The 72,089-nt window shown below is 46.8% G+C and overlaps 1 long non-coding RNA gene across 1 annotated transcript; it reads right to left on the minus strand.

Moving 5' to 3' along the window:
* Positions 1 to 10,809: 10,809 nt before the first annotated feature.
* On the minus strand, positions 10,810 to 49,487 carry LOC146026563 (uncharacterized). Its single transcript, XR_014454486.1, has 3 exons — positions 49,048 to 49,487; positions 22,415 to 22,500; positions 10,810 to 10,934 (listed from the first exon to the last, which is right to left on the minus strand). It is a non-coding gene; the product is annotated as an uncharacterized LOC146026563 (long non-coding RNA).
* Positions 49,488 to 72,089: the final 22,602 nt, after the last annotated feature.

The raw sequence follows: 72,089 nt of genomic DNA on the forward strand, positions 1-72,089 counted from the left end.
CTCAGCCATTATTTATGGGTGCCGGACGGGGTCCCGACAGTCAGGATCCCGACAGTCATTTACCCGACGACGGGATCCCGACTGTCAAAACACAGACAGCCGGGTGCCCGACGGCCACCGGCTATTCTCCCTCGTGGGGGTCCACGACCCCCATAGAAGAAGAATACAATAGGTGGCAAGCGTAGCGAGCCTCCGTGCCCACAGCGTGGAGAGCGCAGCGAGCCCGCAAGGGGCTTTATTGCGCTCACCATGCTGTCTGATTCCGGCCAGTCGGGATCCCGATGTTGGGCTAATGACTGTCTGGATCCCGACTGTCGGGCCCCTATACCACACTCATTATTTATACATCCTACAATGTAACATTAACCTGTTTTCTATCCAACAGGTTCTATGCAGCAGAGATAGTATGCGGGATTCAATTCCTCCATTCCAAGGGAATAGTCCATGGGTAATTATATAGTTACAGTATGATAATAGTATAATAAAGCGATATTACTATGGAGTGTATAATGCAGAATGTAATATACTGATCATGTCTGCTTCCTACATTCTACACGCTATACATGTTACCAATTGGCACATATTTCCCACTTACATGTTACATGGCCTCCTTTACATAGTAATGTACAATCGTTATCTACAGCTCTCAGTAGACACAGAGGCTCTCTCTGCACAATTGTTTTATGCTTTTATTGTCAATTATGGCTGAAGAGAGTATTGAGTAGGGAGTGAGAGGTGCAGGGAAAGGAGGTGGGAGGGAGGTGGAGGAAGGGAGGGATAGGTGCAGGGGAAGAAGGTGGAAGGATGGAGTAAGAAGTGCAGGGTAAGGAGGTAGAGGAAGGAAGTGGGAGGTGTAGAGGAGGAAAGAGGGAGTGGGAGATGCAGAACAAGGAGGAGGAAGTGAGAGGTGCAGGCAAAGGAGGTGGAAGGATGGAGTAAGAAGTGCAGGGGAAGGAGGGGGAGGTGCTGAGGAAGGAGGAGGAAGTAGGTAGTGAGAGGTGCAGGGGAAGCAGGTGGAGGGAGGGAGTGGGAGGCGCAGAGGAGCAAGGAGGGAGTAGACATGCAGGGAAAGGAGGTGGAGGGATGGAGTGGGAGGTGCGGGGTAATAAGTTGGAAGGAGTGGGAGGTAAATAAAAAAGAGGAGGACGGAGGTTATAAGAGGTGTAGTAAGGGAAGTAAGAGGAGCAGGAGTGACAGATGACAAATTAAGGAAAGCTAAAATAAATAATTGCGGAAGAGGTGGATGGACACATGTTGGATAACTTCACCTAATATGGTTCCTTTAATTCCATCTCCAATTGCTATTTATATGAATCTAAAGGTATCTGGCACTCACTACACAGGTAAATAGCTCACCCATTGGGCCTTATTCAGATCTGAGCTCAGTACAAATATGTTTGGAAAATGGGCAAAACCATGTGCACTGCAGGTGGGGCAAATGTAACATGTATCGAGAGTTAGATTTGTGTGAGTTATTTTGTGCAGGGTAAATACTGGCTGCATTATTTTTACACTGCAATTTAGATTTCAGTTTCAGCACACCCCACCCAAATGTAACTCTCTCTGCACAGGTTTCATCTGCCCCACCTGCAGTGCACATGGTTTTGCCCATTTTCCAAACAAATTAGTACTGAGCTCAGATCTGAATAAGGTCCATTACCCCTAAAAGCTTACAATCCCCAATGATAAATTGCAGCGGCTGCACTCAGGGAATAACAGCACAATAAGCACAATGTGCTGCCTGGCCCACGTGTCAGTGTATTGTTATTATTTATTTTCTGGTTACAAATAAGAATAAACTGACCCCATTTATAAGCTGCTCCCCTTCCCCAGCTGGGAACGACCAGCATCAGCCTCCATTTGCCGCTTCCTATGACATCAATATCACTAGTTATTTACAGTCTGCTGTAACCACACATATTAGTATCACAGGGGTTATTGGGCTGAGGAAGGTTCCACTATTAAATAACCTAGAATTCTGCAGAACACAAACAGATGTACATGACATGGTGGAATCACATGGACACTAACCTAAATATGATTACATTAGTCCTTGCTCACAAACATATAAAACTACTATTAGTTAGAATGTACACATGTAACGTGCAATATAATTTATGTACCAAATAATTCCTGTTTGTATGAAAACAAAGATTTTATTTTCTTCACAGCGACCTAAAACCAGAGAACATCTTGGTGACTCCAACAGGACATCTCAAGATCGCCGACTTCGGTCTGGCCCTTGAGATCACGCCTAGAGACGAGGGTGTTACTGGCTGTGCTAGAAGGTGTGGAGTCATTATTCCTGAGGTAAATGCAAAGGGTTTCCTACTGTTTCCTCATGTAACTATGTACATGGGGCCTGATTCCAACCCCGTATGTGACGGTTTATAGCCAAGTTGGGTAAAAAGGGCATTCACTGTAGTACGCACATGCATCGTTGCACATTTCTGGATAATTCTGATTCTGCCAAGTGTTGGCAATTTCTCTCCATGTGGAAGATGCACTAACATCCCCCCACAACCACCACATCACCAGCATTCCCCGGGTACACATTATTAATAATCCCACATGCACTAACATCCCCCCCCCACCACCACATCACCAGCATTCCCCGGGTACCGCATTATTATTTATCCCATATGCACTAACATATGCGATTATTAATGCAGAGGACAGCTCTTTCCATAAGAGCTGTCAATTGCGATGCAGCTCTGGCATTGGACTTCTGGGTCTGGTGCAGAATTAACAGTAAACAATACGACTCTTATGTTGGGTACACACCGGAATGATCATGATTGAAAAATTCAAATCAGACCAAAGTGCGCAGCTGAACCCAAAGTGCTGCAAACATATCATGCACAAAGTAATAATCCCAAGAGTGATAAAGATGGAAATAGTGCATACATACAATAAGCGCTCAAAGGGTAACCATCAGATCGGAATCGGATCTAAAACATGCCAAAACGTGCCCAATTTACATAAAATCGGACTAAATTACATTGACATTGATGGGACTGAGCAAAATCATTCTGGTGTGTAACCAGCATTACCTTAAGTGACTACCCTCCACCATAGCGTCCTCCATGGGATCGGGTACATGCGACTTCCGGTCCGACTCTTACCAGGGGAAGATGACGTGAGACTGCTGCCGTGTGTTGGCAGGACATCTGCTGTAAACAATATATAGTACGTGAACTGGCATATACAAGTGAAAGAGCAATAACTCGGGTCAAAATATGCCTAAAAACAGCGAAGTACTTATTATTTATAAACAATATAAAATAGTGCTGCTGTTACTATAACATGTAGGGGTTATCTTTACCGCTATTTTGTTCATTTAAAAAAAAATTAAAAAATTTAAAAATAAAGTGATTGCTAAAATGTTGGTAACCAATTGCTCTCTTCTGGTAGCTGTATTTCGGCAAGGAGTACATGATTGGCGAAGACTGGTTCTCATTTGGAGTCATCCTGAACGAAATGATAACCGGAGGTCATGCTGCTCACTCAAGATTCTGCGCAACAGAATCTGCCGCCATGGACCTCATTAACATGGTAAATATGATATTACATTTATAAATTATTAATATAAATGATGTCATTGGTTGTATATAACTTTATAAGATGTTGGATGTAAGTAACCATTAGTCACTGTGTTGTAGGATCAATCTGTTCAGTCCTCTGATCTCTATTGAAAACCAGAGTATTTGATCTACTCTACTGTCCAATTACTGCTACAAGTAAACTCTGCACTCTGACAGCCGGCCACTATTACTGACTACAGATGTGTCCTGCTACAGCTTTGCTGCGTATAGCAGCTTGCTGTAGTGGGATTGCAGTGTGAGCGCATCGCAGCAGGCTCCCATAAAGCAGCAGGGTGCATGCGCCCGCACCAGCCAGCTCCTATATAAGTGAATGCATAGCGGGAGTGTACGCATACCATATGCCCCGCTATGCCGCGCATTGTGCAGCAGTGAATAAAGATTGTGGCTTTATGGAAAATAGCTGAATCTTTCCTCTGGCGACGGCTGACGCAGCTGTTAGCTATGCTATAACTATTGGCAGATAAGTAAAAGATCTACATGGGTGTTTTTTTATTGAGAGGTGACTTTTCTGCATTTTATAAATAGGATTAATAAATATAAAGAGCATCACAATGGAGTACATACTCAACTAAAGCCCTGTACACACGGGGCGACTTGAGTCCTGTGCTGCTTAAGCACAGATGGCTCAGCACACATCGCTGCACACATGGGAATCACCTGCTATATGTGCTGAGCAATCTGTGCTGAGCAGTGTTTGCCTATGCGGATTGGTGATGTAAGCAGGATAGAACGTGCATGCACTGTCTATATCTGTGGGTGATAGTGATGTGCAGGGCTGCGAACCGCCATAGCTATAGGGTGTACAAAGGGAGCGATCCGTGCTTCATTTCCAAGTGTTCTAGACAGATCGCTTAGAAATAGGGCATAAATCGCCCGTGTGTTTGCCCCTTACCTGCATCATCCCACTGGTTTCTCTGCAGTCATTCCTGTTAGACAGACAATAATCAGATAAGTAACGTTAGACTATTGTATAGTGACAATAAGGGGATTTTGATTACCTACCGGTAAATCCTTTTCTCGTAGTCCGTAGGGTATACTGGGGTTCAGGTAGACAATGGGGGTATAGATGGGTCCAAAGGAGCCGGTGCACTTTAATAAAAATTAACATCCTGTGTGCTGGCTCCTCCCCTCTATGCCCCCTCCCACAGCCCAGTTTAGAAAACTGTGCCCGAAGGAGACGGCCATACTATGAGAGGAGGAATAACTTTAACTTTAACTACCAACAGCATAACACTGACGAAACCAGTCAGTCAGTCAAACACGCCAAACAGTAGAACGAAGCACAGAGGTGGGAGCCCAGTATACCCTACGGACTACGAGAAAAGGATTTACCGGTAGGTAATCAAAATCCCCTTTTCTCTAACGTCCTAGGGTATACTGGGGTTCAGGTAGACAATGGGGACGTCCCAAAGCTCCCACAACGGGCGGGAGAGTGCTGAGGTCCCTGTAACACCGAGTTTCCAAACTGTAGATCCTCTGAGGCCAGAGTATCAAAACTGTAAAACCTTACAAAGGTATTATTTCCCGACCAGGTGGCTACTCTACACAACTGTAGTAATGAAGTCCCCCGAGCAGCCGCCCACGAGGCACTCACCGACCTGGTAGAGTGAGCGGATATGGAGGCAGGAGCAGGAATCGAGGCCTGCGAATAGGCCATCTGAATTGTTAATCTAATCCATCTGGCGATGGACTGTTTTGTCGCTGGACATCCTATCTTTCTAGCATCATATAGAATGAAGAGAGCATCAGACTTCCTTGTACGAGCTGTTCGAGAAACGTAAGTCCTCAAAGCTCTAACCACATCTAAAGCCTTAGGTGTGGAAGAACCAGTAGTAACCGATGGCACCACAATGGGCTGGTTAATATGAAAAGCCGAGACCACCTTCGGGAGGAACTTCGGCCCTGTACGCAACTCAGCTCTGTCTGCATGAAAAATTAGGTATGGGCTTCTGCAAGATAGTGCGCTCAGCTCGGAGACTCTTCTGCCAGATGCTAACGCCAATAACAGCGCCGTTTTCCATGTAAGGAACTTTATTTCTGCTGACTTCAAAGGCTCGAACCAGGATGATTGAAGAAATTCCAAAACTAGGTTTAGATCCCAAGGCGCCACCGGACTTTTAAAAGGTGGTTGGATGTGTAGGACCCCCTTGATGAAGGTCTGCACCTCTGGGAGAGTCGCCAACTGTCTTTGAAAAAATATAGACAGCGCAGAAATTTGGACTTTGATGGATCCCAGCCTAAGGCCCAGATCAACACCAGCCTGTAAAAACCTAAGGAATCTTCCTAATTTGAATTCCGAAGGAGAAAATTTATGGCTTTCACACAAAGAGACATACCGCTTCCAGATTCTGTAGTAATGCTTTGAAGTGACTACTTTTCTAGCCTGGAGCATAGTCGGAATAACGGCACTTGGGATGCCTTTTCTTGCTAGGATTTCCCTTTCAATCTCCACGCCATTAAATTTAGCCGACGTAAGTCGTGATAAATGAACGGCCCTTGCTGTAGAAGGTCTGTGCGGTGTGGCAGAGGCCAAGGGTCTTCCAGAGACAGGGACAGAAGGTCCGCAAACCAGGTCCTGCGCGGCCAATATGGGGCAATGAAGATCACCAGAACCCTTTCCCGTTTTATCCTCTTGAGAATTCTCGGGATCAATGGGATGGGAGGAAACAGGTAAATGAAGCTGAAGGGCCATGGCGCCGTCAGTGCGTCCACCGACACTGCTAGAGGGTCCCGCGTTCGGGAGCAATATCTCGGCAGTTTCTTGTTCATTTGTGAGGCCATCATATCTGCCTGAGGGCATCCCCACCTGTCCACCAGCATTTGAAATATCTGAGGGTGTAGACTCCACTCCCCTGGGTGCAGAGTGTGTCTGCTGAGATAATCCGCTAGTGAGTTTTGTACTCCCGGAATGAAGATGGCCGATATGGCCTCTGCGTGGCTTTCCGCCCACCTTAGAATTTTTGCCGCTTCTCTCATGGCAGACCTGCTTTTTGTGCCCCCTTGGCGGTTTATATATGCCACTGCCGTGACATTGTCCGATTGGACTTGAACTGGCCTTCCTCTCAACAGATCGGAGGCCTGTAGTAAGGCCTGGTGTATTGCTCTTAGTTCTAAAATGTTTATGGGAAGGGAGGCCTCCTGCTCTGACCATAGACCCTGGAAGTGAACTCCCTGGGTTACTGCTCCCCAACCCTTCAAGCTGGCATCTGTTGTTAGGAGTACCCATGGGTAAACTCCGAACCTCCTTCCCTCTAGCAGGTTGGATGACTTCAGCCACCACAGAAGAGAGACTCTTGTTTCCGATGACAGAGTGACTAGGGAGTGCATGTGGAGATGGGAACCCGTCCACTTGTTTAAGAGGTCCAGTTGTAAAGTCCTCGCATGGAAGCGTCCGTAGGGAATCGCTTCGTATGCTGCTACCATCCTCCCGAGTAGTTGTATGCAGGAGTGGACAGATATCCTGCGCGGTTTCAGAACCAACCGCACCATCCTTTGGATGGCCAAAACCTTCTCCGTTGGCAGGAAGACCTTCTGCGCCACCGTATCTAGTATCATCCCTAGGAAGAGAAGTCTTTGAGATGGTACTAGCTGCGACTTCTTTAGATTCAGTATCCATCCGTGGGTTGACAGGATCCTGGAGGTGGTGCTGACACTCTCCTCCAGTAACTCTCTGGTAGGGGCCTTTATTAAAAGGTCGTCCAGGTATGGCACAATATTCACTCCGGCCCGGCGGAGTAGAAGCATCATCTCTGCCATGACCTTCGTGAATATCCGAGGGGCTGTAGACAGGCCAAACGGTAAAGCCCTGAACTGGTAGTGGTCGTTTAGAATCGTGAAGCGAAGATAGGCCTGATGTGGCGGCCATATCGGGATGTGAAGGTAGGCATCCTTTATGTCTAACGACACCAAGAACTCCCTTTCCTCCAATCCCGAAATGACCGCCCTCAAGGACTCCATCTTGAACTTGAAGGTCTTGAGATGCATGTTCAGAAACCGAAGATTCAGTATAGGGCATACCGAACCGTCTGGTTTGGGTACGACGAATACGTTGGAGTAGTATCCCTTCCCCCTGAGATGGGTAGGTACCGGAATTACCACAGCCTGATCTATTAGTTTCCGAACCGCCTCCAGGAGATTCCTTTGAGATTCTTGTGAAGCTGGTAAGGCTGATTTGAAGAATTTTTGAGGCGGGGTAGAGGCAAACTCTATTCTGTATCCCTGAGACACTATTTCTAGCACCCAGGGGTCCAGGGCAGAGGCCCGCCAAACCGGACTGAAATGAAGTAAACGTGCTCCCACTGGAATGTCCCCCCCTTGAGGAAGGGAACCGTCATGCTGAGGGTTTTTCCTGAGTGGAGGTGTGAGCCTGCTCGGGCAGGACTGCTGACTGGGTTCTGCGGGACTTGCCTCTTGTGCCTCTGACTGCATTTGAGGCTCCACGGCCTCTGGACCTGAACCTCGCGGTCCGAAAGGACTGCAAGGAGGGCCCTGAATAATTTCTCCGCTGGGGTGGAGGGGCAGACGGCAAGTAAGTGGACTTTCCAGCAGTTGCCTGTGAAATCCACTTATTTAGTTCTTCACCGAATAGAGCCTCCCCGGTGAAAGGTAAAGCCTCTACACCCCTCTTAGACTCTGGGTCGGCCGCCCATTGTCGTAACCATAAGACTCTGCGGGCGGAAACAGACATAGTGTTTGTCTGAGCTGCCACAACTCCAATCTCTTTTAATGCTTCACATAAAAAATCTGCAGATTCCTGGATATGTCTCAAAAGAGTCAGCATATCCACCTGAGGGTTATCCTCTTGTAAATCAGCCTGAATTGCCTCAGCCCATTTGCTAATGGCTTTGGTTATCCAACAACCTGCAATAACTGGTCTCTGAGTTGCCCCAGATGCCACATAGATAGCCTTTAATGTGGTTTCCAGCTTCCTATCTGCTGGGTCTTTTAAAGAGACTGCCCCAGGGACTGGGAGCACTATCTTTTTAGAGAGCCTGGATACAGATGTATCCACTGCCGGTGGGGTCTCCCACAACTTTCTATCTTCAGAAGGGAAAGGAAATATAGATAAGAACCTTTTAGGCACCTGAAATCTCTTTTCTGGGTGAGCCCAAGACTGTTGAAATTTCCTGTTAAGCTCTGTAGAGACAGGAAAGGTGGCAGAGGATTTTTCTTTTGTAGAGAAAAACATAAGTTCTGTCTGTTCCTCTTCCTTGTCAGGAAGATTTAGGACCTCTCTTATAGCAAAGATGAGAGCATCCACCCCTTGAGAGTGAGATTCCTCAACTACCTCAGGAATATCTACCTCGTCCTCTTCTAACTCCTCATCATCATCAGTGTCTGTGCCCAGCAGAGCAGGCAAAGAACGCTTTTGAGGAAGAAGCTTAGGTGGTCTTTGAGCAGCAGGTGCAGCCCTAAGATCAGCCACAGACCTCTGTAAGTCCTGTCTCTCCTGTCTAGCCACAGCTAATTCAGAAGAAATGGAAGACATCATTCCCTTAATAGAATCTAACCAAGCAGGCTCCTGGTTGCTAGTACCCTGCTCAGGTGGAATACAGCTTTCACACACAAGAGACCCCTCCACTAAGGGGGTGAATTTTGCGTGGCATGACTGACACACAGACTTCTTCCCTGCCATGCCGTCGGTAAGTATATAATGCTTATATAAATATAACTATACCGCACTCGCAGAGCAACTGTAACTTGCCCAAGCAGTGAGAAGGGACAGAGAGGGAGAGCCAGCACACAAGCCCTTAGCTGGGCGCTAGGTAGGCACCCGGGCTAACAATAACGCAGTTTGGTCCTACAGAGGACACAAGTGTGGCACTGACAAGCACCCACGGACCCCCACAACCCCACTGTGTTACCAGTCTGTTGTACGGTCTCTGCTGCGTCCTCGCGGTGCTCTCAGCAAGCGGTAATGGCGCCGGCTGCTGCTGCTCTTTCGCGCTCTCCGGGAGGCTCCGCCCCCAACATGGCGCGTCTGTGTAAAATACACGCCGCCGCGGCTAGAAGAATCCCGTTAGCGGGAGACTTATTACCGCTGTTCCGTCACTCTGATGGGGCGGCGGCTGATGGTGTGCTCGTCAGTCCTTAATGACTGCGGTAACATCACCCTCCGGGACCAAACCCCGGCAGCAGGACACGGACCATTAACCCTATAAGAGGTTGGTGCCGTGTCCCTCCATCAGGACAGCAGTAAGCACAGCTTGCTGCAAAAAATAAAAATAAAAATAGAAAAATATACAAAAAACTCTGGAGCTCCAGAGTGTGCTACCGGCCCGTAGGGCACTTTTTTCTAAACTGGGCTGTGGGAGGGGGCATAGAGGGGAGGAGCCAGCACACAGGATGTTAATTTTTATTAAAGTGCACCGGCTCCTTTGGACCCATCTATACCCCCATTGTCTACCTGAACCCCAGTATACCCTAGGACGTTAGAGAAATAACAATGTACAGATATGTTTCTATCAAACACCAATACATATATTTCTAGTGATAACAGATATAGAAAGTTCTGGCCGAGTCCACTTAGTGCCCCATGCCTATGTTATATGTTGTGTATATCTATAAGATGTACGTAAGTAATGCATGTAGTCTTATTTACAAATGTCTATACAATTGCCAAGCAAGACCTGAGCAGCCATTGTTACACAGACACATCAGTATTAAGGCCCATAGACACTGGGCGACTTTAAGCTGAAAGTCGCTCAAAACAGCAGGTTTGAGCGGCTTTCAGCTCAAAGCCGCCCAGTGTGTGCCCCGGCCATGAGCGCTGCTGCACGCTCCCGCATCATCGCCAGGAAAGCCGTTCATCTGCTGCTATTACAAGCAGATGAGTGGCTTTGAGGACGGCATTGCATAGCTCTGCACTATGCAAAGCCGTCCTCCCCCGCCGGGCAGGGGGAAAGCCGCCCAGTGAGTATGCACTGAGAAGCTTTCCCCCTCAGCGATGGTAGCGATCATCGCTGTGCACACACACACTGGGCATAATCGCCCAGTGTGTATGGACCTTTAGGACACATATGACAGGAAATGGGGAATGGGGAATGTAATGTGAGACACACAACAGATCCCAGATAGAATGTCAGTAGTAACATACTGTGGCCATGGAGAAATCCCTTTATATTCTTCTGTGCCGGCAGCAGAAATGTTTGTACAATGATTGTATTGAGGAACTGTGCTGTATAATTACATCCAAATACCTTTTTCAGCTTGTCAATAACCATCTGGGCCAAGAACCAGGAGTTAATGACAGCATCCGCCACCACCCCTTCTTCCAGCACATTGATTGGGTCGCCATGGAATCCCTTGGGATGGAGCCCCCATACTTCCCTGTAAGTATAAAACAGAACTTCCATGAGCTACTCATTGCTGGTCAGCAGATAATGTATAAGTGTCAAACACATACATGGGGTGTGGATTAAGGGATCGGCTCTGTCTATATAGACAGCCATTATGTCAGCATGCAATAGGCTGACAGGGTCACTAATTAGACAGTGTCTAGGATAGACAGGGTGAAACGTTTAACTGACAAATTGTCAAGTTTTAGTCATTTTAGCCCTACTCCACCCCCTAATGCCTAACCCTAACTATCCACCCCAGTGTCTAAGCCTAACTCTCCCCTTCTGCAGCCTGACCCTGACCTGAATCCTAACTGCCCCCTAGTGCCTAACCCTAACTGTCCTCTTCTGCAGACTAACCCTGACCTTAATCCTAACCCTACATGAGAGAGCTCAATAAGATTTGGCACATGATGGGCCTTTTCTTACACATGAATTACATGCGATTTATCACACATAATCTCGGAGAGCTGCAGGCAGGGGGTGTATGAATTGAAAAATCCTATTCAAAAGATCAGGTGGCTGCTGATTGGCTGAAAGAGATCTCTCAGCCAAACAGTGGCCACCCAGTCTTTTGAATAGGATTTTTCAATTCTCCTCGCCACCTGCCGCACCCTGCTCATCACACCCAGGATGTCCTGCTGACTGCTGCACATAAGATGTATTTTATGTGCAGCCCGTCCGAGCTCTGATCCGATGCGTACGGGACTGCGCATCGGATCCGATCGGATGTCACAGACAATCTGCTGGATCCTCTGGCCCAAATCGCGTAGCGTACGGGGGCCTTAACAGTGTAAAGTTCCCTAACACAGTTATTCTTGTGCTCAGGATTACATAAAAATCACTGACAAAGACACATTTTTAGTTTTCTTTCTAGCAGGGAACACACAAGTAGAAAGGACATAATTACTATGTTACCAATACTTTCTTATTGCCCCAGATGTGAGCTCCGTTACATCTTCTGACATTTTTCTAATATAATTGATAATCCTGCGCCTCATAATAAGCTGACAAGGAGACAAAGTGGACTATAGAGCACAGGTTACACTTTCCATAGTGAGCTTCTGGAATGTCATTTTCCTCTCTGCACTTCTAGAGTATATAGATGTCTCTTGATAGCACAGAGTAGACGAACACCTGTAATTGCACCATAGCGAACTCACATCTACTGTAATGCTGTGCATATATATATATATATATATATATATAGAGGTCGAGAGGACCGGCACTTAGTATATCCAATAGGTCAACAGGTGAGGTGCCTTCCACATCAGAAGTATATAATAACGATTTTCAAAAAAATGAAAACAGGAGGCGGCACTCAAAGAAAACGTGGGTAAATTGTATTAAAGCATAAAAGTGCAAAACTGGTCAGTATACATGGTCAACAGTTTCGGAGCTGACGCCCCTTCCTCAAGACCACTGACACATCAACTGAATCAAACAAAACATAATGGTGAAGTGCAGAAAACGAAAAGCAGAATGCTGTAACAAATTGCATTTAAATAGTGTAGCACTTACGTGATACCAGGGCATTGCAGGACGCCAGAAGCAGCTTCCTGCTGTGTGTGTAATCACCTGACCTCTGACATCAGTCAGTTGTCCTGGCAACAGGATGAGCGTCCGTGCCTGTGTCTGGACGGAGAGAGCAATAAATCAAAGTTGTGTTAAGAGCGCTCTGTCCCTGTGTAGGGAGACGCATGTAAACATAAGTGGTGAAGCATGTTAGGTGCCTGTGCCGTGTTGAAGATATAAAGATTTAAAATGGATTAAAAAACGTGGAGCTCGAATAGAGACAAGCAGAGGATGTATTCTAATATATTTAAACCGCTGGTGTCACGCATGTGTGTCTAATAAGATTAGCACATATACATATTAGGAAGTGTATAAGACAATTCAATGTATCATATATTAACTCATTACATTACATCAAATATTTAAAGAAGACATATATAGTATGTGATACGCGGGCATCCTGCATTCTTGTCAGGTTCTGCTAGATTTGAAACTTGCAACACAATGTTGTATTGTTGTGGGAAATACTGTCCCACTGCATAATCTAGTTTTACTTTACCACAGAAAGGGAACCAATGAATGATAATTTAATACCCCGTTACTATACTGCTACCTGGAGGGCTGTTAGGGAAAACATTTTTACAGGAAGATATTTAAAGATGTTTTTTCATTGAGTCCGCGGGGGGCCATTGAGTCCAAAAGATGGATCCAATGGGTCTCCCGCTGGAGGAGCTTTCTCAGTCGATCGCCCCCCCGGATTGGCATGGGTACATGTTCTATAATGAGATGTCTAAGCTGGGACAGAGAATGATTGTGTGCCCGGAAGTGTCTGGCGACTGGCTGGTCTATATCTTTGCCCGCTAGGCAATTTTTGATGTCCTGTCTAAGGGCTTATCCTTCGTTCCTACGAACAGACACAAGGATATCGATTGGAAGATTGATCTCCATCGCTTTAACCGCAACCTGCGTGTGAAAGAATTTTTTCAGCATCAAACCCCACAGATCAATACAGACCAGCACCAGGATTTCCTAAAACAACACAGCTCATCAACCTTTGACCCACCTTCACAAAACTCTTCGCTCCGCACCTTCTCCCGGTTATTGGATAATTCCATCACCCAATTAAACAGAGTACAACCGCATCGACATCAAAACCTCTCTAAGGGAGAACATCAAGCCCTCATGTCACTGTCTCAAAGACAGGATATAATAGTGAGGCCAGCGGACAAAGGTGGGGGCATCGTTGTTCAGGACCGTGCTCAGTACATTCAAAACCTCGATGCCCATTTGTCTGATACAGAGACATACAAATTGTTGCCCGGTGACCCTACAGCCATTTTCAAAAAAGAACTGGACATCATATTAAAACAAGCTCTACAGGATGGACATATTAGCAATAAAGTTTGGAAATCCCTCTCCACTGATCATCCAATTATCCCAGTAATGTATTCCATTCCCAAAATTCACAAAGACAGCAATAACCCTCCGGTCCGCCCCATCATCTCAGCTCGCAACTCCCTCTGCCAACCCATTTCCCAGTTCCTGGACACTCTAATCCAGCCCCTAGTCATGTCACAACCATACTTTCTGAAGGATACCACACAGCTACTCATCAAACTCCAACAGTTACAAGACATCCCGGACACTGCCATATTGAGTACCATGGACGTTTCTAGTCTGTACACTGTCATCCCACACTCCGGGGGACTGTCTACTATGCGAGAGTTTCTTTTTTCTAATAATTTTGACCGTCTGGATATTCCTTTGTTTTTGAATCTTTTGGAGTTCATTTTGACCAAAAATTATTTCTTACATAATGGCAATTTTTATTTACAGCGTACTGGGTGTGCGATGGGGTCCAATGTGGCCCCATCGCTAGCCAATGTATACATGTTTTTCCAGGAATTCAATTTTTTCTTTTCAGATGTCAATATCTCCAAACACATTATTTTTTACTCTCGCTACATAGACGATCTCCTAATGGTGTGGGGTGGCAGTGCGGATGAGTTAAATAATCTTATAAGCAAAATCAATGCACTGGACAACCCCATTAAGCTAACTATGCAATGCAGCTCTGTCTTTATCAACTATTTGGATGTGACCATCCATCTCGACAAAGGTACGATAAGTACCACGGTTTTTACAAAACCAACCGACCGGAACACCCTTCTTCACCATGGCAGTCACCATGCCCCCAGCTTGAAGAAGGGCCTCCCTAGGTCACAGATGCTACGCATTGCCCGCATCACCAGCAATCATGAAGCTCTGGATCAGGCTTTAGATGTTGTAGTGCATAGGTTTTTAGAACGGGGCTATGATTATAGACTCCTCAAGAAGCAGAAAACTGAAGTTCTTGCAATACCTCGCACAAAACTCTTAGCCAGCAAAAGTAAGGTAGATACTAAAAAGATCCCTTTTGTAACTACATTTTCATCCACCAGTGCAGCCCTACCGAGGGTTCTCAATGCCACCTGGCCACTGGTCACTAGTGATCGAGACCTTCCATGTTTCTCCCGGACATCTCTTATGTCTAGCTTTAAAAGGGGTCGCAACATCAGAGATTATGTTGTTAAAACGAATCTGATTCCCATGGTACCCATTGGCACACAAATTAAAGCCCCCGGCTGCTACCAATGCCCCACCTGTACAACTTGTCGACACATGGACACTGGTACGTATTTCCAACATCCCACATCTGGCCATAAGTACAAGATCAACCAGGTGGTGACCTGCACCACACCATTTGTCGTTTACATTATCCAGTGTCCATGTCGTCTTTTGTATGTAGGCCAAACCAGTCGGCCTTTCCGCGAAAGGGCTGCGACACACCGCTCGGCCATCAAAAATTGCCTAGCGGGCAAAGATATAGACCAGCCAGTCGCCAGACACTTCCGGGCACACAATCATTCTCTGTCCCAGCTTAGACATCTCATTATAGAACATGTACCCATGCCAATCCGGGGGGGCGATCGACTGAGAAAGCTCCTCCAGCGGGAGACCCATTGGATCCATCTTTTGGACTCAATGGCCCCCCGCGGACTCAATGAAAAAACATCTTTAAATATCTTCCTGTAAAAATGTTTTCCCTAACAGCCCTCCAGGTAGCAGTATAGTAACGGGGTATTAAATTATCATTCATTGGTTCCCTTTCTGTGGTAAAGTAAAACTAGATTATGCAGTGGGACAGTATTTCCCACAACAATACAACATTGTGTTGCAAGTTTCAAATCTAGCAGAACCTGACAAGAATGCAGGATGCCCGCGTATCACATACTATATATGTCTTCTTTAAATATTTGATGTAATGTAATGAGTTAATATATGATACATTGAATTGTCTTATACACTTCCTAATATGTATATGTGCTAATCTTATTAGACACACATGCGTGACACCAGCGGTTTAAATATATTAGAATACATCCTCTGCTTGTCTCTATTCGAGCTCCACGTTTTTTAATCCATTTTAAATCTTTATATCTTCAACACGGCACAGGCACCTAACATGCTTCACCACTTATGTTTACATGCGTCTCCCTACACAGGGACAGAGCGCTCTTAACACAACTTTGATTTATTGCTCTCTCCGTCCAGACACAGGCACGGACGCTCATCCTGTTGCCAGGACAACTGACTGATGTCAGAGGTCAGGTGATTACACACACAGCAGGAAGCTGCTTCTGGCGTCCTGCAATGCCCTGGTATCACGTAAGTGCTACACTATTTAAATGCAATTTGTTACAGCATTCTGCTTTTCGTTTTCTGCACTTCACCATTATGTTTTGTTTGATTCAGTTGATGTGTCAGTGGTCTTGAGGAAGGGGCGTCAGCTCCGAAACTGTTGACCATGTATACTGACCAGTTTTGCACTTTTATGCTTTAATACAATTTACCCACGTTTTCTTTGAGTGCCGCCTCCTGTTTTCATTTTTTTGAAAATCGTTATTATATATATATATATATATATATATATATGGTCTGAGCGACACCTTTATACATTTATGCAACACTTATGCCACTGCCTTTAGCTTTATATATAGGCATTTTCTTAGGGTCTATAATATAAACTACTATAAATAACCTTTACATAAATGGATACAGAAAGAAAATAATGACAGCGCCTAAACTGCTGCTGCCCAACAAAACACCTAGAGATTCCTGAATCTCCAACCATACACAATATACAAAAAATGGTGTCTGTATGTGGCGCTGCAGTCACTTCTTAGCAAGATGATAAGTTTCTATCACCCAGAGAAGGAATCAATCCTCAACTCTTCCGTCCAGTCGTATAATTGAAATATAGGACTGACCTGGGGAAAATTCCCTATGTGCACGTAGCAGTTTCTTTAAATTTCACACGACTTCTGCATACACAATTTTTCAGCCAGAATCCCACCAAACAGGAAACCCTTTGAATAACGCACTCACCAGGATTAAGTGCCCTATGTGCACTGAAAGGTTTCTTTGTAAACGACCCTCTTCCTTGCAGGACACACAGGGGGACAGCTGACTTCCAGAATAGTAGTTAAAAATCCAAATTTATTCCAAAAAACAATATAGATAAAAAGCAGGTTAAAAGTGGGAAGGAAATCCCTGGGTAAGTGGTGGTCTGGGTACCTTCCAATCCGGATAGAAGGCCACCCAGTTGCTGAAGATCACACACAGCACCTACCAACAAACCCTTGGGATATTTACCTTTCTCCTCCAACCACCAACGCGTTTCGGGCTCTTTTGAATAAGCCCTTTTTCAAGGTGTGGAGGACATAACCACCCAGCCGGTATTTATACCGGTTACAGATAACACATGTACAAGGACATTGCCAAAACATGGAAAAACACTAAAATCCATTACATATAAAAGCGTTTTAACAATCCAATAAATACATATTGAGTGCATATACATCAATACATTTTATGCATCCAGCAGAGACACAAACAAAAAAAACAGGCTTAACGGCTCCAAAAGGTTAATATGAGGCATACCAATTTCATAAGTCCATTTGCGGTTTTACCGCTAGCCAGAACAAGCGAAGCTGGCACTCGTTAGTATCCCCGTTGTTTACCCGCGCTTCCGGGTGTGTGGAACGCAAGACGCGTCATGTTGCGTCACTTCAGGTGACGTATGGACCGCATCACGCTACTAGATGGTGTTTCCTGGTTGTTGACACGCATCTCACGCTGGGGGCGGGTTGTTTAACCCTGTGGAACGCACAGGGCTTTCAGAAACGGAGATTGGAGCCTCTTTTGCCGTTACTTAGTTCACTGCATACTGAGTTCTCGTCATGAAATAAGCATGATGTAGGACGTACAGACAAACAAATAAAAAGAAAGTTTTAGTTACAGTGTCCACTGCATCTGAGTTTCTACAAAGATGTTTTTGATTTGCACAAAAATACTTTTAGATAAAAATAATTGCAATTACTAAAAAGTTTGGTATAAAAAACACCATAAAAAGTGAATATATAAAAAATGCTGAATATATATAGAGAAAACACATCTAATCGGAGGCATTGGGAATAATAAATAAATGTGGTGAAAAAACTAACAATGATCACAAAAAACACTTCAATTCAAATCCCACATTTAAACCCTCTGGTTCTATGGTTTTTAAATCGTATATGGTACGCATTTCCTCCTGTGACAGTTTTTTGTCCCTGTCATTTACCCTCCAATGGTCTGACACAAGTTTAATGCCACAGAAGTTAACCAGATGTTTTATATCTCCTCCATGTACCCGCTTGAAGTGTAGGGACACATTGTGGGACTCCACACCCTTGGCAATATTCCGAACATGTTCGGCCCATCTTATTTTTAGTTGCCGGGTGGTTTTCCCTATATATGCCTTATTGCAAGAGCACTCCAAAAGGTAAACGCAGTACTTGGTGTTACATGTAATGAAGTCAACAATATCGTGCATTTTGTTGGTATGTGGTGCTCGATATTGTTGCACTGCCTTAATGGTACCTTTACATGCACGACACATGCTGCATGTACCACAGCGAAAAAAACCTTTGGTCTTAATATAATTAAGTGGAGTCGGAGTATTAATCGCGCTCCTTACCAATTTATTCTTAAGGTTCTGTGCCTTGCGGTAAATGAAGGTGGGTTTCTCTTTAACCACTTTATTGAGAATGGGGTCATTTCTCAAAATCCCCCAATGCCTCCTGAAAATTTGTTCGATTTGCTTAGACTGACTGGTGAATTTGGTTATAAAACACACTCCCAAATCCTTCTGTTTTTTAGGGTGAGCCACAAATGTAGGATCATCTCTTTGCAAAATTGCATCTGAACCTTTAATCATGGCCTCTTCAACCATATCAGAGCGGTAACCCTTTTGTTTAAACTGATGGCTTAATTTAGTTGCATGTACCTGGTAAATGTCCAAGTCGGTACAGTTTCTGCTGATACGGTTGAATTGGCCATTCGGGATGCTTCGCAACCAATTACAATGATGATGGCCATTAAATCTTTGCAGGAAAATAAGGAAATTGTCATAAAGCCAGCCGACAAGGGGGGCAGTATTGTCATCTTGTCGGCTGACGATTATAATGCCGAAATTGTGAGACAGTTAACAGACAGTGTCACATATAAGAAACTAAGGGGTAACCCTACGGACAAGATCCAAGAAAAACTGTCTGTTTTCCTTGCCCTTTACACATCTAAAGGTACCATCACAAAAAGTGTGGGGGAGTACATACACATCGAAAAACCATCTATACCGGTGGTGTATGTGCTCCCTAAGATACACAAGTCGGCTACTAAGCCACCAGGCCGACCTATAGTGGCAGGAACTAATTCTGCTTTGTCCAACCTGTCTCACTATATCGACTCCCTACTACAGCCAATGGTGCTGAAAACAAAATCTTACCTTAAAGATACCATTAGCACCATACAATTACTGAAGGAGGTGAGGTGGGAGTCGGGGTGTACATTGGTGACTTCCGATGTCACCTCGCTCTACACCATAATCGATCACGATTTGGGCCTTCAGGCTGTTGGTTTCTTTTTGGATAAAGAGGACACACCTGCGGACCTTAAGAGTTTTATATTGGAGGGCATATCCCTGATTTTAAAGAATAATTACTTTTGGTTCGATGGTCAGTTTTTCCTGCAACTCAGGGGGACGGCGATGGGGACCAGGCTGGCGCCCAGTTATGCCAATTTATTTATGGCATGGTGGGAGGAAGTTAACATCTGGAGTAAGCCCCACCTGGACGCCAGCCTGGTCACCTATCGTCGTTACATAGATGACATTTTATTTGTGTGGAAGGGCGACCCCACGTCCCTTAATGATTTTTGTAATGACCTCAACAGCAATCAGCTCAACATCATATTGTCATTTCAAGTGAGTCAGAAAGAGCTAAGTTTTTTGGACCTTTTGATCTATGTTGATAAGGGTTGCTTGAAAACAAGGAATTACGAAAAGCCTACTGACAGTAACTCCTACATAGATTTTAGTAGCAATCATCATTGTAATTGGTTGCGAAGCATCCCGAATGGCCAATTCAACCGTATCAGCAGAAACTGTACCGACTTGGACATTTACCAGGTACATGCAACTAAATTAAGCCATCAGTTTAAACAAAAGGGTTACCGCTCTGATATGGTTGAAGAGGCCATGATTAAAGGTTCAGATGCAATTTTGCAAAGAGATGATCCTACATTTGTGGCTCACCCTAAAAAACAGAAGGATTTGGGAGTGTGTTTTATAACCAAATTCACCAGTCAGTCTAAGCAAATCGAACAAATTTTCAGGAGGCATTGGGGGATTTTGAGAAATGACCCCATTCTCAATAAAGTGGTTAAAGAGAAACCCACCTTCATTTACCGCAAGGCACAGAACCTTAAGAATAAATTGGTAAGGAGCGCGATTAATACTCCGACTCCACTTAATTATATTAAGACCAAAGGTTTTTTTCGCTGTGGTACATGCAGCATGTGTCGTGCATGTAAAGGTACCATTAAGGCAGTGCAACAATATCGAGCACCACATACCAACAAAATGCACGATATTGTTGACTTCATTACATGTAACACCAAGTACTGCGTTTACCTTTTGGAGTGCTCTTGCAATAAGGCATATATAGGGAAAACCACCCGGCAACTAAAAATAAGATGGGCCGAACATGTTCGGAATATTGCCAAGGGTGTGGAGTCCCACAATGTGTCCCTACACTTCAAGCGGGTACATGGAGGAGATATAAAACATCTGGTTAACTTCTGTGGCATTAAACTTGTGTCAGACCATTGGAGGGTAAATGACAGGGACAAAAAACTGTCACAGGAGGAAATGCGTACCATATACGATTTAAAAACCATAGAACCAGAGGGTTTAAATGTGGGATTTGAATTGAAGTGTTTTTTGTGATCATTGTTAGTTTTTTCACCACATTTATTTATTATTCCCAATGCCTCCGATTAGATGTGTTTTCTCTATATATATTCAGCATTTTTTATATATTCACTTTTTATGGTGTTTTTTATACCAAACTTTTTAGTAATTGCAATTATTTTTATCTAAAAGTATTTTTGTGCAAATCAAAAACATCTTTGTAGAAACTCAGATGCAGTGGACACTGTAACTAAAACTTTCTTTTTATTTGTTTGTCTGTACGTCCTACATCATGCTTATTTCATGACGAGAACTCAGTATGCAGTGAACTAAGTAACGGCAAAAGAGGCTCCAATCTCCGTTTCTGAAAGCCCTGTGCGTTCCACAGGGTTAAACAACCCGCCCCCAGCGTGAGATGCGTGTCAACAACCAGGAAACACCATCTAGTAGCGTGATGCGGTCCATACGTCACCTGAAGTGACGCAACATGACGCGTCTTGCGTTCCACACACCCGGAAGCGCGGGTAAACAACGGGGATACTAACGAGTGCCAGCTTCGCTTGTTCTGGCTAGCGGTAAAACCGCAAATGGACTTATGAAATTGGTATGCCTCATATTAACCTTTTGGAGCCGTTAAGCCTGTTTTTTTTGTTTGTGTCTCTGCTGGATGCATAAAATGTATTGATGTATATGCACTCAATATGTATTTATTGGATTGTTAAAACGCTTTTATATGTAATGGATTTTAGTGTTTTTCCATGTTTTGGCAATGTCCTTGTACATGTGTTATCTGTAACCGGTATAAATACCGGCTGGGTGGTTATGTCCTCCACACCTTGAAAAAGGGCTTATTCAAAAGAGCCCGAAACGCGTTGGTGGTTGGAGGAGAAAGGTAAATATCCCAAGGGTTTGTTGGTAGGTGCTGTGTGTGATCTTCAGCAACTGGGTGGCCTTCTATCCGGATTGGAAGGTACCCAGACCACCACTTACCCAGGGATTTCCTTCCCACTTTTAACCTGCTTTTTATCTATATTGTTTTTTGGAATAAATTTGGATTTTTAACTACTATTCTGGAAGTCAGCTGTCCCCCTGTGTGTCCTGCAAGGAAGAGGGTCGTTTACAAAGAAACCTTTCAGTGCACATAGGGCACTTAATCCTGGTGAGTGCGTTATTCAAAGGGTTTCCTGTTTGGTGGGATTCTGGCTGAAAAATTGTGTATGCAGAAGTCGTGTGAAATTTAAAGAAACTGCTACGTGCACATAGGGAATTTTCCCCAGGTCAGTCCTATATTTCAATTATACGACTGGACGGAAGAGTTGAGGATTGATTCCTTCTCTGGGTGATAGAAACTTATCATCTTGCTAAGAAGTGACTGCAGCGCCACATACAGACACCATTTTTTGTATAACCTTTACATAAAGAAGTTGCTAAATGTCTATCTTACACAGTCCTATGGTAGATGTAATAATCACTGATATACACTGTTACTTCTTATTTCTGTAGGCATTCTTTCCACCCTCTGCCTCCAGTAATAACCATCTAGAACTAATGGAGGCAGAAGAGGCCAATTACCCACCAATTACAGCGGCGGAGCAGGCAAATTTTACGGGTTTCTCGTCAATTACCTCCAGCTGGAGAAGCTTCCCAAATCCACCTGGTCTAAGTACATCTAGTGAGGCAGAGGCACTGCTGGATGCGACCATGCCAGGTTCTGCATGTAAGTACATTATATCTTCATTTTTCTTATTATTTTTAACCATGTTTGATTGAAGACTTCAACTTTAAATGGGGGCATGATAAAGAAAGTAAAATGGAGCTAGATCTGGGTATAGCAGTATTATACAAACCAATAATACATGTTCAGAATGGGGCGTACACCCGGGGAGATTTCAGGTCATTCTCTAAGTGATCTCACTAGAAAATGCCCCTACATTTGCTGGTGAATTTATTCCAGCACTACATTATGAATGCGGCATGTAATATACATAGATGGTACGTACAGCAAAAGGATTAATCAGTGCATTGGAATACATGTATGATAGTAGTAATGCAGAGAACTCAGTGTACATATATCCCTATGGAGCGAAGGAGAAATAGACAGAGTTATCTGCATTACTACTATCCTGTAGGGTGGGGGAATTCTGTGATTCTCTTGCCTTGTTTAGCCCCTCTGTTGCCTGAACTAGCCACTCCCTTGCCTGAACTAGCCCCTCCCTTGCCTGAACTAGCCCCTCCCTTGCAAGCACTTGCAATGGACCAATAAGTTCATTTGAGCAACTTGCCACTTTTGTGTACCACATATTTATTTCCTACCTGCTATTCATTATGATCACCCTGGGCCTGATTCAGACCTGATCTCTATGCAGTGTACACTCGCTCCCTAGTGAATGGATAAGCACCACCCCAACTAACACGCTGGGCATTCCAATGGTACCTCCATACAGGTGTCTCTGATCTACGAGCGCTGGAGAAATCATTCGATGGTTGCCGATCATCGAGTGATTTCTCCCCGGCTGCGAACGGATTATTATGCATATCATCCATTCGTAGCCGTACCGGGGATCGCGGCGTGCAGTGTGTGTGTGGGGGGGGGGAGCACGGCAGGCACTGCGGACGAAGTTTGGTCCACACACAACGCTGTGAAATTCATGTCATGGGACCAGAATAAGGTCTTTACTGAGAACCTGTAAAAGAAAGATCCGTAAGCAGGGAAGAGATTTTGCGACCTCTCTGTAACTAAAGATACTCAGTCTGTTCCCCTTCAGTCTCATTTACATATTATATCCTGTACATGCAGCCAGCCAACAATTACTTACAAACACTGTGTCCCATCCACCATTTCCCATTAAGATGTGGCCCCTCCCCATAGAACCCCTGATGTGCAGGTCCAGGTGCTTACTCTACAGATGAGCGCATTAGTGCAAACAGAAGCGTCACAAAGCAGCTTATGCTCTGCAGTCCCGTAATGTTACATTCTAGTAAATTATCCAAGTGTCTATAGATTTCATCATGGAAACAAAGATTTATATTATTCTATATTGTATCTTGTTAGAAATGTGACCAGATTGCACATGGTGTAATAGGTACAATGTACTTTTGTTATCATATAGAACATCAGCTGAAATACAGAAGGTAAGAGGATGGATGTCAACAGGTAAGATATGAAGGAGTGTGATCTACAGTGGCAAAGGCTACACACCGGTCAGGTAGTATAAGACCTTTGTATTTGGTGGTGACGCTGGTAAGAGCATTTTGGGAATAGGATGCAGGAGGCAGAAAGGTGGTGGAGAAAGTAGAGGAGAGGAATGGGATGAAGAAAGCAGGCAGTGGCAGCAAAGAGAGGAGGTGACAGGGAATGAGACGCAGAATATAGGCGGTGGCAGCATAGAAAGGAGAGGAGAGGATGGGGAATGAGACGCATTAAGCAGGCGGTGGCAGTAAATAGAGGAGAAGAGGTGACAGAATGGGATGAAAAATGCAGGCGGTGGCAGTAGAGAGAAGAGAGGAGGTGACGGAAGAGATGAAGCAGGCGGTGGCAGAAAAAAGTTGAAATTTACATTTGAAAAAAATTTTAAGCATATAAATTATAAGAAATTATAGTGAAAAGATACAGTAGAGTGAGATATATAGTGAGATATAGAGTGAATAAATAAATAGATAGTGGATGAATAGATAGATAGGGGAATGAGATAAAGAAAGCAGGCGGTGGAGGTTGAGAGAAGAGAGCAAGTGACGGAAGAGATGAAGCAGGCGGTGGCAGCAAAAAAAAATTTAAGCATATAAGTTATAAGAAATTATAGTGAAAAGATATAGTAGTGTGAGATATATAGTGAGATATAGAGTGAATAAATAAATAGATAGTGGATGAATAGATAGATAGGGGAATGCGATAAAGAAAGCAGGCGGTGGAGGTTGAGAGAAGAGAGGAGGTGACGGAAGAGATGAAGCAGGCGGTGGCAGCAAAACATTTTTTTAAGTATATAAGTTATAAGAAATTATAGTGAAAAGATAAAGTAGTGTGAGATATATAGTGATATATAGAGTGAATAAATAAATATATAGTGGATAAATAGATAGGGCAATGCGATAAAGAAAGCAGGCGGTGGAGGTTGAGAGAAGAGAGGAGGTGACGGAAGAGATGAAGCAGGCGGTGGCAGCAAAAAAAAAACATTTTAAGCATATAAGTTATAAGAAATTAAAGTGAAAATATATAGTAGAGTGAGATATATAGTGAGATATAAAGTGAAAAAATAAATATACAGTGAATAAATAGATTGATAGGGGAATGTAATAAAGAAAGCAGGCGGTGGAGGTTGAGAGAAGAGAGGAGGTGACGGAAGAGATGAAGCAGGCGGTGGCAGCAAAAAACATTTTAAGCATATAAGTTATAAGAACTTATAGTGAAAATATATAGTAGAGTGAGATATAGAGTGAATAAATAAATAGATAGTGGATGAATAGATAGATAAAGGAATGCGATAAAGAAAGCAGGCGGTGGATGTTGAGAGAAGAGAGGAGGTGACGGAAGAGATGAAGCAGGCGGTGGCAGCAAAAAAACATTTTAAGCATATAAGTTATAAGAAATTATAGTGAAAATATATAGTAGAGTGAGATATAGAGTGAATAAATAAATATACAGTAAATGAATAGATAGATAGGGGAATGCAATAAAGGAAACTGGCGGTGGAGGTTGAGAGAAGAGAGGAGGTGACGGAAGAGATGAAGCAGGCGGTGGCAGCAAAACATTTTTAAGCATATAAATTATAAGAAATTATAGTGAAAAGATATAGTAGAGTGAGATATATAGTGAGATATAAAGTGAAAAAATAAATATACAGTGGATAAATAGATTGATAGGGGAATGCAATAAAGAAAGCAGGTGGTGGAGGTTGAGAGAAGAGAGGAGGTGACGGAAAAGATGAAGCAGGCGGTTGCAGCAAAAAAATTTTTTTACGTATATAAGATATAAGAAATTATAGTGCAAAGATATAGTAGAGTGAGATATATAGTGCTATATAGAGTGAATAAATAAATAGATAGTGGATGAATAGATAGATAGGGGAATGCGATAAAGAAAGCAGGTGGTGGAGGTTGAGAGAAGAGAGGAGGTGACGGAAGAGATGAAGCAGGCGGTGGCAGCAAAAAACATTTTAAGCATATAAGTTATAAGAAATTATAGTGAAAAGATAAGTAGAGTGAGATATATACTGAGATATAGAGTGAATAAATAAATATATAGTGGATGAATAGATAGATAGGGGAATGCAATAAAGAAAGCAGGCAGTGGAGGTTAAGAGAAGAGAGGAGGTGACGGAAGAGATGAAGTAGGCGGTGGCAGCAAAAAAAATGTTAAGCATATAAATTATAAGAAATTATAGTGAAGACATATAAGTGTAAGATATATAGTGAGATAGAGAGTGGATAAATAGATAGTGGATGGATGAATAGATAGATAGACAGTGAGTAGATAGATAGATAGTGTGTAGGTAGAGTACACAGATAGATAGGGGAATGCGATAAAGAAAGCAGGAGGTGGAGGTTGACAGAAGAAGGAGGTGGCAGAAGGAACAGTAGGTGGCAGGGGATGGGACAGAGGAAGCAGATGGTGGCAGCAAAGAGGGGAGGTGACAGTGAATGGGACACAGAAAACAAACGGTGGCAGCAGAGACAGTAGGTGAAGGGGAATAGAATGTAGGAAACAGGTGGTGGCAGTAGAGAGCTGACAGAATGGGATGAAGAAAGCAGGTGGTGGCAACAGACAGTAGGTGAAGGGGAGTGGGACGCAGGAAGCAGGCAGTGGCAGTAAAAAGGAGAGTAGGTGACTAAATGGGATGTAGAGAGCAGGCTGTAGCAGCAGAGAGAAGAGAGGAGGTGATGGGGACAGGGATGAAGCAGGCGGTGGCAGCAGGTTTCATATTTTTGTGTCAGTTTATTTTTTATATGATACAACAACACAATAAAGGCGTGTGATGGTCTGGCTAGAGGGGGAAACGGATGGAGGCCAGAATTTTTTTTTTCTTAATTTCAATATTTTTGTGATGTTGTATTATGAAAAAAAACAACAACACAAAACATGGCTAGAAAGGGGCAGAAGTGGCAGAGAGAGAAGGTCATGGGAAACTGGATGCAGAAAGTAGGGGGCAGCAGCAGAAAGCATAGAGGAAGACATATGGAATAGGATGCAGAAAGCAGGTGGTGGCAGCAGAGACAGTAGGTGACAGGGAATGGGACACAGGAAGCAGGCAGTGACAGCACAGAGAGGAGAGGAGGTGATGGAATGGAATGAAGAAAGCAGGCGGTGGCAGCAGAGACACTAGGTGAAGGGGAATGGTACGCAGACTACAGGCAGTGGCAGCATTTAAATGAGTGTCATCTACAGTGGCAAAGGCTACACACAGGTCAAGTAGTATAAGGCCTTTGTATTTGATGGTGACGCTGGTAAGAGCAGTTTGGGAATAGGATGCAGAAGGAGGCAGAAAGCAGGTGGTGGTGGTGGCAAAGAAAGGAGAGGAATGGGATGAAGAAAGCAGGACGTTACAGAAAAAGAGAGGAGGCGACGGAATGAGACGCAGAATATAGGCGGTGGCAGCATAGAAAGGAGAGGCGAGGATGGGGAATTAGACGCAGGAAGCAGGCGGTGGCAGTAAATAGAGGAGGTGACAGAATGGGATGAAAAATGCAGGCGTGGCAGTAGAGAGAAGAGGAGGTGATGGAAGAGATGAAGCAGGCGGTGGCAGAAAAAAATGTTAATTTATTTGAAATTTTTTTAAGCATATAAGTTATAAGAAATTATAGTGAAAAGATATAGTAGTAGAGTGAGATATATATAGTGAGATAGAGAGTGGATAAATAAGTAGATAGTGGATGAATAGATAGATAGATAGATAGATAGATAGGGGAATGTGATAAAGAAAGCAGGCGGTGGAGGTTGAGAGAAGAGAGGAGGTGACGGAAGAGATGAAGCAGGCAGTGGCAGCAAAAGAAAATTTAAGCATAAAAGTTATAAGAAATTATAGTGAAGACATAAGAGGATTTTGGTACTTACCGGTAAATCCATTTCTCTGAGATCAGCAGGGACCACTGGAATCACATCGGGTATTAGAGCTGGGAATGCTGGGAGCTAGGCACTTCTTAATAATAATTAGGGGATGCTGGCTCCTCCCCTCTAAGACCCACAATCCCCCAGTGAGGAAATTGGCCCACCAGAGGAAAGGGTTACAGAACAAAACCATAACACAACCATACATACAACACGCAGGTATCGGACCGGGCTGCAACAGCAACCACAACAGGCAGAATCCAACAGCCGGGGCGGGTGTCCAGTGGTCCCTGCTGATCTCAGAGAAATGGATTTACCGGTAAGTACCAAAATCCTCTTTTCTCTGACATGCAGCAGGGACCACTGGAATCACATCGGGGAGGTTCCAAAGACCAAGCCCCGGGAGGGAGAGTGCTGGGGATTCTGTAAGACCAGACGACCAAAAATTGAAGCTGAAGCTGCAAACGTATCGAACTGGTAAAACTTAACAAACGTGTTCTGAGACGACCAAGTGGCCGCTCTGCACAGCTGAGAGATAGAAGCCCCTCTCTCAGCGGCCCACGACGTACTCACCGATCTGGTAGAGTGAGCTGTTACGGAGACAGGAGGCACCTGTCCCGCATGAAGATAAGCACTACGGATCGTCCACTTGATCCATCGTGCAATTGTCTGTTTTGACGCAGGCCACCCCCTGCGGAATGCGTCATAGAGAACAAATAAGGAATCCGATTTGCGTATAGACCTGGTTCTCTTGACGTAAATCCGAAGCGCCCTGACCACGTCCAAGGAGGATTGCTCCGGTGATTCTCCTCGAAAAGCCGGAACCACGATAGGCTGGTTTATGTGGTATGAGGATACCACCTTCGGAAGGAACCCTGCCTGGGTACGCAGCTCTGCTCTGTCCTCGTGGAAAATTAGATACGGGGGCTTGCATGACAGAGCACTCAGCTCTGAAACCCTGCGAGCTGAGGCCAGGGCCAGTAAAAGAACTGTTTTCCAGCACAAGAACTTCAGTTCCACCCTGTTCAGTGGCTCAAATGTCTCAGACCTCAAGAAGGCTAGTACCAAGTCCAGATCCCAAGGAGCTGTGGGAGGCACGAAGGGAGGCTGAACTCGGAGAACCCCTTGAAAAAATGTTTGTACCTCAGGAATGAGGGCCAATCTCCTCTGAAAGAGAACAGACAAGGCCGAAACCTGGACCTTGAGAGAACCCAGTCTCAGACCCCCATCCAACCCCCTCTGTAAGAACAACAGAAGGCGGGACAATTTGAATACCCGGAATGGCCAGCCCTTACACTCGCACCAACCCGCATATGAGCGCCATATTCTGTGATAATGCGCTGCTGAGGCGGGCTTCCGGGCCCTTAACATCGTAGGGATTACAGCTCTTGGAATTCCCTTCTCCCGCAAGACCTCGGTCTCAACAGCCACGCCGTCAAATGTAGCTGTGGCAGATTCTGATGAAAAAAGGGTCCTTGAAGGAGCAGATCCGGTCTGAGGGGCAACTGAACTGGCTCGTCTGCCAGTAACATCTGGATGTCTGAGAACCACGTCCTGCGAGGCCACCAGGGTGCTATGAGAATAGCCTGCACTGGCTCCCTCTTGAGTCTCTTCAGTACCTGGCCCAGAAGTGGAAGTGGCGGGAACAGGTAGACAAAGCTGAACTCCCACGGGGTCGACAGAGCGTCTGCCGCTATGGCCTGAGGGTCTCTTGTACGAGCCACGTACGCTGGTAGCTGGTGGTTCTTTCGAGACGCCATCAGGTCCACCTCGGGAACTCCCCACCTGTCGGTGAGTTCCCGAAACACCTCGGGGTTGAGAGACCACTCGCCTGGGTGAAGGTCCTCCCTGCTGAGGAAGTCGGCCTCTAGATTTTCCCGACCTGGAAGGAACACTGCTAGCAGAACTACTCCTGATCGTTCTGCCCACTGAAGAACCTTCTTTACCTCCTTCATGGCCATGCTGCTCCTCGTGCCGCCCTGCCTGTTCACATAGGCGACTGCCGTGGCATTGTCCGACCTTATCTTTATGTGTTGACCCTGAAGGAACTCCTGAGCCTCCAACAGAGCATTGTAGATGGCTCTGATCTCCAACACATTGATGGACAAGCGACTCTCCTGCGGGTCCCACCTGCCCTGGAGGCAGAGATGAAGCACTACGGCACCCCAGCCGCGTAGACTTGCGTCCGTTGTCAATACAATCCAGTCCTGGACTGCAAACCGACGACCCTCTATTAGATTCCTTCTGTGTCTCCACCACAGTAGTGAATGTCTTGCCTCGGCCGACAAGTGGATTCTTTTGTGCAGATTCAGGTGCGAGCCCGCACCCTTTCTGAGAAGATCCAACTGAAACGGTCTTGAGTGGAAACGTCCCCACGTCAGAGCTGGGAAGGCTGCCACCATCTTCCCTAGCAGCTGAGTGCACAGATGGAGGCTGATCCTCTGTGGAAGTAAGATCCTCTGCACTAGGTGCAAAATAGCCTGGATCTTGTCTTCCGGTAGGAAGATTCTCAGAGACTCCGTGTCTAGCCAAAGGCCTAGGAACAAGATCCTCCTGGATGGAACTAAAGAGGATTTCTTGAAATTCATTATCCACCCCAGGCTGGTGAGCGTCTGAGTGGTTAACCTCGCATGACTCTCCAGTAACTCCCTCGATGGGGCCTTGATTAGGAGATCGTCGAGATAGGGGATTATTGTCACCCCTTGACATCTGAGGTATGCGACTGCTACTGATAGAGTCTTGGTGAATACTCTGGGCGCTGACGATAATCCGAAGGGCAGAGCCCTGAACTGAAAATGATCCCGACCGATGGCAAAACGAAGAAAGGCCTGGTGAGAGATCCAAATCGGGATGTGTAGGTAAGCATCCTTGATATCCAATGATATCATGTACTCCCCTGGCTCCAACGAAGCAATCACTGAGTGGATTGATTCCATTTTGAATGGTTGATACGAGACTAACCGATTCAAGGGCTTCAGGTTGAGAATGGGCCTGACTGACCCATCCGGCTTGGGGACTACAAAGAGGGTTGAGTAGAACCCTGTGTTCCTCTGAGTAGCTGGGACCGGCATGATGACCTGAGCCTCCAGCAAGATCCGAATGGCTTCTAGCAGGCTCGTTCTCTTTTCCTGAGATGTTGGCAGAGCCGTTGTGAAGAATCGTACCGGAGGAGTGGAGTCGAACTGAATTCGGTACCCCTCTGACACCACCCTGCGAACCCAAGGATCCTCCGAAAGGGAGAACCATTGGGTTCCGAAGGCCAACAGACGGGCACCTACTGGTAAACTGTTGACGGAAGCTGGTAAACCGTCATGCCACCGGCTTCTGCTGGGGCTTAGGTTCCTGGGCTCTTGGAGCAGCCTGAGGACGGGCTCTGGCTCTGGAACCTCTAGAGGACTGGAAACCTCTTCCTCTGCCCCGAAAGGGGCGCTGAGTCCGAAAGGACTGAAAAGACGGACCTGCGAACTGTCTTCTGGGAGGAGGAGGAGCTGCCGACGGTAAAAATGCCGACTTCCCTCCCGTCGCCTGTGAGATCCATTTGTCTAATTCAGGCCCGAAAAGGATGTCCCCGGAAAAGGGAAGACCCTCCACAGCCCTTTTAGACTCCGCGTCCGCCTGCCAAGAGCGAAGCCAGAGGGCCCGCCGTGCAGAAATGGCGCTAGCTGATATTCTGGAAGAGATTAAGGAAACATCCTTAGCCGCCTCTCCTAAGAACATAGCAGACTCCTTAACATGTTCAGCCAAGCAGCGAATCTCATCTCTAGGCATACCTGATTCCAATCCTTCAATGATTAGCTCCGCCCATTTAACATTTGCCCTATTTACCCAGGCCGAGACTATTGCCGGTCTGAGTTGAGTCCCTGCTGCTACATAAATGGCCTTGAGAGTAGCCTCCAACTTTCTATCAAGGCTGAAGCCCCCGGGACTGGCAGAGTTGTCTTTTTGGACAGACGGGAAACTGAGGTGTCCACCGGAGGTGGAGTCTCCCACTTGCTTAGGGCCGCAGGCTCAAAAGGATACAGAGAAGGGAAACGTCTGGGAATCTGAAAACGTTTGTCCGGATTCCTCCATGCAGCCAGAAGCTGATCCTGATTTGGACAAGGAAAGACCACTGATGTCTTCTGAACCCCTCCAAACAGATCAAACTCCTGTGGCTCTGGTCTGGGATCCTCCGGTAAACGAAGTACCTCCTTTACCGCCATAATGAGAGCCTCTATCCCTAAAGGAGTCGGCTCTCCCTCAGGAATGACATCCTGAACCTCTTCCCATTCACCATCCTCCATTTCGTGAAATGGATCCTGTTCCTCCTCTAAATCATCCTCCACAATAATAGCCTGATAAGGTCGCTTATTGCTAGATGCAGAAGGCCTCTCTGGTCTGGACATGGAGTTAGCTAACCCCTCCACCGACCTTGCTAGGGCTGTAGCCCAAGATGGCTCCGCTCTGCGAGCCAGCGCCAATTCAGAAGTGAGCTTTGACATAGAACCCACTAAGGTTGATGCCCACTGGGGCGCCTGAGACCCCGCCAGTGATGCAGATTCAGCACCTGAACATGACTGACAAACAGTGGCATTACCCTCAGCTGTGTATTGAGAAAACTTAGCTGTACAGACAGTACAAGCAAAAACCTTCTGAGAGGCTTTGGATTTGCCCGTCATGATCCCTGCTCGCCCGGTCCAACAACAGCGCGCGATACAGGTGCAAACACACACACACACTGAGTACAGATACACCTCTCACAAGCCAAAAACCTCAGGGTTCTGTGAGACCTGGAGGAGAATGAGCCCTATTAGTGACAATACAGCGCAAAACACTGTGTCAGTAATAAAACCTTTAGAGCCTTCCAAGCTGCAGTAACCTGTGAACAGGAAAGAGTCAGCCTTACTGTGTATCTGTGTACTGGCCGCGCCATGCCGGCCTCCGTTTTACAGCGTGTCCCCTCTCCCTCTGCTTAGCCAACCTGTGGCGTTCTGACAACGTCCAGAGGCACCCGCTTGCTAGCGCTCACTCCTGCAATACCTCCGGCACTTAGTACAGCCGCGTGGTATAGTACAGCGATACGCGCCTTTTGCAAGATGGCGGCGCCTCACCTCGCTGCAGAGACCCGCGCACAGTGTGGCTGACGGAGAAGCAGGGGACGGCGTGTGGAAAGTGCGCTCAGCGCTCTACTCACCACCGGAGGCTTCCTTCGTGACTGGCGTCCCCTTTGCTGGAGGGGCGGCAGGAGCACGGAACCCGTGCAGGCAGGCACCTTTAGTGAGGTCCTGACTGACGACCTGGAACTCCAGGGGCGCTGAATGCCCGGACCCACACCTTTCAGTAGGTGGGGAAGGGATTCTATCAAGTAAAGATGTAAAAATTCTATTGTAAAGCCAAAGCTAGAAAAATGTGCAGGAGCAGAAAAAACTGTGACCTAACTCCCTGGCACAATTTTCTCACTGGGGGATTGTGGGTCTTAGAGGGGAGGAGCCAGCATCCCCTAATTATTATTAAGAAGTGCCTAGCTCCCAGCATTCCCAGCTCTAATACCCGATGTGATTCCAGTGGTCCCTGCTGCATGTCAGAGAAATATATATTAGAGTGAGATATCTAGTGAGATAGAGAGTGGATAAATAAATAGATAGATATATATCTAGTGGGTAAATAGATAGATAGTGGATGAATAGATAGATAGTGGGTAGGTAGATAAACAGATAGTGAGAAGATAGATAGACAGGTAGATGATAGATAGTTAGTGGGTAGATAGATAGATGGATAGATATTTAGTGGGTAAATAGATAGATAGTGGATGGATAGTGGGCAGAGGCGTAGGGAGGGCGGAGCCACCGGAGCTCCTGCTCCGGGCGCCGATTGGTGGAATGGCGCCGCCGGCCCGCCCACCCACCCTCCGCAAATTATTTTTTACTTCAGCTGCCATCCGCCGCCACCGTAAATAAGCAGATAGGTGACTGGTGGCTGTATTCAGTGTCATGACAGTGAAGCAGCAGCACTAGATCCCGACTCCCGGCTATTTTAAATCTTGCGCTGCCGCAGTCACCTGCCGGGTCCGCCAGCCAATCAAAGCTCGTTAGCGCTCCGGCAGCCAATCAGCAGTGGGGTCTCCTGATTGGCTGCCGGGCCGCAAGCGAGCTCTGATTGGTTTGCGGACTCGGCAGGCAGTGGCGTAACTCCGCCGGGCGTTAGCCATCAGTGGGGGGGGGGGGGCGCAGGGAGTATTCATAAACCCTGGCCGCAGCAGCAATAATTTACGGACCCCCCCACGCCGCTCTGAAATGTGCTGCTGCACACCAACACAGATCGGATCTCTATAATGTGATCCGCGCGGCTGCCCTCCCTACCCTATTGCAGTAGTGCACACTGACAGCTCATGTCAGGTGCCTGCTGCAGAGAGTGCTAGTCTGGAGTCTGGACAGCTGAGCGATGGCTCAGCCGTCCAATGACATGTGAAACTGCAGCCTGCGGCACCCTGATTGGCTGGTGCACAGGCTACCCGGAGGGAGGAAGGAGGCAAGAAGGATCCCCTGAAGCACGGATCCCACTCGGTGTCACAGCTGCCCAATTTACAGTAAGACTGGCTAACTTTTATTTAAGTTGCATTATCCATCTATCTATATATATACATATATATATATATATATATATATATATATATATACATACATATATACACACACACACAAAATATATATATATATATATATATATATATATATATATATATATATATATGCCATCTAATAAAAATATGTTTTTATTTTATTTATATATATATATATATTTTTTTTTTTTTTTTTGTTATTAGATGGCACATATGATAGCCACAAACGCTGTGTGCGGTTGGTTGGTTGGGTGGGGTGGGGTGGGGGGGGGGGTGTTGGGGGGCACCACTATCTAATCCGCCTCCGGGCACCTCATATGAACTTACGCCACTGTCGGCAGGTGACTGCGGCAGCACAAGATTTAAAATAGCCGGGAGTCGGGATCTAGTGCTGCTGCTGCACTGTCCTGACACTGAATACAGCCGGCCAGATTTTTCTGTATAGCGCAAGTGCTGGAGCTAGCTGCACACACTCGCCGCCCATCACTGGGGAAAGGATCTGGGCTCAAAGCGGATTTATAATATATCTGGAATGATGCTGTGACTGGGCTGCTTTTTTCTTCTTGGGATTTACACAGAGGATCATCGCCGGTCTCGGTAACCCCTGGCATAGAACTCTGTAAGAAAGTCTGGTGAGTGCCCTGTCCTTGGATCTTTGTGTGTGTGTGTGTGTTTGTGTAGTGCAGCAGATTCCGTTACAGTGCCTTATATAGTGCAGCAGATTCCGTTACAGTGCCTTATATAGTGCAGCAGATTCCGTTACAGCGCCTTATATAGTGCAGCGGATTCCATTACAGTATGTTATATAGCGCAGTAAATTGCGTTACAGTGTCTTATATAGCGCAACAGATTCTGTTACAGTGTCTTATATATTTCAAATGTAACATGCCAACACAAGTTAGCCACGCCCCTAATTCATTACTGGGAGGAGGGGGGGGGGCGCGAAATATGCCCTTGCTCCGGGCACCATGGCACCTAGCTACACCGCTGATAGTGGGTAGATAGATAGATAGACAGATAGTGAGTATATAGATAGACAGGTAGATGATAGATAGATAGATAGATAGATAGGTAAATGCAATAAAGAAAGCAGGCGGTGGAGGTTGAGAGAAGAGAGGACGTGATGTGGAAAGGGATGAAGAAAGCAGGCGGTGGTAGCAGAGACAGTAGGTTATGGGAAATGGGATGCAGGAAGCAGGTGACAGCAGTAGAGAGAGGAGAGGAGGTGAATGAATGGGACAAAGAAAGCAGGCGGTGGCAGCAGAGACAGTAAGGGCAGGGGATGGGATACAGGAAGCAGATGGTGGCAGCAAAGAGTGGAGGTGACGGTGAATGGGACACAGAAAACAAACGGTGGCAGCAGAGACAGTAGGTGAAGGGGAATAGGATGTAGGAAACAGGTGGTGGCAGTAGAGAGAGGAGCTGACAGAATGGGATGAAGAAAGCAGGCGGTGGCAACAGACAGTAGGTGAAGGGGAGTGGGACACAGGAAGCACGCAGTGGCAGTAAAGAGGAGAGTAGGTGACTAAATGGGATGTAGAGAGCAGGCCGTAGCAACAGAGAGAAGAGAGTAGGTGATGGGGACAGGGATGAAGCAGGCGGTGGCAGCAGGTTTAATATTTTTGTGTGAGTTTATTTTTTCATGATACAACAACACAATAAAGGCGTGTGATGGTCTGGCTAGAGGGGGAACGGATGGAGGCCAGGTTTTTTTTTCTTAATTTCAATATTTTTGTGATGTTGTATTATGAAAAAAAAAAACACAAAACATGGCTAGAAAGGGGCAGTGGTGGCAGAGAGAGAAGGTGATGGGAAACTGGATGCAGAAAGTAGTGCGCAGCAGCAGAAAGCACAGAGGAAGACATAGGGAATAGGATGCAGAAAGCAGGTGGTGGCAGCAGAGACAGTAGGTGACAGGGAATGGGACACAGGAAGCAGGCAGTGAGAGCAGAGAGAGGAGAGGAGGTGATGGAATGGAATGAAGAAAGCAGGCGGTGGCAGCAGAGACACTAGGTGACGGAGAATGGTATGCAGACTATAGGCAGTGGCAGCATTTGAATGAGTGTAATCTACAGTGGCAAAGGCTACACACAGGTCAAGTAGTATAATACTACAAGTATTTGATGGTGACGCTGGTAAGAGCAATTTGGGAATAGGATGCAGAAGGAGGCAGAAAGCAGGTGGTGGTGGCAAAGAAAGGAGAAGAATGGAGTGAAGAAAGCAGGCGGTTGCAGCAAAAGAGAGAAGGCGACGGGGAATGAGACGCAGAATATAGGCGGTGGCAGTAAATAGAGGAGAGGAGGTGACAGAATGGGATGAAAAATGCAGGCGTGGCAGTAGTGAGAAGAGAGGAGGTGACGGAAGAGTTGAAGCAGGCGGTGGCAGATTTTTTTTTTTATTTACATTTGAAACATTTTTAAGCATATACTGTATGTTATAAGAAATTATAGTGAAAAGATATAGTAGAGTGAGATATATAGGACCTTATTCTGGTTGCGGCGGCAAAACGTACGTACGTTCCATATCAGCGTACGTTCCCCGTACGCAGCCGGTGAGCGAAAGTCCACCCACAAAATAGCCGCATACGGACGGACACAAACACAGACAAAGGGGAGTGGCGTACACTTGAGCGTACGCCAACGTACATGGACGGATCACCGCTTAGACTCCAACAACTGGCGTAAAACAGAGCGTACGCCACCGTTTACGGACGTCTCTCGTCCGTCTTCCCACCGACTTCTTGCGGCTATCTGAGCGTACGCCACCGTTTACGGACGTCTCTCGTCCGTCTTCCCACGACTTCTTGCGGCTATCTGAGCGTACGCCACCGTGCACGGACGGGTCTCTATTGTTTTCAATGGAAAACTCAGCGTATGTCACCACTCATGAGAGTGAGCGTACGTCCGTGCACGCTGGCATACCCTTCACATATATGTGATTGGTGACATTTTACATCCAGAGTGTAGTAAAATCCAAATCATAGCAGATCACAAAGTGGTACAGTAATGTATTTTGGGTACTATACAAAGATTGTGTGCAAAATAGTGGCCATGGGCTGAAAACATTGCTGAAACATCCTTTGTAGCTGTTAGATGTGGTTTATGCATTTGTATCATAAATACAAAACATATGTTTGTTTTAGAGTGAAAACGTTGACACATGTCGACTTGTGTAGATTGAGTGTGCTGCTGTGTAAAGTATATGAAAACACGTAGTGATTGTGTAAAAATGTTTTACAAATACCTACCTTAGCATATATAAGCTGGTCTTACAATGATTCTTACCTTAAATTAAACCAACCTTTACATGTAGAGAAGTGTATAAAGATATGCTTCCAATGTGTTTGAGTGCTGTGTGTGGCTTGCAGGTAGTGAAATAATGGTTTTGACTTAATAGGCTGCAGCATTGCTTATTACATTCAGGTGCAGGTGTTTGAGTAGTAATCAGCGTTAATTAGCAGACCCAGGCGTCCGCTCTCATGCGGTATCTGTAGGGGTGGTCTGAGGTGGCGGCCGCCTGTTTTGTGTCCAAAATGAATGGTGCTTTCGCCGATCAAGCGGTAGTAGCACCGTACATTTTTGTGCACACCCCCGCGTACGCCCATGTTTACGCCCATTTTCCATCATTATTTCGGCCGCTCCCCTCAACACGCCCCTATGCCGCCCACAATGACCGTACTCTTGCGGACAGGTTTTTTCGCACGGAAAGACCCGTCTGTCAGCGTTGTGGAGTCGTCGTGCCTGCGCATTGCGGAAGGTACGCATGCGCAGAAAAAAAAAAAACCCGGAACGTACACTTTTGGCCCAGCCGCCCGAACCACAATAAACCCCATAGTGAGATAGAGAGTGGATGAATAGATAGATAGATAAAGATATGCGATAAAGAAAGCAGGCGGTGGAGGTTGAGAGAAGAGAGGAGGTGACGGAAGAGATAAAGCAGGCGGTGGCAGCAAAAAAAAATTTAAGCATATAAGTTACAAGATATTATAGTGAAGACATATATATATATATTAGAGTGAGATATATAGTGAGATAGAAAGTGGAGAAATAGATAGTGGATGAATAGATAGATAGATAGATGAATAAATAAATAGATAGCGGATAAATAGATAGTGGATGAATAGATAGATAGATATGAAGAGAGATATCCTGCACCCGTATGAGTAAATCAACGCGCCCGGTGCTGCTGTTCCTTGGCAAAGGAAAAATATATAGACATTGTTCGGTAGCACTCGGGTCTAAATCAACTTAGCAACTTTTAGAAAAAAGACACCAACACGGTAATCTTATGTCAACGTTTCGGACAGTGAAGTCCTTTATCAAGACATGAGAAGGTGTACACCTTCTCATGTCTTGATAAAGGACTTCACTGTCCGAAACGTTGCCATAAGATTACCGTGTTGGTGTCTTTTTTCTAAAAGTTGCTAAGTTGATTTAGACCCGAGTGCTACCGAACAATGTCTAGATAGATAGATAGATAGATAGATAGATGAATAAATAAATAGATAGCGGATAAATAAATAGATAGTGGATGATTAGATAGACAGATAGATAGATAGTGGGAAAATAGATAGATACTGGATGAATAGATAACTAGATAGATAGATAGTGGGTAGATAGACAGATAGTAAGTAGATAGATAGATAGATAGATAGATTGTGGGTAGATAGATAGATAGATAGACAGATAGTAAGTAGATAGATAGACAGGTAGATGATAGATAGAGAACAGGCCGTGGCAGCAGAGAGAAGAGAGGAGGTGATGGGGACAGGGATGAAGCAGGCGGTGGCAGCAGGTTTAATATTTTTGTGTGAGTTTATTTTTTCATGATACAACAACACAATAATGGCGTGTGATGGTCTGGCTAGAGGGGGAACGGATGGAGGCCAGGTTTTTTTTTTTTAAATTAATTTCAATATTTTTGTGATGTTGTATTATGAAAAAAAAAAAAACACAAAACATGGCTAGAAAGGGGCAGTGGTGGCAGAGAGAGAAGGTGATGGGAAACTGGATGCAGAAAGTAGGGGGCAGCAGCAGAAAGCATAGAGGAAGACATATGGAATAGGATGCAGAAAGCAGGTGGTGGCAGCAGAGGCAATAGGTGACAGGGAATGGGACACAGGAAGCAGGTAGTGGCAGCAGAGAGAGGAGAGGAGGTGATGGAATGGAATGGAATGAAGAAAGCAGGCGGTGGCAGCAGAGACACTAGGTGACGGGGAATGGCACGCAGACTACAGGCAGTGGCAGCATTTGAATGAGTGTCATCTACAGTGGCAAAGGCTACACACAGGTCAAGTAGTATAAGACCTTTGTATTTGATGGTGACGCTGGTAAGAGCATTATGGGAAAAGGATGCAGAAGGAGGCAGAATGCAGGCAGTGGCGGAAAATAAAGGAGAGGAGGTGATGGAAAGGGATGAAAAAAGCAGGTGGTGGCAGCAAAAGAGACGAGGGGATGGGGAATAAGATGCAGAATATAGGCGGTGGCAGGATAGAAAGGGAAGAAGAGGAAAGGGATGAAGAAAGCAGGAGGTGGCATCAGAGACATGAGGTGATGGGGAATGGGATGCAGGAAGCAGGCGGTGGCAGTAAATAGAGGAGAGGAGGTGACAGAATGGGATGAAAAATGCAGGTGGTGGCAGTAGAGTGAAGAGAGGTGGTGATGGGGAAAGAGATGAAGCAGGCGGTGGCAGCAAAGGTGGTGAGGAATGGGATGCAGAATTACAGGCGGTGGCAGCATAGAAAGAAAGGAATGGGATGAAGAAAGGTGGTAGCAGAGACAGGAGGTGATGGAGAATTTACAATGTAATATTTGTTTTAATCATAAAAGTTTATTCAAATTATAGTGAAGATGTACAAAATTAAATATACAAGTCTAGAAATCAACATACATTTCAATTATTTTGTGTTAGTTTACTTTGGCAACAGAGACAGTAGGTGCTGGGGAATTAGATGCAGGAAGCAGGCAGTGGCAGTAGAAGTAGAGAGAGGAGAGGAGGTGACTGAATGGGAGGAAGAAAGCAGGCGGTGGCAGCAGAGACAGTAGGTGCTGGGGAATTAGATGCAGGAAGCAGGCAGTGGCAGTAGAGAGAGGAGAGGAGGTGACTGAATGGGAGGAAGAAAGCAGGCGGTGGCAGCAGAGACAGTAGGTGATGGGGAATGGAATGCAGGAAGCAGGCAGTGGCAGCGGAGAGGGAAGAGGAGGTGATGGAATGGGATGAAGAATGCAGGCAGTGGCAGCAAAGACAGTATGTGACTGTGAATGGGATACAGGGACCAGGTGGTGGCAGCAAAGAGGAGGCAACAGTGAATGGGACACAGAATACAGGCAATGGCAGCAGAGACAGGAGGTGAAGGGGAATAGGATGTATGAAGCAGGCGGTGGCAATAGAGAGAGGAGGTGACGTGAATGAGACACAGAATACAGGCAGTGGCAGCAGAGACAGTAGGTGAAGGGGAATAGGAAGTAGGTGGTTTGAAGTAAAGAGTGCAGTCGATGTGACGAGCAACGGGATGATGAAAGCAGGCAGAGAGAGGAGAGTAGGTGACTGACTGGGATGTAGAGAGCAGGAAGTGGCAGCAGAGAGAAGAGAGGAAGTGATGGGTAAAGGGATGAAGCAGGCTGTGGCAGCAAAGACAAGAGGTCCAATATTTTTGTGTCAGTTTATTTTCTTATGATACAACAACACAATAAAGGCTAATATTTTTATGATGTTGTATTATGAAAAAATAAAGTAACCCAAAACATGGCTAGAAATTGGCATTGGTGCAGAGAATAGTGATGGGAAACTGGATGCAGAAAGTAGGCCGTGGCAGCAGAAGAGATAGGAAAAAGGAGGCAGGTGGTAGCAGTATAGAGTGGAGATAATGGGGGAAATTTACCAATATGAAAAACCTAGTTTTTCGTATTGGTATTTTCCCTACGACTGCATACGACTGTTTAAGTCGTATGCAAAGTCGTGTTCCGGAGGATCAGTTACAAAGCAGTCATATACGACTGCTTTGTAACCCTCCGATGGTGTAACAATTCGTATTAGCGGCCGTATATACGGCCGCTAATACGAATTATTTCTAGCAGTCTGCACGGATCAGTCAGATCCGTGCAGGCTGCAGTGTGTAAAAAAAAAATAGAAAAAATAAATAAATAAAAAAAAAAACGGCGTGGGGCCCCCCCCACAGCTGTAACCAGCACCAGGCTGAAGGAGCCGGGGCCGGTAATTAAAAATCAGGGAACCCGACAAATAGGGGTTCCCCGATTTTTAACAACCAGCCCCAGGCTCCAGGTCCGGGGCTGGTTCCCAAAATACGGGGGACAAAATGACTAGGGGTCCCCCGTATTTCAAGAACCAGCCCCAGACCAAACAAGCCAGCAGGGTAATGTCACAGCCGGGGGACACTTATAATATAAGGTCCCGCGGCCAAAACATTCTCCCTACCGACCAGTCAGCCTGGCCAGGGGCCCTGGGGGAGTGGGGACCCCCCCAATGAAGGGGTCCCCCCCCTCCAGGACTTACCTGACCAGGCTGAAGCCTGGTGCTGTCCTCGATGCCCCTGGGCGGTGGGCATCGAGCTGATAAATGGTGTAAAAAAATAGAGATAAACTATTGTTGGTACTCTTTACTTAGAAGGGCGCCCATCTCGGGCATCTCGGGGATTGAATGCACTAAAAAAATCGGGTGCGATCAACCGACGAGATGCCCGAGATTTCCCATAGGGAACAATGTTAAATGTCTCAATTGACCCGATTTTCCTGTTCAATGCCTCAATTGACCCAATTTTTCCATAGGAAACAATGTTAAATGGGCCACAGAGGCCAAATAGGCACCCTGAAGTGAATAATGGCCACCCGAATTGTTAACGCCACCCCACGATCAACGTGAACCCGAAGCGTGGCGAGCGCAGCGAGCCCGCGAGGGGCGGCGGTACGCGTCCTACGACCTTTTCATACCCCCACTATCCACGTCGGCGTGGAGTTGAGAATAGAAAGTGTGGCGAGCGCAGCGAGCCACCGAGCCCGAAGCGTGGCGAGCGCAGCGAGCCCCGCGAGGGGACGCGGATACCTTCACAGGTATCCGCGTCCCCTCGCGGGCTTCACAGCTGTCCGCGTACCCTCGCGGGGCTCGCTGTGCTCGCCACGCTTCGGGCTCGGTGGCTCGCTGCGCTCGCCACACTTTCTATTCTCAACTCCACTCCGACGTGGATAGTGGGGATATGAAAAGGTCGTAGGACGCGTACCGCCGCCCCTCGCGGGCTCGCTGCGCTCGCCACGCATCGGGTTGACGTTGATCGTGGGGTGGCGTTAACAATTCGGGTGGCCATTATACACTTCAGGGTGCCTATTTGGCCTCTGTGGCCCATTTAACATTGTTTCCTATGGAAAAATCGGGTCAATTGAGGCATTGAACAAGAAAAATTGGGTCAATTGAGACATTTAACATTGTTCCCTATGGGAAATCTCGGGCATCTCGTCGGTTGATCGCACCCGATTTTTTAGTGCATTCAATCCCCGAGATGCCCGAGATTTTTTACTAACGATGCCCACGATCAAAATCGTGGGCGCCCTTCTAAGTAAAGAGTACCCTATTGTTTTTTACTGTGGCACTACAAGTGCCAGCAAGCCTCCCCAGCAAGCTGGGACTTGAACCACAAGTCCCAGCCTGCTGGGCATTAAAGGGCCCGCTGGCACTTGTCGTTCCACAGTTAAAAAAATAGTGCACAAAACACACTGACACACATTTAAAATAAAACTTTAATACACCCATTACACACATACTAATACTTACCTATCTTCTTCCCGTAGGTAGACCTGGTCCTGATGTCCTCCGGCATTCTTCTTCATGTCGACGTCCTTCTTGAAGTCGACGTCCCTGTCGGCGATGGCGTCCGGTGTCCGGGTCCGACGAAATCCATGGAGGAAGCTGTGGAAGGAAACCATACTCACCTGTCCCAGCGCGACGTAGTCCAGGTAAGGGTCTTTGCAAAAAAACAAACCGACACCCCGAAACCAGACCGGACTGACGGAGACGCACGTGTGTTTGTTTACATCGTGCGGCTCCGCCTCCCGAATGCCGCTATTGGCCGCCTTGCGGCCTAGCGGCCAATCAGGAGCCGCTAGGCCGCAAGGCGGCCAATAGCGGCATTCGGGAGGCGGAGCCGCACGATGTAAACACCGTGCGTCTCCGTCAGTCTGGTCTGGTTTCGGGGTGTCGGTTTGTTTTTTTGCAAAGACCCTTACCTGGACTACGTCGCGCTGGGACAGGTGAGTATGGTTTCCTTCCACAGCTTCCTCCATGGATTTCGTCGGACCCGGACACCGGACGCCATCGCCGACAGGGACGTCGACTTCAAGAAGGACGTCAACATGAAGAGGAACGCCGACACAGGACCGGAGGACATCAGGACCAGGTCTACCTACGGGAAGAAGATAGGTAAGTATTAGTATGTGTCTAATGGGTGTATTAAAGTTTTATTTTAAAAGTGTGTCAGTGTGTTTTGTGCACTATTTTTTTAACTGTGGAACGACAAGTGCCAACGGGCCCTTTAATGCCCAGCAGGCTGGGACTTGTGGTTCTCCAAGTCCCAGCTTGCTGGGGAGGCTTGCTGGCACTTGTAGTGCCACAGTAAAAAACAATAGTTTATCTCTATTTTTTTACACCATTTATCAGCTCGATGCCCACCGCCCAGGGGCATCGAGGACAGCACCAGGCTTCAGCCTGGTCAGGTAAGTCCTGGAGGGGGGGGACCCCTTCATTGGGGGGGTCCCCACTCCCCCTGGCCAGGCTGACTGGTCGGTAGGGAGAATGTTTTGGCCGCGGGACCTTATATTATAAGTGTCCCCCGGCTGTGACATTACCCTGCCGGCTGGTTGTGCCTGGGGCTGGTTCTTAAAATACGGGGGACCCCTACTCATTTTGTCCCCCGTATTTTGGGAACCAGCCCCGGACCTGGAGCCTGGGGCTGGTTGTTAAAAATCGGGGAACCCCTATTTGTCGGGTTCCCTGATTTTTAATTACCGGCCCCGGCTCCTTCAGCCTGGTGCTGGTTATGGCTATGGGGGGGACCCCACGCCGTTTTTTTATTTATTTATTTATTTTTTCTATTTTTTTACACTGTAGCCTGCACGGATCTGACTGATCCGTGCAGGCTAAAACGCAAATAGAACAGGAAAATGGTGTTCTATTTTCCTGTCGTATTTGCGTGGGTGTTTCACACCACTAAGCAGCCGTATTGTCAGTACGGCTGCTTAGTAAATCAGAAACCACCATTCTTTTGAATGGTGATTTCTGTCGTATCCTATCGATGGTGTAGGGCATTCGTATTTGTAACTACAAATACGAATGTTCCATCTTTAGGACTACGAATTGTTGTATTTTTGGGATTGTAAATCCCGAAAATACAAATTCGTAAAAAAAAGGTGTATTTCTCCCTACGAATACACCTTTTTTCTACGAATCCATTTTGGTAAATGTCCCCCAATGTGGCAAGCAATGGGATGCAGAAAGCAGGTGGTTGCAGCAGAAGGAGAAGAGGTGACAATGGGGAATGGAGCGCAGAAAGCAGGTGGTGTCAGCAAAGAAGGAGGAAAGAGTTAGGGAATGAAGTGCAGAAAGCAGGTGGTGTCAGCAGAGAGAGGAGAGATAGTGTTAGGGAATGGAATGCAGAAAACAGGCAGTAGTGGCAGAGAGAAGAGAGGAGGTGACAGGGAATGGGATGCCAAAAGTAAGCAGTGGCAGGAGAGGAGGAGAATGCAATGCAGAAAACAGGCTGTATGGGCAGAGAGAGGAGGTGAAGGGAAATGGGATACAGACTACAGCCGGTGGCATCATAGAAGGGAGAGGATGAGGAATGGATTGAAGAAAGCAGGCGGTGGCATCAGAGACAGGAGGTGATTGTGAATTGGAGGCAGGAAGCAGGCGGTGGCAGTAAATAGAGGAGGTGATAGAATGGGATGAAAAATGCAGGTGGTGGCAGTAGAGAGAAGAGAGGCAGTGACGGGGAGATGAAGCAGGCGGAGGTAGCAAAGATAGGAGGTTGTGAGGAATGGGATGCAGACTACAGGCGGAGGTAGCAAAGAAAGAAGAGGAGAGCAATGGGATGAAGAAAGCAGGCGGTGGCAGCAGAGACAGGAGATGACATAGAATGTAACATTGAATATTTGTTTTAATCATAAAAGTGTATTGAAATTATATTGAAGATATACAAAATCAAATACACAAGTCAAGAAATCAACATACATTTTAATTATTCTGTGTTAGTTTACTTTTTTTATAGGATAGGTGAGTGAGTAAGGGATAAAGATAGCAGGAGGTGGAGGTTGAGAGAAGGTGAGGGGAAAGGGATGAAAAAAGCAGGCGGTGGCAACAGAGACAGTAGGTGCCGGGGAATGGGATGCAAGAAAGCAGGCAGTGGCAGCAGAGAGAGGAGGTGATGGAATGGGATGAAGAAAGCAGGAGGTGGCAACAGACACAGTAGGTGCCGGGGAATGGAACACAGGAAGCAGGCAGTGGCAGCAGAGAGATGAGAGGGGGTGACTGAATGGAATGAAGCAAGCAAGCTGTGGCATCAGAGACAGTAGGTGACAGGGAATGGAATGCAGGAAGCAGGCGGTGGCAGCAGAGAGAGGAGGTGTCTGAATGGGATGAAGAAACCAGGCTTTGGCAGCAGAGACAGTAGGTGATGGCGAATAGAACACAGGGACCAGGTGGTGGCAGCAAAGAGAGGAGGTGGCAGTGAATGGGACACAGAATACAGGCAGTGGCAGCAGAGACAGTAGGTGAAGGGAAATAGGATGTAGGAAGCAGGAGGTGGCAGCAGAGACAGTAAGTGACACGGAATGGGAAACAGAAAGGAGGTGGTGGCAGCAAGGAGAGGAGCTGACGTGAATGGGACACAGAATACAGGCAGTGGCAGCAGAGACAGCAGGTAAAGGGGAATAGGAATAGGAAGCAGGTGGTGGAAGTAGAGAGTGGAGAGGATGTGACAAGCAACGGGATGAAGAAAGCAGGCAGTGGCTACAGACAGTAGGTGAAGGGGAGTGGGACGCAGGAAGCAGGCGATGGCAGTAGATAGAGGAGAGTAGGTGACTCAATGGGATGTAGAGAGCAGGAAGTGACAGCAGAGAGAAGAAAGGAAGTGCTGGGGAAAGTGATGAAGCAGTCGGTGGTAGCAAAGACAGGAGGTCTAATATTTTTGCGTCAGTTTATTTTTTCATGAAATAACAACACAATAAAGGCGAGTGATGGTTTGGCTAGAGGGGACAGTTGGAGGCCAGGTTTTTATTTTCTTTACATTTTAATATTTTTAGGAAAAAATAAACCAACCCAAATCATGGCTAGAAAGGGGCATTGGTGCAGAGAAAGGTGATGGTAAACTCGATGCAGAAAGTAGGCGGTGGCAGCAGAAAGCGTAGAGGCAGAGATAGGGAATAGGATGCAGAAAGCAGGTGCTGGCGGCAGAGAGAGGATGGGTGACAGGGAATGTGATGCAGAAAGCAGGCAGTGGTGGCATAGAGGAGGAAAAAGGATGCAGAAAGCAGGCAGTAGTAGTAGAGAGAGGAAAGAAACTGACAGGGAATGGGACACAGAAAGCAGGTGGTAGCAGTATAGAGGAAAGGAGGGGAGTGGGATGCAGGAAGCAGGCGGTAGTAGCAGATCGAGGAGAATAGGCAGTGGCAGCAGAGAGAAGAGAGGAGGTGATGGGGAAAGGGATGAAGCAGACGGTGGCAGCAAAGACAGGAGGTCTTATATTTTTGTGTCAGTTTATTTTTTCATGATACAACAACACAATAAAGGCGTGAGATGGTCTTGCTAGAGGGGACGGTTGGAGGCCAGTTTTTTTTTTTTTACATTTTAATATTTTTGTGATGTTGTATTATGTAACAATAAACTAACAGAGGAGAGGAAGTGTTAGGGAATGGGATGCAGAAAACAGGCAGTAGCAGAGAGAGGAGAGGTGCTGACCGGTAACAGAAGGCAGAAAGCAGGTGGTGGCAGCAGAGAGAGGAGAGGAAGTGTTGGGGAATGGGATGCAGAGAGCAGGCAGTGGTGGCAGCAGAGAGAGGAGAGGAAGTGTTGGGGAATGGGATGCAGAGAGCAGGCAGTGGTGGCAGCAGAGAGAGGAGAGGAAGTGTAGGGGAATGGGATGCAGAGAGGAGGGGAATGGAATGCAGAAAGCAGGTGGAAGTAGCAGAGAGAGGAGAGGAGCTGACTGGTAATGGGATGCAGAAAGCAGGTGGTGGCAGCAGAGAGAGGAGGTGACAGGAAATAGGACAAAGAATGCAGGCGGTAGTTATTATAGAGGGGAGAGGATGTGTTGGGCAATGGGATGCAGAAAGTAGGTGGTTTGCAGCAGAGGGAGAAGAGGAGGCTATGGGGAATTGAACGCAGAAAGCGGGTGGTGTCAGCAGAGAGAGGAGAGGAAGTGATAGGGGAATAGGATGTAGGAAGCAGGTGGTGGCAGCAGAGAGCGGAGAGAAGGTGACAAAATGGGATGAAGAAAGCAGGCGGTGGCAGCAGAGACAGTAGGTGAAGGGAAATGGAACTCAGAAAGCAGGCGGGGTGGCAGAGAGAGCAGAGGAGGTAATGGGGAATGGGACACAGAAAGCAGGCGGGGGTGGCAGAGAGAGCAGAGGAGGTAATGGGGAATGGGACACAGAAAGCAGGCAGTGGTGGCAGAGAGAACAGAGGAGGTAATGGGGAATGGGACACAGAAAGCAGGCGGGGGTGGCAGAGAGAGCAGAGGAGGTAATGGGGAATGGGACACAGAAAGCAGGCAGTGGTGGCAGAGAGAGCAGAGGAGGTAATGGGGAATGGGACACAGAAAGCATTCGGTGGTGGCAGAGAGAGCAGAGGAGGTAATGGGGAATGGGACACAGAAAGCAGGCGGGGTGGCAGAGAGAGCAAAGGAGGTAATGGGGAATGGGACACAGAAAGCAGGCGGGGGTGGCAGAGAGAGCAGAGGAGGTAATGGGGAATGGGACACAGAAAGCAGGCGGGGGTGGCAGAGAGAGCAGAGGAGGTAATGAGGGAATGGGACACAGAAAGCAGGCGGGGGTGGCAGAGAGAGCAGAGGAGGTAATGGGGAATGGGACACAGAAAGCAGGCGGGGTGGCAGAGAGAGCAAAGGAGGTAATGGGGAATGGGACACAGAAAGCAGGCGGGGGTGGCAGAGAGAGCAGAGGAGGTAATGGGGAATGGGACACAGAAAGCAGGCGGGGGTGGCAGAGAGAGCAGAGGAGGTAATGGGGAATGGGACACAGAAAGCAGGCGGGGTGGCAGAGAGAACAGAGGAGGTAATGGGGAATGGGACACAGAAAGCAGGCGGGGGTGGTAGATAGAGAAAAGGAGGTTATGGGTAATGGAACACAACAAGCAAGCAGTGCTGGCAGAAAGAGGAGTTGACATGACTTTCCACAGTCTCCCACTCATCTTGTTATACAGGGTGAAGGATTGTGGTACATCAGTGCTCACCGCTCATTGCCTGCCCATACACACTAGGAGATTTTGAGTTAAAAGTAGCTCAAAACGGAAAAAGTGGCAACTTTGAGCTGAAAAGCGCCTAGTGTGTATGGGCACTAACTTTCCTCCAACCATCCAACTTTTATGTTCTGTGCTGCTCCACATACCTAACCAACTTTATCATTAGTGTACACCAGCCAACTTCTGTCGCTCTCCAACTTGTGATGTCACAGAGGCAAGCGGGCAGTGTCTGTATACTTCTGTATGCCTTGAGTAAATAAACATTTTATTAGAAAAATAAAAAACACTTTTGCATGTGTATTTATATCAATACAACTAGAGAACCACAAGTGCCAGTTTACCCTGGGATCTGTAGTTTATTATCTCCTGCAGCAATTAATAAATTGACATCTTGCTGAATAGGCTTCAGTGTATACAAAATAATGAGTTATGCAGACCCTAGAAACCAGTATATTTGGGCATGCCCTGGTCCCATAGATGTTTGTGGGCAGCTGACGTTACTGCCAGATCCAATGTGCTGGAGCCAAGGTCCTCTGTCCCCTGCATACTGAAGCATGGAACGCCCCCTGTCCAGGATGGTAGAAGACATCGCTACTCACAGATCTTTTATTATAGAAATAACATCTGCTAGGAAGTTTACATTCTCTCTCAATATTTGTACAACTTCTTTTTATAATAAATTCTATCTATTGTACCCATCACCCTTATTTCTCTGGTTTATTTATTGCTCCTGTATTACATATATTATGCAGCCTTAAGAGCGTGATCTCTCATCCTGTGATGTGAATACATTTCTAATTCCAGGAATACACAATGCCATAACAAATGGAATATGGGGTGTTGGGATACTTGCAGACGTACTATTACACTAGTGTGATTCCTGATGTGACCCAAACTTGAACCAATACTCTGAATGAATTAGTCGGGTGGTCAGGATTAGTATCAGGTTCCCACAGACCTCAGTGTCCGCACAATGAAGCAGATCGGCTTTCTGGACATTGGAGTCTGGCAATCTGTCCACAGGGATTACAAGTTGCCTATAAACCCAGTATTTAATGTACATGTCACCCTTGTTCTGTCCTAATATTCTATTACTATTCTTGGTCTAGATCTACAATAAAACTCAAAAGGTCGATATGGGGTTTTCAAAAGGTCTTCACAGTGGACATGGACACCGTATCGGTGCATCGCGTCCCCTCGCATGGCTGGCTGTGCTCACCATACTTCGGGCACGGTGCCTCGTTACGCTTGGCACACTATTTTATTCTCCCTGCACGCCCTAGTGGATGGTAGGGCATGAAAATCCGCATGTCGGCACATGTCGGCGCAAAAAAAAAAAAAAAAACATGTTGGCCTTTTGGCTGTCGACCTTCCCCATGTTGACCTAATTCTTGTGTCGACCTAATGACCCTGTCGACCTAGACCCATGTCAACCTTTTGAGGTTGTTGACCTTCAATGGCCGACCCAATATATGTCGTCGACCTAGTGACCGTTCCTTATCTGGATAACCTTCAGAATACACAAATTGGCCACCGCGGCTCTGTAAAACGGTCCTGAAAATCTGTGTCGGATTATCCTGTCCCCGCCCCGCTATACAATGCTCACATTACTGGCCAACATTTGGTAAAGCTGCGTACACAGCCCTGGGCACACTATGGGAACAATTACACCACAGCATATGACAGCACTAGCTTGATAAAATGTCCTGCAATTTAATTCTGCTAAATGTAATCTTCAGTGATATCATTCCCCCGATCTTAGACGCTCCAAGAGAGGAGAAGCAAAACTCCCTAGTCCAGTGGTTCCCAAACTGTGTGCCGTGGCACCCTGGGGGGCCTCAGGACACTTTCAGGGGTGACTTGGGTTGGGGGTCCAGGAAAAACTTCAATTATGTATGGTCAGTGTGATAGGAAAATCCAGATGTGTGGACAGACAGAAGAGAATCCTGTCCCTCATCACATAAGTGAACCTAAGAATGACATATAAACACAAATTACTTAATATTCTTTGAGAAATTTCTCAATAGGAAATCTTTGGTCTAGGGGTGACGCAAAAAGCATGTGATTATCTAGGGCGCCATGATGTTCGGGAGCCACTGCCCTAGTGTATAACAGCATCATTCTAAGTACAACCCCAAGCAGGTCAGGTGGAGTCTCCTCCCAGAGGACATGCGCTATGTTTTATGGCTGACAATTGCGCATCCACAGAGAGGATTACACCCTATTCGGATGAGGCCAATATTGGGAATCACACCGTCACCATTCAGCAGCAACTCCTATGAAACAAATGGAGAAATCTAGTTTAAACAGAATTTAATAAAGAGCAGAAGAATAAAAACATAAAGTGCAGGAGTGAATTGGACTCTGACTAGTTGTATAGTCTACTATAGAGAAAGGTAACGTAATCACAACAGTAACATGTACAGTACATCAGGTGCCCCCAGGTTGCCCGCCAGGCTCAGAGTTACCCGGCAGATTACCCGCCAGGCTCAGAGTCTAATAGGGCGTGCACACGGTTCAATTACAGATGGAGCCGCTGCCATCCTTGGCCGGGGCTCGCCAGACCCTCCCCGCTGGTGAGCGCCGGCGGCATGGGCTTCACTGAACTGGGACACGCGCGTGTCTCACACGTACACGCGTCCCAGTCTCTCGGTAGGGACGCTGCGTGTCCCTTCCCATCTCCGCCTTAAGACGGGCAGGGTTAGGGGGCGCTCGGGGCGGCAAGGGCGACGGTCTGCGACGGCGGGGGAGGCGTTGGGGACCGGAGGTAGGCTCCGTTTCCCAGGGGGCGCACTGTATGTCTCTTTTGCTATTCGATTTTGCTTCAAATTGAACAGAAATTTAATGTATTAGATTTTCATTCGATCCCCAATACGCGGCACAGTGGCATCTAAATCAAATAGAAAAATAGACTGTGCGGCAAGACTATATAGTACAGATCTGTACTATACAGTGTAAATCGAATGTGTACTCGCAATCCCAATTTATTCGGGACTGAATAGAAAGTATATTGCACTGTGTGTACACCCCATAACAGTGCTCTGGTAATCCCTCCTCACCTACTTGTTTCCATACCAGGTGCATATTCCTCAAGTCATGCCATGGGATCAGGCTGCCATAAAGCACGGCTATTGCTGCTCTGATCTGGCAGGACGGATGCATTCACCGACAATTGAATTCCTCCACTAAATCTGCATCTGAAAACTATAAACCAAATCAATATAACAAATCATTGTCAATTCATTGGATTATTTATATGGACAAATTATATTGACCCCAGATCTTACCAGCTTTTTGGGGGCAATTCTCAAGGATTTGCCTTAGTTTGCCTCAGGCCAAAACAAACATGGGTAATATAGGAGCCCAGGAGATACAGCAGTGCACCACACACTAATAGAGATGGTCTTACATCATTCCTAGGGGACGTCACTAGTCTGCGTGCTGCTGCTTTAAGGATGATATTGAAAGTGACAGTCACCTCCTCAGGCCACATACTGTTATGGGGCCTACACATGGGGAGATTTCAGCCCAATTTCTCAGCAATCTGACCAGATCGCTGAGAAAATGACCCTTCATCTCTCAGTGTGTAGGGGCCATAGCGATAGTTATATGTGGACCCTTGCGGGGTTGTGCCGCTCATTAGTGGGTGCGCACACTTATACATGCTAGTTACATGCACATGGGCCGTATGACTGGCGAGTCCCTGAGCTCTCATACACGTGTGTTTAGCAGTGTTACAAAGTGAGCTACATGTGTATTAGTGCAGGGCACCTGGAACCTTTAATCAGGCCCTGTACTAACCCCCTCGGCCTACAACTCCCCACATACTGTACTTATGGTCAACCACCATGTCGACCTTGTGCATGTCAACCTAATTCCTGCAGACTGTGATCCACATCCAAACTGAAAGCCACAAAGGACCTGATGTAGAAATGTAGAACTGCATAATACAGGTTACTGGTATATAAATACAGAAAATGATCGGCGTATATTTATATATCAGACAACTAGCACCATGCGCGATTCCTTCTGTAGTAGGATACGCGGATCATCATTGGCCACTGTCTGTCGTGGGACAATCACAGAATGTAGATTCATGACACCCTCCCTGCTGGCAAAGCATCTGACGTTACATCAGGGTTGCCGACTTTTACAGTCTCCTCTCCGGGAGAACCCTGGAAAGGAGACTGTCAGCAGCACTTCTGGGGGGCGGGGCTGATGGAGACATCATTAGTCCCTGCCCCCAGTAATGCAAATCCTGCAATTTGTGGGTCTCTGAGGAAGGGGCAAGGCTAAATAACGGTGATTTGCATATTTAGCCCCTCCGCCGACCATTTTAAATTTAAAACTCTGCCACCGGGGAAATGCGGGGGTCTGCCGGTATCTGGGAGGGTTGCCCACCTGTCCGGGGGGCCGGGAGGGGGACATGATTTTCGGGACCTTCCCAGCCATTCCGGGAGGGTAGGCAACTCTGCGTTACATATACATGACTGAACAGTTAGAGAAGAAGCTGCTGGCCCACGGGCTACCAAGTATCAGTAACTGGGATAAAAAAATATGGGTGTGGTATAAAAACCCGACAGTCGGGATTCCGACAGTCATTAGTCAGACGTCGGAATCCCGACTGCACAGCGTAGGGAGCGCAATGAAGCCCCTTGCGGGCGTGCTGCGCTTGCCACGCTGCGGGCATGGTGACGAGCTGCGCTCGTCACCTTTTATTCTCCCTCTATGGGGGTCGTAGACCCCCACGAGGGAGCAGTCGGGATTCCGACGTCGGAGTAATGACTGTCGGAATCCCGACTGTCGGGGAGCCATTCAGCTCCCAAAAAATTATATATATTTTAGGTTAAATGTACTAGGCGGGACCCATAAATGATACATCACGTATGGTGTCAATGCTGTACAAAGATCATGTAGGAACCACTTCATTAAAAACACATTAGGTACGTACAGTATATACAGCGCAGTATTACTACTGTATTAAACAGTTGATTTTAATTATAACAAAAATCATCTTGAAAAAATGTATGGACAACGCTGGAGGCACCACTGGCTTGCACCTAATGCAAAGTGGTATGCCCGGAAATTTTCTGGGACAGCCCGCTGCGGCAATTTCCGGGCATATCACCCAAGGAGTTTAAGGCCGATGTCAGGGAGGTTAGGGGCAGTGGTATAACAATAACCCCGCAGCCCCCGCGGTAGCGGGGAGGCGATGTGTAAGTGCAGGTGCCGGGGGGCTGTGGGGCTATTGTAACGCCGCCGCCGCCACCACAGACCCACAGATTTGCTTGTATTCGCTGCGGTCCCGGCTCCCCTCCGGGCTTTGTTCAGAGGCTATGGAGACGGACCATAATAATATGTCTGCCCCCATATAGCAGACTGTTCTCTGAAACTGTCTGCTGTATGGGGGGGGGGGGGGGTGGACATTTTGTGATGGTCCGTTTTTCATAGCAGAAGCTATGTCCTAGGACATCCCTGACACCATCTGATGGCTACATGAGCCTTGCGGTCCCCATACAAAATCTTGATAGGGCCCCCAACGGGAAAAACACATCTGTCTACACATGGAATAAAAGGGGGGCGGGGAGAGAGATGCAGGGCGGTAGGATGGGGACGGAGAGACACAGGGTGGTAGGATGGGAATGGAGAGAAGCAGGGCGGTAGGATGGGGACGGAGAGACGCAGGGCGGTAGGATGGGAATGGAGAGACGCAGGGTGGTAGGATGGGAATGGAGAGAAGCAGGGCAGTAGGATGGGGACGGAGAGACGCAGGGCGGTAGGATGGGAATGGAGAGACGCAGGGCGGTAGGATGGGAATGGAGAGACGCAGGACGGTAGGATGGGAATGGAGAGATGCAGGGCAGTAGGATGGGGACGGAGAGACGCAGGGCGGTAGGATGGGGACGGAGAGAAGCAGGGCAGTAGGATGGGGACGGAGAGACGCAGGGCGGTAGGATGGGAATGGAGAGACGCAGGGCGGTAGGATGGGAATGGAGAGACGCAGGGCGGTAGGATGGGAATGGAGAGACGCAGGGCGGTAGGATGGGAATGGAGAGACGCAGGACGGTAGGATGGGGACGGAGAGACGCAGGACGGTAGGATGGGGACGGAGAGACGCAGGGCGGTAGGATGGGGACGGAGAGACGCAGGGCGGTAGGATGGGGACGGAGAGATGCAGGGCGGTAGGATGGGGACGGAGAGACGCAGGGCGGTAGGATGGGGACGGAGAGACACAGGGTGGTAGGATGGGAATGGAGAGACGCAGGGCGGTAGGATGGGGACGGAGAGACGCAGGGCGGTAGGATGGGAATGGAGAGACGCAGGGCGGTAGGATGGGAATGGAGAGAAGCAGGGCAGTAGGATGGGGACGGAGAGACGCAGGGCGGTAGGATGGGAATGGAGAGACGCAGGGCGGTAGGATGGGAATGGAGAGACGCAGGACGGTAGGATGGGAATGGAGAGATGCAGGGCAGTAGGATGGGGACGGAGAGACGCAGGGCGGTAGGATGGGGACGGAGAGAAGCAGGGCAGTAGGATGGGGACGGAGAGACGCAGGGCGGTAGGATGGGAATGGAGAGACGCAGGGCGGTAGGATGGGAATGGAGAGACGCAGGGCGGTAGGATGGGAATGGAGAGACGCAGGGCGGTAGGATGGGAATGGAGAGACGCAGGACGGTAGGATGGGGACGGAGAGACGCAGGACGGTAGGATGGGGACGGAGAGACGCAGGGCGGTAGGATGGGGACGGAGAGACGCAGGGCGGTAGGATAGGGACGGAGAGATGCAGGGCGGTAGGATGGGGACGGAGAGACGCAGGGCGGTAGGATGGGGACGGAGAGACGCAGGGCGGTAGGATGGGGACGGAGAGACACGGGGCGGTAGGATGGGGACGGAGAGACACGGTGCGGTAGGATGGGGACGGAGAGACACGGGGCCGTAGGATGGGGACGGAGAGACGCAGGACGGTAGGATGGGGACGGAGAGACGCAGGGCGGTAGGATGGGAATGGAGAGACGCAGGGCGGTAGGATGAGGACGGAGAGATGCAGGACGGTAAGATGGGGATGGAGAGACGCAGGTCGGTAGGATGGAGACGGAGAGACGCAGGGCCGTAGGATGAGGACGGAGAGACGCAGGACGGTAGGATAGGGATGGAGAGACGCAGGGCGGTAGGATGGGGGCGGAGAGACACGGGCGGTAGGATGGGGACGGAGAGACGCAGGGCGGTAGGATGGGGATGGAGAGACACGGGGCCGTAGGATGAGGACGGAGAGACGCAGGGCGGTAGGATGGGGACGGAGAGACACGGGGCTGTAGGATGGGGACGGAGAGACACGGGGCCGTAGGATGGGGACGGAAAGACGCAGGGCGGTAGGATGGGGACGGAGAGACGCGGGGTGGTAGGATGGGGACGGAGAGACGCGGGGTGGTAGGATGGGGACGGAGAGACGAGGGGCGGTAGGATGGGACGGAGAGACATGGGGCGCTAGGATGGGGACGGAGAGACACAGGGCAGTAGGAAGGGAAAAGATAGATGCAGGGTGAAACTGAGGGGGGTAGAGAAATGCAAAACACAGGGCCTGAGATCCCTACACAAACTACAGTACTGTTTTGTGCCTGATAAAAGACCCCTCATGAATCATGATCCATGAGGAAGCCCTGGAAGAAGATTACTAAACTGGGGGGGATGGGTGGAAGCAGCCTGACACTGCACAGTGACTCACTCTTACCTTATATGTGCAGCAGAAGTCAGTCACCCTCCATCTCCTCCTCTGTCCCAAAACCACGAGCACTGCAGATTGTGGTGAGGAATCTACACACACACTTGCTGGATGGGATACGTGCTGCTGGATGTACTAGGGCGGGGGCGGGGCTTCTGTGGACTGCTCATCGCTGCCTCTTCCTGTTGTGCAGGAGCTTCCATGCTGCCCTGCACAGTGTCTGACGGGGGGAGCGCAGTATAGAAATAATCCTGAGCATGATACAGTACTCCCTCATGGCAGCCCTGGAACTATAGGCAGCCAGCCCCTCTATAGGTGTCACTGTGGCTGCTGCAAGGAGGGATGATGAAGGACAGACAACGGAGGTAGGAGGCAAAGCCGCTTCATGTGCAGCCAGTGTGCGGCTGATGGACGCGCAATGATTTTGGGGTATGGGTAAAAACCGGACCATGACAAAACCCCGGACCGCCGGACCAGACATCAAACTCTGCATTTCAGAGCTTGTAGCGTCCGGTCCGGGGGATGTCCTGTCCGGGGGTGTCCTGTCTGGGGGTTCTGCCTGTGACACCTGTCACCAGGTAGAGGAGGAGGGGGTAGAATAAAGTCTCCCTGTATGGTCCGGGCATGTAGCAAAAACCGGACGGTCCGGACCACAGGGGGAGGCTGTAATCGCCCCTTCCCCATGTCCCTGATGATAGCTATCACAGGGACACCCCCCCCCCCCGGACAAGACACCCCCCAAACAGGACACCCCCCGGACCGGACCCTATAAGCTCCGGACTGCAGATTTTGATGTCCTGTCCGGCAGTCCGGAGTCTAGTCCGGTCCGGTTTTTACATAGCCCCATGATTTTGTTTTACAGTCAGCGGCAGCCGCACACTGCTGGCGCCGCTGCTAGGTTTCAGAGTCTGCAGTTGTAGCAGCTTCACCTCCTACCTCCGTCCAGTCAGTATCATGCCGGGATAGCAACTATAGAGAGTGCAGTGCCCCCCCCCATCCCCATCGGGATGGAATCGGCATCAAATGCCACTGAAAACCGTTCAATGTCCATCCGATTTAGATTCTGCTGATGCAAGCATCGAATAGAAAAATAGACAACCCCCCCCCCCCCAAAAAAAAAAATATTGGGGGGTGAATAATTCAGAAAGAGGACAGGGCTTTGTTATCATCCCTTGTTTAGACAAAACAAAAACCCATCAAACATTTGCTCCATCAGAGGTGTGGTGGTGGTGGGAGAGGGGGGGGGGGGCTGGGAAACCACCCTGCTCCCCCTATATAATAATAATAACAGCAGGACACCATGGGCGGCTACACCTCTATAATAATAATATTCATAACAACACTGCAGGCTGCTCCCCCTGTATAATAATGACAGGACACCACAGGCTACTTCCCCTGTAAAATAAAAACAGGACACCACAGGCTGCTCCAACTGTATAATAATAGGACACCACAGACTACTCCAACTGTATAATAATAGGACACCACAGGCTGCTCCCACTGTGTCTCCAGTAATCTAATGCTGCTAGCTACTGTAGTGATGAGAACACTGGGACAGCATGAGGTGACAGTGACACAGGGAACAGAGCAGGGAACCGAGATGCGGTGCCCCATGCACAGCGCACATGAGGAGGAGTGTTGGCTAATCCTGTTTTGCACCAGAACAAAGCTGCCTGACCCTGGATAGGCTGATCTCCTGCTAGCAGCGCTTCCCACACAGCCAAGACTGCCCGCTGTTCGCCACTGCCCACCTCACCCTGCAGAGAAGGAGCTTTCCTGACTTCTTCCATCTGTCCCTCTTCATGGGCCAGCAGATCCTGTTGTGGAGTATGCAGGAAACGCTGCAGAGCCGACCAGGAGCCGCCGCTTATGCTGGAGACGGATGTGAGGCGATTAAGCTCCGTCTTTAAGACAGGCTTCCGCCATTACCGGTAGTGCAGCGGAAGGCTTTCCAGGAATTTCCACTCACCCGAATTCCTTGAGAATCTGGGTGACTGGAAAAACCTACTGGAGGGTTGCCACCAAATCCAGGAGAATCCCGGAAATCCGGGAGAGGTGTCAACCCTAAGTACAGTACTTCACAGGAGAATGCTTTGCAGGTCTCACAATTACAAGTGAAATAATTATCTTCACCTGTGGATCTTTTCTAATGTGTTAGTGAGTAATGTGCACCTGTTAGGTGGTCTGGAAAATGGGATCTGTGTGGGGTCCTGGGGGGGCAACTTTGAGAACCACTGCATTAGGTCAACAAATACAAAATAGTTGACTGATAAAAGGGCCGACAGTGGTTAAGGTTGAAAGGTACATACTGGAATTTGTTTCCATTTTTTGGGGTCAAATCTTGTATGATTGGTATTATGTGACCACCATCATTAGAAACATATACCCTGGTGGGTTTGCTTCGCTCGTTACCCTCTGCTCCCCCAGGTTATGATTTCCAATTGTAGTAATTGTGGAAAGCAAAACCTAAATTTGGGACATGGGGAAAAAAAGCAAAAACATTTAGTATATCAACCATTCATGTGTTGACCTGTAATCTCTGCCTATTTATTTATTATTAACAGTTTCTGATATAGCGCACACATATTCCGCAGCGCTGTACAGAGTATATTTGAACATTCACATCAGTCCCTGTCCCAGTGGAGCTTACAATCTATATTCCCTACCACATGTACACGCGCACATTGGCACCTCTGCACAATTCTAGGGTTCATTTTGTTAGGAGCCAATTAACCTACCTGTATATTTTGGAATGTGGGAGGAAACCAGAGTACCCGGAGGAAACCCACAATGGGGAGAATATACAAACTCTGCACAGTTAAGGCCATGGTGGGAATGGAGGCAGTAATGCTAACCATTACACCATCCGTACTGCCCATGCAACCTGTTATCTATATTGTGTTAGCCTATTGACTATATTGACGTATACACGGTCCATCATTTGGATTACCAGTGAGAGCAGGTGATGATTACTCGCATGTTTTGTTAAAGTCATAACTGGAAACTTGCATGTGATTTATATTTTATTATAAATAACTGAATCATATGCAGCAGATTGGGAAAAGTTCTCCAAAAATAAAGTACAATTTTAGACGACCATTCGTCAGGATTGGTTGCGTGTGGTTCGATTGTATGTTTTTTGTTTGTTGTCTGCAGTGATTGGAGGAGAGTTACTGGTTTTCAGAGAGACTTTTCCCTTATCCGACGTGACTTGTGATGCCTGTGAGCTGGAAGATTCTCTGGAAACTTTCTTATAGGTGCTTTGTAAAATGACAGGGATGGAGGTAATGGTCTGTACCGAGCGGCTTGTAACTTTTTTATTGTCCTCTATGGATTTTTTATACATGAGGTATGCCTTCTCTAAATCATCTCTTTCTTGCTGGGTCTCCTGCAGAAGCTGGGAGAGCTGGCTGTTCTTGTTTGACAGATCCCAAACCTTGCTTTCCATGCCCCCAAGCTGAGCCTGCAGTTCAGCTTTCTGCTTCTGAGTCTTTACAATGACCGGGACCATCTCTCGGAGCTGCACAGAGAGCATTTGGTTTTCCTCCTTTATTTGGGAACACTGGTCTTCCTTCTCGTGCAGATCCTTGATGATATCCTTGGTCATCTTGCCTCTGAATTTGGGGTTCCCCTCCAGACCCAAGTCCACTCGGAGTTTCTTCACTGTTCTATGCAGCGCTTTGTTCTCATTGGTCAGCTCTTTCAGCTTGGCTTTCAGTTCCTGGATCTGGCTGCGTGATGAGACTTCAAGAGATTTCAGTTTGTCCCTGGATGACTCCTCCCTGCGGAGGGCGTCCTCCCTTTCCTTCTGGCACCTCTGCACAAAGCGACTGACTTCATAAGAGGACATGTAGGACCTTACCGGAGGATAACGGGGAGTGTCGAGGAGTCTCACCTCAGATGAGGTTCTGCAAGAGAAATCACAGTCATTGACCAGATGAAATATGAAGACCTACAATGTCAAAGCTTTTATAAGTCATTATCATTCATCATTATCATACCAATAGGTCTACCCCAAAAGGTTGACATGCAATATGTCGGCATGAAAAGAGGTAGACACATGACATGAGTTTTTTGTGTATTGTTTTCAAACCAACTTGTTCACTTACTTCACCATCCATGTCGGCATAAAAGGAAAAAATAATAGTGTGCCGAGTTTAGCGAGGCACCGACCCCGAAGCATGGAAAGCAAAGCGAGTCATACGAGGGTACGCCTTAAAATAATTGGGGGTCCGTGTCGACAATTGCCGACATTGACAGCCCAAAAATTTGAAACCTCATGTCTACCTTTTCATGTGTCTACCTTTTTCCATGTCAAACTTTTGACCCTGTCCACCTTTCCCATGTCGACCTTTTGACACTGTTGGCGTATTGAGTGTCGACCTTTTGGATAGACCATGTGGGGGGAAATTTACTAAGATGGGAGTTCTATTTCACATGGGATGTTGCTATGGGCAACCAATCAGATACCATCTATTATCTTCTAGAATATGCTAAATAGATTCTGATTGGTTGCCCATAGCAACATCCTATGGGAAATAGAACTCTCATCTTACTAAATTCCCGCTGCCTATCTAATAATACACCCCCGGGCCCACGTGTTACATGTACTGGGATTTACCTACAATGTACAGTACCTCTGGGCCTGCTCAGTGTAGTGTGGTATACAATGTACAGTACCCCTGGGCCTGCTCAGTGTAATGTGGTATACAATGTACAGTACCCCTGGGCCTGCTCAGTGTAATGTGGTATACAATGTACAGTACCCCTGGGCCTGCTCAGTGTAATGTGGTATACAATGTACAGTACCTCTGGGCCTGCTCAGTGTAGTGTGGTATACAATGTACAGTACCTCTGGAACTGCTCAGTGTAATGTGGTATACAATGTACAGTACCCCTGGGCCTGCTCAGTGTAATGTGGTATACAATGTACAGTACCCCTGGGCCTGCTCAGTGTAATGTGGTATACAATGTACAGTACCCCTGGGCCTGCTCAGTGTAGTGTGGTATACAATGTACAGTACCCCTGGGCCTGCTCAGTGTAGTGTGGTATACAATGTACAGTACCTCTGGGCCTGCTCAGTGTAGTGTGGTATACAATGTACAGTACCCCTGGGCCTGCTCAGTGTAATGTGGTATACAATGTACAGTACCCCTGGGCCTGCTCAGTGTAATGTGGTATACAATGTACAGTACCTCTGGAACTGCTCAGTGTAATGTGGTATACAATGGACTGAAGGGCATTATAGTGTTACACAATATAAACTGAGGAACTGTAATATGGCACAATATGAAGTGTAAGCCGTATATCATAATATGAACTGGGGACACTGTATGGCATAATATGAACTGGGGACACTGTATGGCATAATATGAACTGGGGACACTGTATGGCATAATATGAACTGGGGACACTGTATGGCAGGATATGAACTTGGGATACTGTATGGCATAATATGAACTGGGGACACTGTATGGCATAATATGAATTGGGGACACTGTATGGCATGATATGAATTGGAAAAAGTGTGGAATAATGTGGCAGCTGTACAATGTGACTTCATGTGAACTAGGCCATTACAATGGGGCATAACATTAAATAGGGCACTCCTATAGTTCAGAAAAGGAACTAGGGCACTATTATGGGGCATAGCATTAACAATGGCACTACTATAGTGCATAAAAGGAAATAGGACACTACTATAGTTCAGAAAAGGATCTAGTGCACTATTATGGGGCATACCATTAATTAGGACACTACTATAATTTAGAAAAGTAACTAGTGCACTTCTATGGGGCATAACATTAACTAGGGCACTACTATAATTCAGAAAAGGAACTAGTGCACTTCTATGGGGCATAACATTAACTAGGGCACTATTATAGTTCAGAAAAGGAACTACAGTAGGGCACTACTATGGGGCATAACATTAACTAGGGCACTAACATGGTTCAGAAAATGAACTAGGGTACTATTATGGGGTATATACATAACAACTGATGCAAAGTGGTGTCTCTATACAAGCACTGGGACAGGGGCCAATTCAAAATGTTTCTATGGGGCCCACTAGTTTCTGGCTACGACTGAGGTTTGAGGGATAGCTATACTCTAGCACAGTGTTCTTCAAACTAGTTCAAAACCCCTGACAGCTCAGAGACAGGTAATAATGAATACACCTGTGCATCAGCTAGGAGACTTGACCTGTGTGAACTGTTGTGCTGGGTAAACACTGACCAATATATTGACTGTTCAATTGAACCACCCGTACACCCACTGCAGAATTTGGAGGTTGACAGCGCAACTGGAAAGACCCTTGTAAATGACCATCAAGTTATGACATCAGCCAAGACTGATCCGGCAGCATGTACGCAGAACACACTGCCCAATCCTACTGCAGATACATGACTGGTCTTCAGATAAATATATAGGTGTGTACTCAGCCTGGGGGGGTCCTGAGAACTGAGGGGTAGATGTATGAAGCAGCGATAAGGGAGGAGAAGCAATAAAGTGTCTGGTACTTTATCTCCGGCCAATCAGATCCTCACTGTTAAGTTGCAGGCTGGGTTTATATAGGAACAGCCAGGAGCTGATTGGCTGGTGATAATGTACCAGGCACTTTATCACTTCTCCTCCCTTATCACTGCTTCATACATCTACCCCACAGTCTGAGAAGCACTACTCTAACATATATTATATGTGTTGCTATATCCATGTATATAAACAGAATACACAGACAAATAAACCACTGCTTTATTAAATCTATCTATATATTCTAGGAAAGTAGTCATGCCCATAGAGGAGAAGCAGGTGGGAAGTGTTGGGGTGATGCTGGGCTTATTGTGTCATTAGGGCCCACACCTTGTGGGGAATTTACTTTATTTTAGATTTCCTAGTATACATCTGGTATAAAATATATTACATAGAACATTACTTTGTGTCTGGTATTCTAGTATACAATCTGAGCCTATTACGTATGGTAGTCTAGTATACAATACAGAGCCCATTACTTCCTGCCTAGTATTGTAGCATACAATACAAAACAATTACTATATCAGGGTTGCCGACCCTCCCAGAATTACCGGGAGTCTCCCGAAAATCGGGTCCCCCTCCCGGCCCTCCGGAAGGGTGGGCAACCCTCCCGGAATCAGGAGGACCCCCACTGAGCCCCCCGATCGCAGCATTTAAATGTCGCAATCCGCGGGTCTCAGAGGAGGGGGAGGAGCTAAAACAACACATTCGTGTCATTTAGCTTAATGATGTCACAGTCAAGCCCCGCCCCCGGACGGGTAATGAAAGTCTCCTCTCCGGGCTTCTCCCGGAGAGGAGCATTTGAAAGTCGGAAACCCTGTACTATAGGTCTAGGAGGGATGCAGTTAGAATGCCGGCGGTCAAAATCCCGACGCCGGAATCCCGTCCACCAAAATTCCGACACATAAATTAGTGTGCCGAGCGTAGCGAACCCGCAATGGGGGGTGATCCACGTCCCCCCCATTTCAGGATTTCGGCGGTCGGGATTCTGGCAGCGGGATTTCATACCAATCCCGTCTGGTATTCTTGTATACAATACAGAACCCCTTACTTCCCGTGTGCTATTCTAGTATACAATACAGAAATCATTACTATATGCCTGGTAGTGTAGTATACAAGAGTAGTGTACATAAGAGCCCATTGTCTGAAGCCTAACATGCATTATGGTTTGAGAGGTGTACCGTCCCTGTCAAACACCCAACCTGCCACTGTCCTCAGAGCAGGTTGATTAAATGCAATACAGTAGTATTGCAATAAAGTCCATTGCCTGGAGGCTTAGGGCGGTATTCAATGAGAATACCTGCGAGGTGCAGCGAATCCTTTTTAGGATTCGCTGCACATTCGCCACGTTCCGGAGCCGGCGGGCTCCGGTATTCAACGTGTCAGGGGCTCGCTGCCCCTGACTGGCGAATATGAGCTCCTGCGGCGATTGCCGCAGGGAGCCTGAGGACGGTGCCAGGCATAGAGATGATAGTCTCTCTGCCTGCCCCAGAACTTTGTGGGGGGTAGGTGGGCTCCCCCGGGGGTGCCAGCAGGGGAGCGTATATTCACTACACACGATCGTAACGATCGGGTGCAGTGAATATATGAATATGTAATGAGCGGCTCGGCTCCGGCGCCCCCTGCTGGCTGCTGTGTAAAAAAAAAAAATTTAATTGAATATATATTCATGTGCTTACAGCACATGAATAAAAATAGCATGCCCCTCCTCAGAATAAAATTCCTGATTTTTTTACACCAAATGTAAAAAACAAAACACTTTATTTTAAAAGTTCACATTCCACTTAACCATAAAAAGATAGCGACTTCCGCTTCCGGCTTCAGGCAGGACGGCCGCGTGAGCAGAGAGCTCCGTGGACGGCGAGGAGGGCGGCACCCCTAACTCGCTGGATCGCGGTCCCCAACGGCTCACACTAGCGGCAAAGTTAATCGGAAGCCAGCGTGAAGTGCATGGAGGGGTCTTTACCTCCCATGCCTAAACGCCAGACCCGCCGCAACTCAGAAAAGTCGCAGACGCAGGCACCCAAAATGGCGGCCGCACCTTCCTCCCTGGCTGATAAAGTCCCGGAGGAGAAACAGACAGAGCAGGGACAGGCAGCCCAGCAGCAGCACAAGACTACTGAAGCCCTGACAGAAGGGAAGCGGGCACCTGTACAGCTACAACAATTTCAGTACCAGCCACAGCAGAAACAGGTACCGGGCACCCCACACTCCCCTATCACTGACTACCAAAGCACCCCTGGATGCCTAGTGCAGGACACAGGCAGTGGGGAGGAGGAAGACACAGACGCTGGGGCATATAAGGGGATGATGAAGGCTATCAAAGCAACGATAGCACCTATGTTTAAGGAGCAAGTGGAGGCATTTAATTTAAGCTTTGCTGACCTGAAAGGACACATGTCACAGCTTACACAGAGAGTATCACAGAATGAGGTGCAGATTGGGGCAACATTTCATGACGTACAAGAGTTGAAAACCCACAATGCTGAACTGCAAAAATCTGTATATGCTTTAACCAATAAGGTCGACGACCTTGAAAATAGATCAAGGAGATCGAACCTTAGATTAGTGGGACTTCCAGAAACGGTCAGAGGCCCAGCATTGCATCATTTTGTTCGCAACACCCTGCCATCCCTGCTGGGAGTAGAACAGGACTGCTCGGATATGGTGATAGAAAGAGCCCATAGGCTAGGGCCTGAAAAGGAGGGAGTAAATGTGAGACCAAGAGTCATCATATTTAAATGCCTTAATTATTTACACAAGGAAACTTTATGGACAGCCTCGCGAAAGCTAAAATCATTGCAGTGGGAAGGTCACAAGCTGCATTTATTTCAGGACTATTCGGCGGAAGTGACCAGGGCGCGGAAAGAATTTACCAGCATTTGTTCAAAGCTCATTGCAGATAAAAAGAAGTTCGCCCTGTTATACCCAGCCCGTCTTAGGGTATTTGAAGGGGACTCATTCAAGGATTTTTCTACAGCAGCAGATGCCAGGGCATATCTCCGGATGGAGAATGCAGAATCTGCTCAGCCGTAAGAAATATAAATGGAACAGCTGGCTAATATACCAGTCACAAGGTTTTGGGGGTTGACATCTAACAGTAATGTACATGTTGTTAATTCTAATAGAACCTTCATAGCTTGAGGCCTTTATATGCACTTAAGTACTTTAAGATGTAAAAGCTAATAAGCGTGATTTATGTATGGTTTACATGGGACATTAAGGGGAACGTGAATTATATGTTATAAATTCTGTATCAATATTAGGGGTGCCGACCCGACTACGCAACCGGGGAGATTGGTTAGATCTGGTCAATCAGGGTGCGTAGCGATAGACGGAGGTAAGGCAATAGCCGTTAGAAGGATGTTGGGGAGGGAGGAGCCAAAATGTCTAGGCTCACCCCTCACTGCTAGAGGTGTGAAAGTTAAATTGCACAGCATAAGAGCGATTTTATTCGCAGGGGAAAGTTTTTGGGGTCAGGGGGGGGGGGGGGGTTGGAGAGATGGGAAAGTTGCGGGTGTGTTTTTCTGTGGTTTGTTCAGGGGGGGGATGGGGGGGCGGGACTCAGGGCCGAGTGCATCTTTAGTAGGAAATATTCTTACAGTAAGTTATGATGTCTAATGTGAAATTGTGTTCTTGGAATGTGGGAGGGATTAACTCCCCGATAAAAAGGAAGAAGTTGCTGTTATATCTTAAAAAGCAAAAAGCAGACATTGTCCTGCTACAGGAAACACATCTCACTGATAGTGAGCATGAAAAACTGGGAGCAATGGGATTCAAGGTGGAAGCCTATGCTTCCTTTAATTCAAAGGCTAGGGGGGTGGCGATATTGTCAAGGAGGGCATTGGGGGCGGAGGTTACCAAAATTATTAAGGACCCGGAGGGGCGCTATATTCTTGCAGAAATGACAATTCAGGGGGAAAAGTATATAATATGTAACATATATGCACCTAATGCTTACTCTAAAAAATTCTTCACTAGATTATTGACAAAAGTATACCCGTATGCAGATTCACGCTTAATTCTAGGGGGGGATTTTAATATAGTAGCCAAACCATCAATAGATAAATCCTCTAAACCCAAACGAAAACCCACTAAGCCAGCATTAGGCATTGGGGATATTTCATCACAACTACAGGTAGTAGATAGCTGGAGACTACTACATCCAACTGATAGAGAATACTCTTGTGTTTCCGCAGCCCATGGTTCACTGTCACAAATTGACTACATGCTTGTGTCTACTGGCCTCTGTGGGCGTCTTCTAGAAGCTGGAATGGAACCGATAAGTTTGTCGGACCATTCCATGATATGGATACTGCTAGAAACGGAGCTGGACGTCGGGAAACACCGCCAATGGCGGTTCCCCTCGTACCTAGCATCGTCAAAAACGTTCAGGGATGCCCTGGAGGCCAAGTGGATGGAGTACCAACATAATAATGGGGAGCACAATGCAGATCCATTGTTGAAATGGCAAGCGGCAAAGGCAGTTCTCAGAGGAGAAATCATTTCATATGTAAATAAATATCGCAAGGACAGGACGGCAGATTTGTTTAGGGCTCAAGAGTTATTGACTACTGCTTATGCTAACTATAGTGCATCCCCTACCACGACACACAAAAATGACTACATGCAGGCAAAAACACAGTTCGATGTGTTGCTGGAATCCCAAACTCTGACAAGTATAGATAATACCAACTTCCAATTCTACCGGCACGGCAACAAAAATGGACGTCTGCTGTCCAACTTAATTAGAGGCACAAGAACATCCGCACACATTAAAACCCTACATACATCAGGGGGTAATAGGGTACACAAAGGGCCAGATATACTTGAAGTATTGAGAGGATTCTACTCTAAACTTTACTCCCAGGGAGAATTAAATCAAGAGGAAAAAAATAAATTTTGGAACTCGGTTTCCATGCCACAGATTTCTACAGCTGCGGCGGAACGAATCATGGCCCCCATAACAGTAGAAGAAGTGACACAGGCAATAACCAAATTAAAACCTCTTAAAGCCCCTGGGCCAGATGGTTATTCAGGGGAATTTTATAAGATTCTAAAACCTAGGATAAGTGAAAATCTGACAGCAGTCTTTAATGCCATACTTACGGGACAGCAACTGCCGCTGTATTTTAATTCTGCAGTAATTAAGGTGCTCCCGAAGCCGGGAAGGAACCTAGAGGATCCGGGGTCTTATAGGCCCATCTCGTTATTAAACACTGACTATAAGTTGTTAACCAAAATTATTTCTGAAAGGATTAAATATATTTTGCCTACAGTTATTTCCGAGGATCAGACCGGGTTTATACACGGCCGCCACTCGGTGGTAAATGTACGCAAGTTACTGTCGGTGGTCCAGAGGTTAAGGGAAGAGGGGGGCTCGGGTGACCGGGTCATAATATCTATGGACGCCGAAAAGGCATTTGACCTGGTCACCTGGGATCATCTGTATGAAACGTTGGCTAGATTTGGATTCCCACAGACTTTTATTCAACTGATAAGCTCCCTATACACCTCACCCTACACACAAGTTGCATGTAATGGATATATCTCGCTCCCTTTCCTTATTCAAAAGGGGACGAGGCAGGGGTGCCCGCTGTCCCCACTTCTATTCGCAATGGCTCTGGAGCCACTTGCAGTGGCACTTAGGGCAAATCAGGGTTTCAGGGGGATCACGGTGGGAAACACAGAATTAAAAGTCAGTCTCTTCGCAGATGATATGCTGCTATTCGTATCCCAGTTATCGGTATCTCTGCCGGCCATTAAGACATGTATCAATGGATTTGGATCTTTTGCAGGTTATAGGATAAACTACCATAAATCAGAAATACTGCAGGTATTAGGACCTCAGGTGGCAGAAATACCGCGACATATCATAGCCCCCTTTAAGTTGAATTCCAAAGCCATTAAGTACTTAGGCATAAATGTCCCAAGCAATATTAGCGATTTATACAAACTAAATTATTCACCTATTATTGGAGAGTTGGAGAGACTGCTGGGGATTTGGAAATCGCTACCGATATCAATGCTGGGAAGGGCGGTAGTCATACAGGTCATTGCATTCCCGAAACTCTCATATAGCATTCAGATGCTTCCAATTAGGTTATCCAGAACTGATATACAGAAAATAAATAGAATATTTTTCTCCTTCTTGTGGCAGGGGAAAAAAACACGCATTTCCAGACACAAAACATATCTTAAAAAAGCTGATGGGGGGTTAGGAATACCAAATGTTCTGGCCTTCAGTCAAGCAGTCCACATGAGGTATATATTAGACTGGCTTCAGGGGTCTGAGGCATACACACACAGGGCACTAGAGGGAGACATAGTCTCACCATACTCACTAGCAGGCCTGCTTCATGTCCCTAGAACTAAAATACCACAGCAAATACTAACAAACATATTGTTTAAAGACACATATTCTGCATGGCTATTCATTAACAAAAAATTGGGCCGCAGCCACCAAAATACAAAATACGACACATTATGGGGAAACCCAGGATTTACTCCAGGAATGTCAGAATTAGGATATGATAGATGGAAAAAGCAAGGGATACTGGCGGTCAAGGACGTATTTGATCCAGGAGGAAAGCTCCTATCATTTCAAGACATAGCAACTAAATATTCACTACCCAACAGAGATTTTTTCATGTTTCTTCAGGTCAGGCACTTTATTCAATCTAAAAAGGGTCCTATGCTGGAGGCTGGTACTCCAGATGTGATCCAACAAGTGTTTGCTTTGAGCTCCACGGGTCCTTATAGGATAAAATATATCTATGGGGAAATCCTGCCGACCTCACCTGAAAAGGTTTGGACCGACATGGTACCAAAGTGGCGGACAGACATTCCAGGGGTTACTTCAAGTGAAATACTCCATGAACATATGGGAAAAACACTTAAAGTTTTACATTCCACTATGCTGCAGGAAGTCCACATAAAAACTTTGCATAGAGCGTACATCTCACAAGCCCAGAGAAAGTACTTTGTACCTGGGGAACTAGGAATGTGTCTTAAATGCAAGGGCTCTAATGCTACATTCTTCCACCATATGTGGGACTGCGGGAAAATTAGGAAATTTTGGGACAAAGTAATGATGTATATTAATACTACATGTGGAATAAAACTTACAAAAGACCCGCTGGCAATGCTCTGCGCGAACTTCTCCAACTGGAGTATACCTGGCCGAAAAACTGAACTGTTCCCTCTCTTGACCATAATTGTGACAGTTGCGAAGAAAGTAATCTTGCGCAGCTGGACTAGCCCTTCTCCTCCATTTCTGCAGGATGTGAAAGTAGCACGAACACAATTGCTATATTTTGATAGGAGAGCTACACTGCCGGCGGTGGAGGAAGGCGTTAAGAAATTTTATGCAAAATGGGGAACATATATAAGATCACTGGGTGAAGACACACAGAAACATGTCATGAAAATATTTGAGGGCACATCTTGGTACTTACTCAGATCACTGTCAAATAACTGAGATGCACTGGGTCCTAGAGGGGGGAGGGAATGGGAGGGGGGTTGGGAGTTTATGGGGTTAAGGTTAGTTAAGACAGAGGTAGGACATTTGTTTTGTTCAAACACTAATAATTATTGTATAAGGAAAAGGTATATATATAGGGCAGCAGTTGAAAGTGTTGGGGTCAACACAGGGACCTAGATAATCTAAGATATTATGTCCTGTATAGTTTTGAATAGGGGATAGAAAACCCCGATAGTATGTTATAGTAAGTGAAATAACTGTGACTCAAAATTCTTTTTTTTTTTTATATACAATTGTTATGTTTTATTTTGTAATATTTTGAGTTGTTCTGCGAAACAAACATTACAATGTACAGAAAATGTTTTACTTTGAAATGTTTTACATTGAAAAATTTAATAAAAACGTTTAAAAAAAAAAAAACCCATAAAAAGATAGCGATTGCTACTCGGTGAATCATGGTGAAAAAAACCTTGAAATGTATTCGCCATGTTGTCATTGAATAGGGTGATTCACCGTTTTAGTCAGAAATTCGCCAAACAGCACAAATTCGCCATAAAAACATGGCGAATCAGGGTCATTGAATACCGCCCATAATCTTATATACAACACAGTGCACGTTGCCTGGAGACTAATATTACATTGCCTGCGGGATAATATGTAATAGAGAGCCCACTGACTGGAGGAAAATATTAAATACAGTGCTCATTGCCTGTAGAATAATATGCAATACAGTGCCCACTGCCTGTAGGATAATATGCAATACAGTGCCCACTGCCTGGAGGATAATATACTGTACAATACAGTACCCGCTGCCTGGAGGATAATATACTGTACAATACAGTGCCCACTGCCTGGAGGATAATATACTGTACAATACAGTGCCCACTGCCTGTAGGATCATATACTGTATAATACAGTGCCCGCTGCCTGGAGGATAATATACTGTACAATACAGTACCTGCTGCCTGGAGGATAATATACTGTACAATACAGTGCCCACTGCCTGGAGGATAATATACTGTACAATACAGTGCCCACTGCCTGGAGGATAATATGCAATACAGTGCCCACTGCCTGTAGGATAATATACTGTACAATACAGTGCCCGCTGCCTGTAGGATAATATGCAATACAGTGCCCACTGCCTGGAGGATAATATACTGTACAATACAGTGCCCACTGCCTGGAGGATAATATAATGTAGAATACAGTGCCCACTGCCTGGAGGATAATACACTGTACAATACAGTGGCCACTGCCTGGAGGATAATATACTGTACAATACAGTACCCACTGCCTGGAGGATAATATACTGTAGAATACAGTGCCCACTGCCTGGAGAATAATACACTGTACAATACAGTGGCCACTGCCTGGAGGATAATATACTGTACAATACAGTGCCCGCTGTCTGGATGATAATATGCAACACAGAGCCCACTGCCTGAAGTATAAT

The sequence above is a fragment of the Crinia signifera genome, chromosome 8 (assembly GCF_055691185.1).
Source record: "Crinia signifera chromosome 8, ASM5569118v1, whole genome shotgun sequence".
Lineage (NCBI taxonomy): Eukaryota > Metazoa > Chordata > Amphibia > Anura > Myobatrachidae > Crinia > Crinia signifera.